We start from the raw sequence: 72089 nt of genomic DNA, 5'->3' as shown, positions 1-72089 counted from the left end.
CAAGTTATTTATCCCGGTATATCTGTATAACATGGAGAACATATTACCTACTGCATGAGGACAGCTTGACAAGCTAATGGAATAGTATTTGTAAAGTACTTAAAACAGAGGCAAGCATGTAATACACAGTGCTGCAACTGTTACAGATACGTGTTTCTATAGAATTTTCATAGTTATTTATATTTTGACTACATTCTAACATCTTAAGGGTCTGTAATTTACTGAATTAACTTCTAATATTTATTCAAATTATTTCTAAATGTCATGATACAAGGAAATCTTCATAAACGTATCTCTGATTCTGTTGAATTATGTTTCAGAGTGGGCTTATTATGGAAAATGTTTTGTAAGTGATGCTTTTCCAAAAGGGCTGTACCAATATATAATTGGTTTCTTGGATTAATTATTTTAAAAAATGAATTGATATTTCTTTCATAATCAACCTAAAGCAGAAGTAGATTGAAAATCACTTCAAAATTTTAAATCCTTAAATACTTATAGCTTGATAAGCTTTCTCTCCACCCATATATAGTAATATACCTCGATGAAAATCATATCCCAGTGCAATACTTATTTATGCAGAAATAACATGAATGGGAATTGAAGTAAAATAAAAAATATAGATATGCATTCTCAGACATCAAAAATTAATATATAATGAAACTAGTATATAATAAGAACTTCATTACATAGTCATTAAAAGTCTCCCCTCAAGCAGAAGAGTGCTTCATAAACTATTTAAATAGAAGTCCAATTTAGGTAAAATGTGTGAAAGAGGGGGAGATGCATCTAAAACTGTTCTAGAAGGTTCTGGAAGAGCAGAAGTACTGCTGTGGCCACATTTGTGTATCTACCTCACTAACACTTTAGCAGCACTACTACTGCCACAAAATACTGATAATTCCATGTATTAAAACTAAAGTGTTAGTACTAAGTTAATTAATACAAATGAAATTAAAAGATGCTTGCTCCTTGGAAGGAAAGCTGTGACAAACCTAGACACTGTATTAAAAAGCAGAGACATCATTTTGCCAACAAAGGTCCATATGGTCCAAGCTATGGTTTTTCTAGTAGTCATGTACACATGTTAGAGTGGGTCCATAAAGAAGGCTGAGCACCAAAGCCTTGATGCTTTCAACTGTGATGCTGGAGAAGACTCTAGGGAGGTCCTTGGACTGCAGGGACATCAAACCAGTCAATCCAAAGGGAAATCAACCCTGAATATTCATTGGAAGGACTGACGCTGAAGCTGAAGCTCCAATACTTTGGCCACGTGATGCGAAGAGCCTACTGGGAAAGACCCTGATTCTGGGAAAGACTGAAGGCAAAAGGCGAAGGTGGCGACAGAGGATGAGGTGGTTAGATAGCATCAGTGACTCAATGGACATGAATTTGAACAAACTCTGGGAGGTAGTGGAGGACAGAGGAGTGTGGTGTGCTGTAATCTATGGGGTCACAAACAGTCAAATATGACAGCCACTGAAGAAAAACAAGTTAATACTAATACTGCAGCTGGCAATGCCATATATTAAAACATATTATTAATACTAGTACTGCAATCCTTACCACATACCTCTGTGGTAACTTCCCCACCTTAGTGAACTTTTTGGTTTTTATGGCCATCTCTTTCACCAGACACAGGTTCCCTGAGAACAGGGTTTATACCCTGGTTATATTGTATTTCAAAACCTCGCAGAAGGCTTAGTGCAGAATAGGCACTTAATACATGTTTGTTGTATGGGTCAAAAGTATGAATCATCACAAGTAATAAAACCGATGCGAAGAGCTGACTCATTTGAACAGATCCCAATGCTGGGAAAGATTGAGGGCAGGAGGAGAAAGGGATGACAGAGGATGAGATGGTTGGATGGCATCACCGACTCAATGGACATGAGTTTGGGTAAACTCTGGGAGTTGGTGATGGACAGGCAGGCCTGGCGTGCTGTGGTTCATGGGGTCGCAAAGAGTTGGACATGACTGAGTGACTGAACTGAACTGAAGTCATCCCCCGATGTCCATGGGGTATTGGTTCCAGGGTCCCCTGATACCAAAATCTGCAAATACCCAAATCCTTCTACAGTTGGTGTCAGTGAGTTCCACATGCACGGAGGTTCAACCAACCTTGGATCAAAAAAATTTAATGGCAAAGAGGAAAAAGAAGATGTCAAAAGAAGAAACACAGAAGGAGTTAAAAAGGTAAACTATTGAGTTAGGATGTGAAGTCTTTCCCACAGGAAACGTTAGGGGAAAATTATACATTTGGAAGATACTATGATGTTTAGCTTCTGCTCCTGCAATCCGTTTTGGCAGACAGCATTCAAAACTGAAGGAAGTTTCCAATTTACTCCAGATAGTGTTTTATGTGATATTATCATTTAAGCAGTCAATGTTTTCTTGGGAAATTACTTCATAGTCCTTACTTACATCAATACATCACCCAAATACTTTTTCTTAATGGAATATTTTTGAATGTGCAAAGTGCTTTGAACAAGATATACTTGGCCTCATTCTACTTGCCATTAATGCAGTTTATATGCTTTATGCTTTACAGACTGATTCCAATTTTTAAAATACTCCTGTGATTTTAATCTAAACCAATGTAATATTTTGTGTTCACATCAGAATCTTTTCTATAGGGATACCTTAGATATTTAACCTAATGGGATTCTTTCTAAGATGTATAGTGTGATTTTACTTATATTCTAAATAAGATATAAAAGAGCACAAAGATTACTTCTTTTTTTTGTCTCCCCAAAGATTACTTCTTGGTTAAAAATCTCAACCAAACTCAGAAATAAAACTCCCACTAGTTTGCAGGTAGTGGATTTTCTCAAAACGGTTTTCCCCTCAAAGTACAACTCTTAACTTTGTTTTTTATAATCCAGACCATTGGAAATGCTGATGAAAGATAAGGACCTCACCCTCAGGAGTAAAAACAAACACACACATGCACAGAGTCAAACATTTTTATTGTTATTGTTTTGCATACGATTGCCAAAGCCATCCAAGCTCCCCAAAGAACATTTATTATCCAAAAGTTAAGGGTGAACTCCTTGTTCTGGAGGGTGTATTTTAACCCTAACCTTCATCACCATCATTATCATCCTCATCATTATCACCACAATCATTAGGTGTCATTTCTATCGTAGTTTAGAATTTTCATTGTTCCTGAATCTATACTGCTTAATTTCAAAGACAAATTGTGTGTGTGTGTGTGTGTGTGTGTGTGTGTGTATACATGTGTATGGGGCTTCCCAGGTGGCTCAGTGGTGAAGAACTTGCCTGCCAATACAGGAGATCCAGGAGGCATGGGTTTGATACCTGGGTCAGGAAGATCCCCTTGAGGAGGAAATGGCAACCCACTCCAGTATGCTTACCTGGAGAATCCCATGGCCAGAGGAGTCTGGTGGGCTACAGTCCATGGGGTCACAAACAGTCAGACATGGCTGAGCACGAACATGCATAAGTGTGTACATACTTATTGTACTGTTACTTTAGTAAACATTCGGTGAGTATTTTCTTTGTGACAGACACTCTTTTAGAAGCTAAGAATAAAAATGTCTGTCCTGAAGGAGTTCATATCTGTTAGTGTTGATAGACTGACAACAAATAATTACAGAGTAATTGGAGTACAAAGACAAGCGAGCTGTAGCAGAGATAGATAAGTAAATGCTGCGCAGCATAGCCCAGAAGACAACTAATTCCTTCCTGGAGGAACTCCATCACCAAAGCTTACATTCCAACAGATGTGGAATATCAATATTTTATCAATAAAATAAACTCAAATGACTTCTACCACCATTATCATTTATTTCATTGTCTGCTACTCTGGAAAATGTATTTATGCCCTTTTTTTTTTTCAATTTTTTTCTAGTATATGCACATACCCAGCCTCCCTGACACACCCCCTCAGATACTTGTCAAAAAAATTAAAATTTTTTTGTAATAGCATAATCAGGGACTAAATGTTGCTTTGTCTCTATTCCAAATGGTTTTCTTGGACATGCAGTATATCTTTTCCTCTGGAATTTTCTCATACCCTGAATCACTGGTGTATTATCTTTGTATGTTATACAACATCTCTATCTTGGCTTTTTTTTTTTTCCTTCTCTAACTTGGGCAGCTTTTTGCGACCCTTTGGACTATAGCCCGCCAAGCTCCTCTGTCCATGGGATTCTCCAGGCAAGAATACTGGAGTGGGTTGCCATTTCCTTCTCCAGGGGATCTTCTTGAACCAGGGACAAACCCAGGTCTCATGCATTGCAAACAGTCGGTCAGTCGTGTCTGACTGTTTTGCAACCCCATGGACTATACAGTCCATGGATTTCTCCAGGCCAGAATACTGGAATGGGTAGCTATTCCCTTCTCCAGGGGATCTTCCCAACCCAGGGATCAAACCCAGTCTCCTGCATTGCAGGCAGATTCTTTACCATCTGAGCCACCACCAGGGAAGCCCAAGAATAATGGAGGGGGTAGCCTATCCCTTCTCCAGGGGATCTTCCTGACCCAGCAATCGAACCAGGGTCTCCTGCATTGAAGGTGGATTCTTTACCAGCTGAGGTACCAGGGAAGCCCATCATAGTAATATATTCATATACAAATTAATCCATTTTAATTTTGTGCTGTTAACATTTATCTCCTTAATAATCTTCTATTCTGTTTTCTGGTAGACTGATACCTGACCAACTATTTTTTCCTAGGATGTAAAGAAGGATCTTCTTAGGTGGAAAGGTCACTTAAGCATCGAAATATGAAAAAGTGTCTAACCTTCCTTGTTTTGAGTTCAGACTATCCTCGGTTATTCAAGCGATAATTACTGAGTGAAGGATGGCTATACACATTGCAGGACTTAGTGTCAAAGATCTGGGACTCTAGTCCAAAAATTAAGAATTTCAAGATGCAGCAGCAGAACACCAAACCAAGTGTGGGGCTCTTCTCTGCATGGAGCTTGTCGAAATTGTACACATCACATTCCCATGAAGAGGGCCCTCTCTTAATGTATACTATGTGCCTAGCACAGTAAGTGTCCAGACAACCAAGAAAACTAGGAAAAGACCACTGTTTTCCAGGGAAAACAGACAGGTAAACAGACAATTGCTATACTAATTTAGAACCAATGAATCAACACAGCATCATAATCTATAGAACCACAATTTCATCACCTAGAAACCAGTTTAGAAATATATTGAAGACTTTCACTAAAGTTCCAAAAGGAAATTGATCAATACATAGATAAAGTTAGGAGATGTATTTCTTTTCTTTTCCTTTCTATGTTCTAAACTGGATGATCCCTGCCTGTTGTAAACTGAATATTTTTGTCCCCCCCAAATTCACAAGCCCAAACCCTATAATCCAATATGATGATGTTAGGAGGCAGGGCCTTTGGGAGATAATCAATTCTAGAGGAGGTTGTGAGAGTGGGGTCTTCAGTAATGGGATTAGTGTCCTTGTAAGAGTCACAAGAGAGCTAGATTAAAGAAAAACACCAGTTGCTCGGTTACTCAGTGGTATCCAAATCTATGTGACCCCATGGACTATAGCTAGCCAGGTTCCTCTGTCCATGGAATTTTCCAGGAAGAATACTGGAGTGGGTTGCCATTTCCTCCTCCAGGGAATCTTCTTGAGCCAGGGATCGAATCCACATCTCCTACAGCTCCAGCACTGGCCAGTGGATTTTTTTTTTTTTTTTTTAACCACTGAGCCACCTGGGAAGCCCCAAAGCACTAGTTAGGAGAATATTATAGAAATCTCGACAAAAGACAGAGGAATAAGAAAATATGACAGGTTCCAGCTCCTTCTCTCATGTTGATCCTTTCTATTTCTCGCTTTAAAGATAAAATTTATAATTGTAAATCAATTATCAGTTCAGTTCAGTTGCTCAGTTGTTTCTGACTCTTTGCGACCCCATGGATTGCAGCATGCCAGGCCTTCCTGTCCATCACCAACTCCCGGAGTCTACTCAAACTCATGTCCATTGAGTTGACAATGCCATCCAACCATCTCATTCTCTGTCATCCCCTTCTCCTCCTGCCTTCGATCTTTCCCAGTATCAGGGTCTTTTCAAATGAGTCAGCTCTTCGCATCAGGTGGCCAATGTACTGGAGTTTCAGCTTCAACATCAGCCCTTCCAATGGACACCCAGGACTGATCTCCCTTAGGATAGACTGGTTGGATCTCCTTGCAGTCCAAGGGACTCTCAAGAGTCTTCTCCAACACCACAGTTCAAAAGCATCAATTCTTCGGTGCTCAGCTTTCTTTATAGTCCAACTCTCACATCCACACGTGACTACTGGAAATCAACTATACTTCAATTAAAAATCTAAAAATCATAAAAAGACAAAATTTACAAGATGAGACAGGTAGCAGTAAAAAAATAAAGTAAGCTGGAAGACTATGTGTTTGTGGCAAAACTATACAGTAACCCCTGTGATTCCCAGCTCTTGATATTCATACCCTGTGTGAGTCCCCTCTCGTTTAGGCCGAGTCCCGGACCTGTGGCTTGCTTTAAATCAGTAGAATTAGGCAAAGGTAACGGATGTTTGGGCCATCATTATGCTTCATAGCATTGTGCCCTCTGCCATGCACAGAGACTAGCTACCTTGCCAGTCAAGGCCCCAATTCTACAACCACAAGGAACTGAATCTGGCCAACAACCACATGAGCTTGAAGGTGGATCCTTTCCTGGTTCAACCTTGAGATGAGACCTCAGCTTCACCCAGCATTTTCTTGTGGCTTTGGGAGACTCTGAAGCAGAGGACCCAGTCATTCCATATCCAGACTTATTCCCCACAGAAACCATGATACATCATGCCTTGTTTTAAGCCTCTACATTTGTTGTTATGTATCTATGCAGCAATAGATAATTAGTATGACATAGGAAAAAAGTAAGAAGGAAAAGACCATAGAGACTAAACATGAAAACTACAGCTTCTCAGAGCTGGGCAGGACCCTGTGAATTATAACAGTAAATTGCCAGCAAAGGTCTGATGTCTGTACCCTTGGGTTTGGAGTTTGCTTTTTTTTTATAGTACTTATAAGTAGTCATAATTATAATAATGTAAATTTCCTTTTTTTAAAAAAATGTTATATATATATTTGTTTGGCCGCTCTGGGTCTTAGTTGCGGCACGTGAGATCTTTAGCTGCAGCATGAGAACTCTCAGGGCAGGCAGATTTGTAACCCCTGGACCACCAGGGAAGTCCTTGGATTATTTTTTTTTAATATTTATTTTTATTTCTTTGGCTGCACTGAGTCTTAATTGTAGCCTGTGAACTCTTAGCTGTGGAATGTGGGATCTAGTTCCCTGACCAGTGATCCAACCTGTGTCCCCTGCATTAGGAACATGGAGTCTTAGCCACTGGACCACCAGGAAGTTCTGTAAAGTAAGTTTTCAAGTATTTGCTTGACTCCTATCTCTCCTAAATAGACTTTAAACTCATTAATACCAGGGAATAGTAGGGAGGTGTCTTTCTTTTTTTTTTCCTCCATTGTATCTCTAGGTTTAGCACAGGAGGAGTAGTCACTCAAAAATGCATCTATTTAAAATATTTGATGGATGATTAAAAGAATAAGCTTCAGCAAGTTCCTGGGATCTAGTATCTGAGGTCCAAAGTTGTACTGTAGGGACAGCTGGCAGAGAACCCTGAGAATCTGGCTCTATGTACACACATGAGCAGTTACAGTATTTCCTAGAGAAGAGCCATTTTTATCTGGTCCAGGAAGATGTTGTTGAACTCTGCTAACTGCTAAGTCACTTCAGTCGTGTCCGACTCTGTGCAACCCCATATACGGCAGCCCACCAGGCTCCCCCGTCCCTGGGATTCTCCAGGCAAGAACACTGGAGTGGGTTGCCATTTCCTTCTCCAATGCATGAAAGTGAAAAGTGAAAGGGAAGTCGTTCAGTCGTGTCCGACTCTTCGTGACCCCATGGATTGCAGCCTACCAGGCTCCTGCATCCATGGGATTTTCCAGGCAAGAGTATTGGAGTGGGGTGCCATTGCCTTCTCCGTGTTGAACTCTAGTCCATTGCAATTGAAAGACAACATCCCTATGATTTTCTTTGTTCACCCCATCTCACCTAACTTTCAACCTGAGATGTGTTTCTCCACTGAGTATTGTCTTCTGTCTTCTCAATGTTGAAAAGCAAAATATTAAACTATAGAACACTACTTTATGAATCATTCTTCACACTCTTGGCTCTGGTGGCATATGTGTGACCTGCCCTGTCACTCTTTAGATCCCCAGACAGATTGTTCCATCAGGGTTTTAGGAAAATTGGCATCAAATCTGCAAAGACAGGCTTTTGCTCATTTCCAAATCCACAAATGCCAACTTTTCACATTATTTTCTCTCCCAAAGTGTATTCTGAAAATTCTCACTGTTCAAGACATGTGGATAAGAAACATCGGTAAGAAAAAGGAAAAAGTCCAATCATCAAGGAATAACCGATGGAAACATCATTGTAATTTCCTTCCAATATTGCCTTATGGTAAATAAGAAAGAAAACTGGACTAATCCATTCTTCTTTTCAGAAATACGGCAGTATGAAAAAGTGAAAGTGTTAGTCGCCCCGTCATGTCGGACTTTTTGTGACCCCATGGACTGTAGCCCATCAGGCTCCTCTGTCCATGGAATTCTCCAGTCAAGAATACTGGAATGTGTAGCCATTCCCTTCTCTGGGGATCTTCCCGACACAAGGTTGGAATGATTCTTTACCCACTGAGCTACCAGGGAAACCCCAAAGAGTAACCTGTACCCTGACCAGGAATTGCACCCAGGCCACAGTGATGAGATATCCAAGAAAGTTTCAACCAGGACCAACACCTAAAAATGCTACATAGAACATTTTGTGAAAATCTTTTTTTATAGCAAAGCTAATCTGGCAGTGAAGGAAGAGAAAGATCAGAGGTTACAGATGACAAGGGAGCATAAATCTGGACTTGGAATTGTGCCTTGAAGTCAGCATTCGCCCTAAGGGAACTGCTGACCCCACAGCCTAAGGCTTGGTTTCCATGATGCCTGAGCAAAATGGGAGAAAAAGCCTGTCCCCTAAGGAGAGAAGGGGCAGGATTGGGCTCTCACACCTGACCAGGAGCTTCAGAGCATGGTACCTTTATTGCTTGAACTTGGAAAAATTGATTCTGCAGAGGAAACAGTGGGCAATGCATGTCTCTTTAGCCCCTGGTGCTGGGTGAAATGAAAACAGACAAAAAATTGAGAATTCTTGTCTATAAATTCTACATTCAGAAGCAAACATAGATGCTTTTTTGAAAAATATACTTTAAGTCCCATCTTCAAATAATTTCAGAAAATCAAGTATCAGAAGAGCACATGCTCACATACAACAATGGGCAAGGGTCAACAGAAAAAACGAACTGCAGAATCAGAGCTTAGAGGTTGCAGGTCTTTGAATTGTCCAGTATAATAAACAAACTAGGAGTGTTACATATGTTTAAAATTTTTAAAGAGGGCATTAAAAGATTGATAAGGGGATTTCAAGATTTTCAAAACTGACAAAAGCATATTTCTAAAAGAACAAAATCGAATTCTAGAAATTAAACAATAAATATAATCATTAAAAACTCAGTGGATGAGATAAAGAAAAGGTAAACTGGAAAATAAGAGCTGAAGAAATGATAAAATACTGGGCCTAGAGACCTAAATTATGAAAGAAAGGCTAAGGAACATGCAGGATAGAATGAGAAGGTTTAATGAACATTAGGTCATAGTCCCAGAAAGAAAGAACAGACAGAATAGCATAAAATTTGTATCTGAAGAAATAATGAGTTAGAATATTTCAGAATTTATGAAAAGACTCCATTTCTCAGATCAGAAAGTTCAAAAGAACTTAAGCAGTCTAAATAAAAACATATCCATACCCAACCAACTACATTATACTGAAATTGCAGAATACTAAGGACAAAAGGAAGATTTTAAAAGCAAAAAAGTTAACTGGAATGAAAAGGAAGACATCATGGAACAAAAATTAAACTGACATTTTGACAACTATGAAAAGTAGAACATCATTATCTTTAATGTACTGAGAAAAAATGACTATCAACATGGAATTCTATGTCTAGCAAAAAATATCTCCTATGAGTAAGGGTAAAATAATGACATTTTCAGACAAAAAAGAAACAGTTAAAAATGAATTAACACTAAAGGAACAGCTAATGAATGTTATTCAAGAAGAAAAAAATGACCTCAGAAAGAAGATGTGAGCTCCAAGAAGAAATGTGAAAAAGAAAATGTAAACTTTTGGTAAATATTATATACACCAATAATAATATCTGATAACAAACATATTATATAACCAGTAACATTTTTAAAGAAAACTATTATTTTTTTCTTTTGGGGGAGGACAGAGGCAGGATGGATAAAGGTATCAAGATGGAAACAAATGTCCGGGAGGGAGGAGACACAGGTATACCTATTGCTGATTCTTGTTGATGTATGACAGAAAACCACAAAATTGTGTAAAGCAATTATCCTTCAATTAAATTTTTTTAAAAAAAGAAAGAAATGACTGGGCAAAAAATTAGTATATGTGTGAAGAGTGCTATTATAAAATGTTCTTGCTGCCTTGGTGAAAAAGTAAAGATACCAATAAACCTCAGATTTTCTTGAGTTAAATAGACAACTGAACATTTCTAGAGTACCCATTAAAAATAAAGAAATAGAATAGAAGTTGTGCACATGATTTCAAAATTAAGAGGGAAAAGCAAATTATTTGGGGAAAGCTCAATACAAAGCAAGGGAAGAAAGAGTAACGAAAAGGAAGCATAAAAATCAGTACAAATAAGAGGATAGAAATAATCCAAATGTGTTAGGAGTCATGGTCAAGGCAAATTAACTAAACTGTCCTGTTTAAATTTTTCAGATTACATTTAAAAATATATATACCCTAATGTAGAGTAAAGATGAACGTAAATAATAGGAAAATACATATTGGCCAATGGAAACCAAACAGAAACAGTTAAACTATATTAATATCCTGGTGGCTTAGCTGGTAAAGAATCCGCCTGCAATATGGGAGACCTGGGTTCAATCCCTGGTTTGGGAAGATCCCCTGGAGAAGGGAGTGTCTACCTGCTCCAGTATTCTGGCCTGGAGAATTCCATGGACTATAGTCCATGGGGTCACAAAGAGTCGAACACGACTGAGCGACTTTCCTTTGTATTAATATCAAGTGAAAAAGGCATAAAGGCCAAAAAGGCTTCACTAGAGATGGAGATCACTGTATATTGACAGAAAGGCTCTAGCTATCAGAAAGATGAGAATTCTAACTTTATATATTCCTAAAAGCATAGCTTCAAAATATATAAAGCAAAACTTAGCAGAAATACAGAAATAAATTGAAAATATAATAGTATAGTGAAAATTTTTAACATTCTTCTCTCAATAATTAATAAATCTAGCAGAAAGCATTGGTAATAATAGAAAATATTTGAACAATACAAAGAACAAATTTATTTTAATAGCCATAATGCACCAAGAATGGGAGTATGCACATATTTTTAAGTATAAATGAAGCAATAATAGAAATTGACCAGGATCTTAATGGTATGCTGCTACTGCTGCTAAGTCGCTTCAGTCGTGTCCAACTCTGTGCGACCCCATGGACTGCAGCCTACCAGACTTCTCCATCCATGGGATTCTCCAGGCAAGAACACTGGAGTGGGTTGCCATTTCCTTCTCCAATGCATGAAAATGGAAAGTGAAAGTGAAGTCGCTCAGTTGTGTCTGACTCTTAGCAACCCCATGGACTGCAGCTTACCAGGCTCCTCCATCCATGGGATTTTCCAGGCAATAGTACTGGAGTGGGTGCCATTGCCTTCTCCTAATGGTATAGCAAGATTCAACAAATTGCAAAAAATCAGTATATTTACTACATCCTGACATCAATGCTATTGATTAGAAATCAGTAAGGAAAAAAATATCCAAAATCTAATTTGTTTGTAAATTAAAGGCATACTGCAAAATAAGTGCATATTACAGAAAATTAATAACTAAAATTTTAAAGTACATATACTTGAATAATGGATTACAACTCAAGAGAATGTGTACAATGAATCTAATGTGGTAATATTTAGAATAGCAGCTAAAATATGTTAGGAATATCCTAACAAAAGATGTTTAAGGCTTTTATTGAAGAAAACTCTAAAGATTTATATTTAAAGATAGTAAAGGGGACCAAATTAAATGAAGAAACTTGTGATTTTCATGGGTAGGACAGCACAATGTCATAGAGGCATCTGTTTTTCCAAATTGATCCCTATACAAGCAGTAAAATAAATGAAGGTAAATGAACTTCAGTTCCATGACTCAATGTGGGTTAATTTCAAATGTATGCTATGTGAAAAAGAGGAAGAAGAAAAGAAAGAAAAGCTAATCTTAGAAAAAGATATACAGGATGATTAGATTTATTTTATAAGTGGGCAAAATAAACAAAATATTGTTTCAGCATACATACATATGAGGTAATGTTTTAAAGAACAAAGTGATTAATATAAAAGTTAAGAGAAAAGCTACCTCAGGGAGGAGAGAGAAGAGGGAAAATTTGAGAGTCTTTGTAGTACTGAGATTTTTCAGGTGGCATAGTGGTAAAGAACATGCTTGCCAAGGCCGGAGACTCAGGAGATGCAGGTTCAATACCTGAGTCAGGAAGATTCCCTGGAGAAGGAAATGGCAACCCCTGCCCAGTATTTTTGCCTGGAGAATGCCATGGACAGAGGAGCCTGGCAGGCTACAGTACATAGGGTCACACAGAGTTAGACATGGCTGAGCACGCGTGCATGCACGCATGCATTTTGTAATATTGTATCTCTTAGGCTGGGTGGGATGTATACAGATTAGGTTTTGTTTTCTTAAAATGCCAGAAACATGTTTAAAGAAAATTATATGTCTCATTTTGGGAAGTATAAACCTTCATCCTAAAAATAGAATTCTTAAGATATCAATTTTACATAAAATGTTTAAAACAGGTTACCATAATCCAGCTAATGAGTCCTGTACCTCGTGATTGTAATAAAATATTGCTGCTCGGTTTCCATGGAAGACAGTCTTCTTTTCCTATTGCCTTTTTTGTATCATCGCCTTGCAGAAGAGAATGGATCCTGTCACCTTTAGATTGGTCATTTTGTTTTTCTCACCTGCTTAGCGTCTACCTGTCTCTCTCTGATGATTTCTGCTGAACACATGACTCATTTATCCACGTTTTCAAATGGCTTTTGGGTCAATTTCCTTTTTCAGATTTTAAGCAACTGGAAATAAGAAAAGATGGAAAGAGGAGCTATACAAAGAAGGGAAGAGTAGGAACAAAGGAAAGCCCATGGGTTCCCACTTCTTCTCTTCCTTCGTGTCTGAGGTGACAGTCAGGGAAGACTCTGACCCCATAGCTTAGACCAAGTCAGATTTTCCTGGCATGTCCTTGTAGGATTCCACATTCCCCTACCCACACTGGCACATCATATTTTATTATCATCGCCCAGTGCCTCTCTTCACCCACTAAACCACCTGCACACTGAAGTGAGGAGGAAGTTTGCCTCATTCTGCATTGTATTCCCAGTGCCTCTTTCAGTGTTTGGCAAAGAGCGGGTCTTCAATACATGTTTGTTGAATGAATGAATGAATGGACAAGAGAGATGCTCCCAAGCTTCATCAGCAAGTATATCAGTCATTACAGCAGCCTCAGAAGAACACAACGGCCCCTGTCCTTTGCTTCCCCTCCTTCTTCTCTGCTCTTAGCACTATCAGATCAGATCAGATCAGTCGCTCAGTCATGTCCGACTCTTTGCGACCCCATGAACCGCAGCACGCCAAGCCTCCCTGTCCATCACCAACTCCCGGAGTCCACTCAGACTCATGTCCATCGAGTCAATGATGCCCTCCAGCCATCTCATCCTCTGTCGTCCCCTTCTCCTCTTGCCCCCAATCCCTCCCAGCTGCAAGTCTTCCAAAAGGGTTTGTTTTTCATTGAAGTGCAGTTGATTTATAATATCCTGTTAGTTTCGGGTGTACAGCATTATAATTGGATGTTTTTTCAGATTTTATTCCATTCTGGGTTACTGTAAGATAATGGCTATAATTCTCTGTGCAGTGTAGTCTATACTTGTTGCTTATCAATTTTATACATAGTCGTTTGGATCTGTTAACCCCATAACCCTAATATGTCCCTTCCCCCTTCCCTCTCCCCACTGGCAACCACAAATTTGTTTTATATATCTCTGAGTCTGTTTGTATTGTGTATATACACTCATTTATGTTATATTTTCGATTCCACAGTAAGTGATAGCATATACTGGCTTTCTCTATCCAACTTATTTCACCAAGCATAGTATTCTCTAGACCCATCCACAATGTTGCAAATGGAAATATTTCATTCTTTGTGTGGCTAATATTCTTCTGCATGCACATGTGTGTGTGTGTGTGTGTGTGTGTGTGTGTGTGTGTATTGCTGTTGTTCATTGTTCAGTTGCCCAGTCGTGTCTATCTCTTTGTGACCCCATGGACTACAGCACACCAGGCCTCCCTGGACCTCACCATCTCCTGGAATTGTCCCAAGTTCATGTCCATTGCATCAGTGATGCCATCCAGCCATCTCATCCTCTTGCCCTCTTCTCTTTCTGCCCTCAGTCTTTCCCAGCATCAGGGACTTCTCCAATGAATTGGCTGTTGGCATCAGGTGACCAAATTACTGGAGCTTCATCTTCAGCCTCAGGCCTTCCAATGAGTACTCAGCATTGAATTCCCTTAAGATTGACTGGTTTATGTGTATTACAACTTCTAAAGTCAATCGTGTGTTAATGGGCACTTAGGTTGTTTTCATATCTTGGAATATTGTAAACAGTGCTGCTGTGAACATTGGGGTACATGTATCTTTCATATTAGCATCTTTATTTTTTCCACATATATACCCAGAAATAGAATGGCTGAATCATATGGTAGCTCCATTTTTAGTTTTTCAAGGAACCTCCAAACTGTTTTCAGTGGCTGCCCTAACTTACATTCCAACCAACAGTGTGATAGATTCACTTTTCTCCCAATAGTATACTGGGTTCCCTTCTTTCCACACCCTCTCCCACATTTGTTATTTGTAGACTTTTTTGCAGTAGACATTCTAATAGGTGTGAGATGATACTTCCTTGTGGTTTTGATTTTCCTTTCTCTAATAATTAGTGATGGTGAGCATCTTTTCATGTGCCTATTGCTCATTTGTATGTTTCTTTGGAAAAATGTCTATTCAAGTCTTCTGCCCATTTTTTAATTGAATTGTTTAGGTTTTTAGATTGTTTTGGGTTGTAAGTGCTGCTGTATATTTTGGATATTAACCCCTCGTCAGTTGCATCATTTGCAAATATTTTATTTCCTTTGCTGTGCAAAAGTCTTTAAATTTAATTAGGTCCCATTTACTTATTTTTGCTTTTCTTTGACATTGGATCAGGAGACTGTTCTAAAAAAATATTACTGCAGTTTATGTCCCAAAGCATTCTGCCTATGTTCTCTTCTCAGAATTGTATGGCTTCAAGTCTTACACGTAGGTCTAAATCATTTTGAGTTTACTTTTGTATCAGTTCAGTCACTCAGTTGTGTCAGACTCTTTGCAACCCCATGAACTGCAGCACGCCAGGCCTCCCTGTCCATCACCAACTTCCAGAGTCCACCCAAACCCATGTCCATTGAGTAGGTGATGCCATCCAACAATCGCATCCTCTGGCATCCCCTTCTCCTCCTGCCCCCAATCCTTCCCAGCATCAGGGTCTTTTCAAATGAGTCAGCTCTTCGCATCAGGTGGCCACAGTACTGGAGTTTCAGCTTCAACATCAGTTCTGCCAATGAACACCCAGGACTGATCTACTTTAGGATGGAGTGGTTGGATCTCCTTGCAGTCCAAGGGACTCTCAAGAGTCTTCTCCAACACTACAGTTCAAAAGCATCAATTCTTCAGCAATCAGTTTTCTTTATAGTCCAACTCTCACATCCATACATGACCACTGGAAAAACCATAGCCTTGACTAGGCAGACCTTCATTGACAAAGTAATCTCTCTGCTTTTTAATATGCTGTCTGGGTTGGTCATAACTTTCCTTCCAAGGAGTAAGCATCTTTTAATCTCATGGCTGCAATCACCATCTGCAGTGATTTGGGAGCCCAGAAAAATAAAGTCAGCCACTGTTTCCACTGTTTCCCCATCTATATGCCATGAAGTGATGGGACTGGATGCCATGATCTTAGTTTTCTGAATGTTGAGCTTTAAGCCAACTTTTTCACTCTCCTCTTTCACTTTCATCAAGAGGCTTTTTAGTTCTTCACTTTTTGCCATAAGGGTGGTGTCATCTGTATATCTGAGGTTATTGATATTTCTCCCGGCAATCTTGATTCCAGCTTGTGCTTTTTCCAGCCCAGCATTTCTCATGATGTACTCTGCATATAAGTTACATAAGTAGGGTGACAATATACAGCCTTGATGTACTCCTTTCCCTAATTGGAACCAGTCTGTTGTTCTATGTCCAGTTCTAACTGTTGCTTCCTGACCTGCATAAAGATTTCTCAAGAGGCAGGTCAGGTGGTCTGGTATTCCCATCTCTTTCAGAATTTTCCAGTTTATTGTGATCCACACAGCCAAAGCGTTTGGCATAGTCAACAAAGCAGATATAGTTGTTTTTCTGGAACTCTCTTGCTTTTTCGATGATCCAGCGGATGTTGGCAATTTGATCTCTGGTTCCTCCGCCCGCTCTAAAACCAGCTTGAACAACTGGAAGTTCACAGTTCATGTATTGCTGAAGCCTGGCTTGGAGAATTTTAAGCATTACTTTAATAGCGTGTGAGATGACTGCAATTGTGTGGTAGTTTGAGCATTCTTTGACATTGCCTTTCTTTGGGATTGGAATGAAAACTTCAGTATGTGGTGTGACAAATATTCTAACGTCATTGTTTTATTTGTAGCTGCCCAGTTTTCCAGCAATACTTGTTGAAGAGGCTGCCCTTTCTCCATTGTATATTCTTATCTCCTTTTTCATAGATAAATTGACCATAGATGCACCTGGGCTTATTTTCAGGCTCTGTATTCTGTGCCATTGATCAATTTGTCCGTTTTTGTGCCAATACCACCCTGTTTTGATTACTGTAGCTTTGTAGTATTTTCTGATGTCTGAGAGGGTTGTTCTTCCAGCTTTGTTCTTTTGTTTCAGTATTGCTTTGGCAATTTGGGTCTTTTGTAGTTGCATATAAATTTTAGGATTATTTCTTCTAGTTTTGTGAAAAATGTCCTGGGTATTTTAATAGAGATTACATTAAGTCTGTAGATTGCTTTGGGTAGTATGGCCATTTAAACAATATTAAGTCTTCCAATCCAAGAACATGGGGTATCTTTCCATTTCTTTGCATCTTCAATCTCTTTCAACAATATTTTACAGTACTCAGAGTATAATTAATATGTGTCCAGCCCATTCTCAGATTAAAAGCTCACATTAAAGTTTTTATCATGTGTCTTTATGGTTCATCAAGACTAGGTAATTTAGGAGAAATAATTATTGCCATCAAGTCTTCTGTTAATTTCTTTTTTTGTCTTTTATTATTCAAGGGCATTTTTTTCATGTCATATTCACCTGCTAGAATTAATATGTGCCAGAGATGGGTTGTGAATTCTGTATGTTTTTTCATAGCTGTTTTTTGAAAGTTCTTTAAATAATGTGTTATTGATTAGGATTTAATCCTTATTTTTGCAAAATAAAATTTGAGAAACTTGGATTTTTAATGGTACAATTATAGTCAGGTTTGTCTCAGTCCTTAATTGATTTTCGTAAAACTGTGGTGTGTGCTTGCTCCAGCTGCAGGCCTACCTTTTCATTTTAGCCTTTGCAGTTATTATTGTAGAAATATAGTGGTACGAGATATTGGTAAAGAATCCACCTGCCAATGCAAGAGATGTGGGGATACAGTTTCAATCCCTGGGTTGGGAAGATCACCTGTCCAACTCTTTGCAACCCCATAGGTCGCAGCATGCCAGGATTCCCTGTCCATCACCAACTCCCAGAGCTTGCTCAAACTCATGTCCATCGAGTCCGTGATGCCATCCAACCCTCTCATCCTCTGTAATTCCCCTTCTCCTCCTGCCTTCAGTCTCTTTCCAGCATATGGGCCTTTTTAAATGAGTCAGCTCTTCGCATGGCCAAAGTATTGGAGTTTCAGCTTCAGCATTAGTCCTTCCAGTGACTATTCAGGACTGATTTCCTTTAGGATGGACTGGTTGTATCTCTTTGCAGTCCAAGACTCTCAAGAGTCTTTTCCAACATGACAGTTCAAAAGCATCAATTCTTCGGTGCTCAGCTTTCTTTCTAGTCCAACTCTCACATCCATACCTGACTACTGGAAGAACAGTACCTTTGACTATATGAACCTTTGTTGGCAAAGTAATGTCTCTGCTTTTTAATATGCTGTCTAGGTTGGTGATAGCTTTTCTTCCAAGGAAAAAGCATCTTTTAATTTCATGGCTGCAATCACCATCTGCAGTGATTTGGGAGCCCAAGAAAACATAGTCTGTCACTGTTTCCATTGTTTCCCCATCTATTTACCTTGAATTGGTGGGACTGGATGCCATGATTTTAGTTTTTTGAGTGTTGAGTTTTTAGCCAACTTTTTTACTCTCCTCTTTCACCTTCATCACGAGGCTCTTTAGTTCCTCTTTGCTTTCTGCCATAAGGGTGGTGTCATCTGATATCTGAGGTTATTGATATTTCTCCCTGCAAGTTTCCATTCCAGCTTGTGCTTCATCCGGCCTGGCATTTTGCATAATGTATTCTGCATGTAAGTTAAATAAGCAAGGTGACAATATACACTGACTGTATACTGACTGACATACTCCTTTCCCAATTTGGAACCAGTCTGTTGCTCTATGTCTGATTCTAACTGTTGCTTCTTGACTTGCATACAGATTTCTCAGGAAGCATGTGAGGTGGTCTGGTATTCCCATCTCTTTTAAGAATTTTCCAGTTTATTGTGATCCACACACTCAAAGGCTTTAGCAAAGTGTAGTCATTGAAGCAGAAGTAGATGTTTTTCTGGAATTCTGTTGCTTTTTCTATGATCCAATATATGTTGGCAATTTGATCTCTGGTTCCTCTGCCTTTTCTAGTCATTTATTAAATGTTAGTCAAATGAATGAATGAATGTATGCTTTGGAAAACTCCAGAAAAATCATGAAAATAAGTAAATTTTGTGCACAATCATCAAAGAATAAAAATATCTACAGGCCTTTATTTACAATCTTTACATTAAGCGTGCACAAGAGTGTACATGTTTAAATATGTGTAAATCTCTGATTTGCATTTGTAAATATTTTAAATTTACAAAACAAAATGAGACTTTTGCAATCCTCAATCAGATAGTATTATCAAATGGATAGTATTAGCAAATTAGGCATATCCTAAAGACTCTTCTTAATAAATTACTGATATCTGCATTCAGCTGGGTTGAAACAGCACTAATAACCAAATCATTTCTCTTGCAAAACTCTGCATAAAAAAATTAATCCACAACCAACTTGCCAACTTTGTCACAAGCTTCAAGACGTCTAGAGAATGTTTCATTTTATGTTAATATAAACACATGAAAAATATTTTTCAGATTATCTGACATATGCTGAATTTCTCAACTGATGACTGAGACAGGAAGAAACCAGAGGTAATTTTTTTTTTACACCTGAGAGAAAAAACAAGACAGAGTTTGCTTTTTTTTTCCCTCTTTCTCCCCTGGGTGACATCTGCCAAGTAACAAAAAGTATGTCTCACTTTGCAAAACTGAGCAGTGTCTACAAGGAAAAGCACAGAAGGGTAAACGTTGGTTTGCTAGGAAACAAGGAAGCCTGCATTCTTCCAAACTAGAACTTGCAGATATGTCTGTACCTAGAGGTTAGGGCCACCTTGCCAACTTCACCAGCTATGACAGAAGTGACAGAGAAAGATCACCATGACCCTGAAGCTTATATTTTCTGTCCTGGAATCTATTTTGTGTTATTGCTTTGAGGTGTTGTTTTCTTTTTTTTTAATGGTGTTGTGTGTTGCTATTTTCTACTCTCACTGTAACCCTTGAAAATTTATGAAGGACAACCACTGCATACTCATAAATTATTATAAGGTAGAAAAATTATTTTTCTTTAAATATATCAACCAAAGAGTTCTGTCTTTTTCAAGTTATTCTGAGCGGCTATGAGCTTATGCTGGTGATGGTGCCATTGTCCAGGGTGCATTTGCAGCTGCCCAGTGGGAATCTTTTCGGATTCTCTGCAACACTGTTTTGAACCTTTTTGAGGGTAGCCATGCTTTATCCTTTGAGAGTGTGTTTGATTTGGTATAAACAGTCCCAAGTCATTCAGAACTAAAGGACATGAATCAGGTGAGTGGCCAAGTTGCATAACAGGTTTTCATCCAAAGCTGAGACGGACTGCTGGGGAGAGATATGTCCTGGGGCTTGGGAGCTTTCTACACCAGAAAGGGAAGCAGAATAGAAGTGGGTCTGAAATTGCAGTTTTCTTTCTTTTATTTTCCAAGATGCATGGCTTGTGGAATCTTTAGTTCCCCAGTGTTAATCACTCAATCGTGCCTGATTCTTTGCAATACCATGGACTGTATAGCCCACCAGGATTCTCTGTCAATGAAATTCTCCAGGCAAGAATACTGGAGTGGGTTGCCAGTTCCTTCTCCAGGGGATCTTCTTGAACTAGAGACTGAACCCGGGTCTCCTGCATTGCAATCAGATTCTTTACCACTGAGCCACCAGGGAATCCCTCTTAGTTCCCCAACCAGGGATCAAACCTGGAACCTCAGCAGTGAAAGCATCCTAACCACTGGGGTGCCAGGAAAGTCCCAGAAATTGCAGTTTTCTAATGTGACTGCTAGACGGGGTGTCAACACAATTTCAAAATTGTCCACAATCCAGGAATGTTTGCAGCATTGAAATCAGTGTCTAACTTACCATGAAGAATGCTTTTAAGGGAATGTTCATGTGTGCCTTTTTAATTAATCTTTTTTAAGCAAAAATCATATAGTACTAACCATTCCTTATCCTACAAATTTCACCAATATTAGTTCATTAAGCTACATAACTCTAGGAGGTCTATACTGTCATTAACTCCATTTTACAAATGAGAAAACTGAGGTCAAATAACTTATTCAAGGTCAAACAACAAGCATTGTGTTTCAGTGATCTCCCACTCAAGTTCAGCTCCAGAGCATTTAATATGCTTCTGTGTGGCATTGATTTTACTGTTTTATGGCTATGCCTCCTATGCAGCATGAATTCCTAGGGTGAACCCCTGCCTCCCAATTCATGCTCTTTCCCAAATCTGGGTATATCAGACAAGTTCCATCAAGAAAACAGGTACTTCAAGCCAGAAGAGATTTAATATAGAGAATCAGGAGCTTCCAAACCATTAGAAGAGCCCATAATGCAGACCAGGAAGGGCTCTGGAAGTCTTCAGGAAACTGGGAACCTGCAGACACGCCAGCAGTCTGTGGCTGCCTCCACACAGCACATCGCACATCTGCCAAAGCACACGTGACTTTTGCATCGACTGGAAGAACACAAAGATATACACAAGTATATTCTCCAAGGTCTGATTAGAGGACTTCTAACCAGCAGTCCTGCGAGTAAACATTCTGGAAAAGGTAGCTCCCATGTATATAGCTCCTGCCTGACAAGGGAGAACATAGAAGGCAGCAGTGGTGCTCGTTGCTGACAGACAGGCCTGCTGGAAGTCAGGGAAAGTTTGTTCTAAAACGATCGATACTATGGCTCACTAAGCAGGCCAGATAATGAAAGGTCTATACGTTAGCCTCAGCGTCAGGGAATCAATATTTATTAGTTATTTGTCCTGGACCAGCAATGGAACAGGTGCCATGGGAGATGTTAGATTTACAACCACCTTCCATATTTTAATATTGATTTGACTATAAGTCTGGGATGGCCAATTCCTCCCTCTTTAAATTCAATACAAAAGTGTGTGAGTCCTAATCTTAAGCAGGAGTGAATAAATAGAACGGAAAGAAAAATGGAAACATGTAAATTGGTTTTTCTCTTCCCTTATTCTCTGTGTGACTGCTTTCAAGCCACATTTTTCAAAGTGCTATTTCTCATATTTAAAAGCACAAGAAAGTGGCAAAGGGAAATGCCTATTTTTACCAGCTTTTAAAGAGTACAGAAGTTAAAGCTTTAAGTATTTATGGTTTTAATTTTAGGCTCAGATGCAATACAGTGACCTAGAAAGGCTAATGCTTCATGGTATAAAGTTTGAAAATATTCAGCTGAATGAATATTCAGCTGGGGAACTCCCTTTGGAGATGGAAAAATTCATTTGTTAAATTGTACTCTGTCTCTGATTTTATTTGGAAAGTCATTCATGGGTAAATATATATATCGGCAACCTAGACTCCAAGTTTGCTAAGCACCCACCTAATACTTCTTCCAAATTACATTGCATGAGTTGTAATGCAGGAAACATGACATGGTAATAATTTAAATCCAACATACAGACTAGTTTCAATTTGTTACAATGTCCAGAAAGATTATATAATCACGTTAGAGAGGCAATTGAAATGTTTCTATGTATTTCTCTATATTTTCATTAATGACTTTCTTTGTGGTCACTCATGAGATTCAAGACAGAAAGATCTTGAAAGAGCTGTGGTCAAATCCATCTCGATGCTGGATGAGAGACCTTTGCAGAAATAAAACAATTATGGTTATTATCATAGCTTACATCTGTGTAATGACAGTGCTTTCATGTTATGTCACTGTTCCTTACATTTCTAGTTCAAAGGAATGGTATCTAAATCACATAAAGTTCCATTGGTTGTAGAATTCCAAATGAGGTTAAGAAAAGTATAGAGTTTATCATCAAATCAGAGACAAAAGATAAGTTTCAGAGGGAGATAGATTTCAGGAGAGCTCATTTAAACAGAACAGGAAGAAATAAATAAATAACAGGTACAACTGTGTTGAGTCTATTGAACACCGTGTACTTCCCTGAGAACTTGAGCCTTTGTGAACTCATTTATCCTCCCATCAACCTCTGCAGGTACATTTATTTATAGCTCTGCTTTAGAGATGGGAAAGCAGAGAAACAAAAGAGGTAAACAACTGGTCCAAGATCACATAGCTGATAAAGGGCCAGCCTTACTCCATATGCCTCACTTTGAGTCTCTTGCTAAAAGCAGAATCAGAAGAATGAAACAGAAGTTTGCCCTGCAATAGAATCAGACTATACTCCCCACTACAGCTCACAGAAGCTGTTCACCCAACTGGGTCAATCCTTTTCCTTTTGTTTTGGCAACTGTTTTAGCTCCAGATTCAGTGTCACTCTCTCCCTTGCTATTCTTACTTAACTCTTGATTTTGATGTACCTGTAGGACAAGGTTCCCAAACGTAGTTCTCCAACCAGTGACATCAATGCCACCTAATTCTCAGGCCCCACTCCAGACTGAAAGAGAAAGTGAAAGTCACTCCATCGTGTCCGACTCTTTGCAACCCCATGAACTATGCAGTCCATGGAATTCCCCAGGCCAGTATACTGGAGTGTGTAGCTGTTCCTCTCTCCAGGGGATCTTCCCAACCCAGGGATCAAACCCAGATCTCCCACACTGAAGGCATATTCTTTACCAGCTGAGCCACCAGGGATGCCCAAGGATACTGGAGTGGGTAACCTATCCCTTCTCCAGCAGATCTTCCTGACCCAGGATTCAAACTGGGGTCTTCTGCATTGCAGGTAGATTCTTTCTCAGCTGAGCTACCAGGGAATTAACTGAATTAAAATTTCTGGGAGTGGGGCCCAGTCATACAAGCTGTAATAACCTCTCGATGGCATCTTAATACAGGTGAAATTTTGCAACACTGTGGGTGATCCACCTTCATGGCCTCTGAGTTCCCTGAATTCCTCTTACCGGGTGAGGTTTCTCCACTTAGCCTCAGGCACTCCCTCCTATGGCCATCACCAAGTCCTTCCCCAGCACACTTCTAAATCTCTATGTCATGCATTTGCTCTCTAAACACCACCTGTATCTTTCCATCTCACCCTTTCTTGTACCCTGAACTCTTCTTCTACCCCACTGTAACCTCCAGCAAACTGCTTCTACCAGCTTACACTGTCCCTCATCCCCTCATAGACCCTCTTTCTTCCTTGAAGAGTGAAAGGTTAGTTGCTCAGTCATGTCCGACTCTTTGCAACCCATGAACTGTAGCGCAGCAGGCTCTTCTGTCCATAGAATCTCCAGGCAAAAATACTGAAGTGAGTCGCCATTCCTTTCTCCAGGGGATCATCCTGACCCAGGATTCTAACCCAGGTCTCCTGCATTGCAGGCAGATTTTTCCCATCTGAGTCACCAGGGAAGCCCCCTTCCTTGCTGCTGCTGCTGCTAAGTCATGTCAGTCGTGTCCAACTCTGTGCGACCCCATAGACAGCAGCCCAGCAGGCTCCTCTGTCCCTGGGATTCTCCAGGCAAGAACACTGGAGTGGGTTGCCATTTCCTTCTCCAATGCATGAAAGTGAAAAGTGAAAGTGAAGTCACTCAGTCGTGTCCAGCGCTCAGCGACCCCATGGACTGCAGCTTACCAGGCTCCTCTGTCCATGGGATTTTCCAGGCAAGAGTACTGGAGTGGGGTGCCATTGCCTTCTCCAAACCCTTCCTTACCTAGCTTAAATTCCATGATTAATTATTATAATCACTCTCTCTGGAAGACCCTCAACTCCCTGGTCCTTTCTCATGTGGTTGACCTCACCTGGTGAAATTATAATCATGGTTAAATCTAATTCTGCCTACTCTGCACCTGTGTTCCAGAACATGCTTGAACAAAAATACAAAAGCAAACTGACTCTTCTCTCTTTAAATTCGTGGCCAGACCTGAAGTTGGTCCTGATGCTGCCTGGCCATCATCCCCAGTCCACTTTCTGCCCCACTCACCTAGATGACAATCACACCTTCTCGTCTCTCCTCAACCCGCTTTCACTTTCAACTCATGACCTCACTTTATGTTTCACCAAGAAATTAGGAACATACAGCAGGAACGTCCTTGGATTTATCATCTGCCTTTTAGCATCTGTAGCCAGTGCTTTCCCTCCCCGCTACTTGTTTCTAGAGTCAGTCCCTCTGCTTCTTCACTAGATTATTGCTACTCAAAGAGTGGTCCCTGATCCAGCACCAGTGATATCATCCCTGAAAGCTTCTGAGTCATACAGAATCCCAAGCACCATCATTCCACCAGATAACTCTTATACAGTCTCCGATGACTGCCATGCTGCCAGACTCAGTGGTTAATTCTCAGTCCTCATCTTTCTCCACCAACCAGCAGTATTTTGCAGTTGAGTTCCTCCTTTTTGAAGTATTTTGTCCACTGGCCTATCAATTTTCTTTCTTGTTTTTATTCCAGTGCCATTGCTGGCTTTTCAATCTCCTTTACAGGTTTCTTTTCTTTTTCCTATCTTCTTGCACCGAGTGCCTTGGACTCAGTTCTTTCTCATCTTGTCCATAGACATTCTTTTTCTCTCCGTGATTTAATACAGTCCTTGGATTTAAATAGAAGCCATGTGCTGACAACTCCCAGATGCATATCTCCAGCCCAGACATCTATCCTGAACTCAAGCATGTGGTGATGCTCATGTCCCTAATAGCCATTTGGTGCCTGACAGACATCATAAACCCCACAGGTACAGAACAAAAGCCTGACCATCCCCCAGAGACCTGCTCTACCTCCTGCCTTCCCTATCTAACAACAAATTCTCCATCTATGGAAAGCCCCTTGACAACTCTCTTTCCCTCACACAATCCATTAGGAAATAATGTTAATGTTATCTCCAAAATATGTCTAGACTCTCACTGCTTCTCACTCTACCCACTATTACCATGCCGGTCCAGGCCATCTTCATTTCTCATTGTGCTACTTTAGTAGGTTCTGAATGAGTCTGCCTGCTTCTATCTCACCCCTTTACAGCCTATTATCAAAAAGCAGCCAGTACTTTCTACCCTCCTTATCTCTTCACTAGTTTTATTTTCTCCATGGTGTCTATCACTACCTAACATTATATGCTGTGTATATACTTACTTGTTGTCTATCTTCCACATTGCAATGTAACATCAAAGAGTGGGAATTCTTCTCTTTTGTTGTTGCTATAGCCCAGCACCTATAGCATTCTTTTACTTTTTTCTTTTTCTTTTTTTTTATTTTTTATTTTTAAACTTCACAAAATTGTATTAGTTTTGCCAAATATCAAAATGAATCTGCCATAGGTATACATGTGTTCCCCATCCTGAACCCTCCTCCCTCCTCCCTCCCCAAACCATCCCTCTGGGTCGTCCCAGTGCACTAGCCCCAAGCATCCAGTATCGTGCATCGAACCTGGACTGGCAACTCGTTTCATACATATTTTACATGTTTCAATGCCATTCTCCCAAATCTTCTCACCCTCTCCCTCTCCCACAGAGTCCATAAGACTGTTCTATACATCAGTGTCTCTTTTGCTGTCTCGTACACAGGGTTATTGTTACCATCTTTCTAAATTCCATATATATGCGTTAGTATACTGTATTGGTGTTTTTCTTTCTGGCTTACTTCACTCTGTATAATAGGCTCCAGTTTCATCCACCTCACTAGAACTGCTTCAAATGTATTATTTTTAATGACTGAGTAATACTCCATTGTGTATATGTACCAAGAGACACGTGTACCCCAATGTTCATTGCAGCACTGTTTATAATAGCCAGGACATGGAAGCAACCTAGATGTCCATCAGCAGATGAATGGATATAGCATTCTTTTAAAACAACAGCCTTCTCCCACCTCATTAGAACTGATTCAAATGTATTCTTTTTAATGGCTGAGTAATACTCCATTGTGTATATGTACCACAGCTTTCTTATCTGGAGCCTATTATACAGAGTGAAGTAAGCCAGAAGGAAAAACATAAATACAGTATACTAATGCATATATATGGAATTTAGAAAGATGGTAACAATAACCCGGTGTACGAGACAGCAAAAGAGACACTGATGTATAGAACAGTCTTATGGACTCTGTGGGAGAGGGAGAGGGTGGGAAGATTTGGGAGAATGGCACTGAAACATGTAAAATATCATGTAAGAAACGAGTTGCCAGTCCAGGTTCGATGCACGATACTGGATGCTTGGGGCTAGTGCACTGGGACGACCCAGAGGGATGGTATGGGGAGGGAGGAGGGAAGAGGGTTCAGGATGGGGAACACATGTATACCTGTGGCAGATTCATTTTGATATTTGGCAAAACTAATACAATTATGTAAAGTTTAAAAATAAAACAAAATTAGAAGAAAAAAAAAAAAAAAAAACAGCCTTAGCATGCTTTTCCTTGGCTCAAAACCCTACAGTAGATTCTGATTCTACTAAGAGGAAAATCTCAAATTCTCCCAGTGGCTGCAAAGTGTTGCATGACCTGGCTCCATGATTACTCTGAGACTTCCAACGATTCCTATTGCTCACACCGCCCTAGTCATATGGGCTTTCTTGCTATATTGTTTTTTAATCACACTAGACTTGTCTTTGTCTAGAGACTTCCCTAGTTCCAGCTGTTCCCTCTGCCTGGAACACTTTTCTACTTGATTCATTCACCTCCTTAGACTTACCTTGACTACTTCCAGGTTGAGACTGGATTTCCTTTGAACAAATCCTCTCTATCTTCTACTTGTTTCCGTCATATGCGTATATTCTAACATACTAATTACTTTACTTATTTCTTATATTTGTGTTTAGTATCCCTTCTGTCTGGCTAGAACACAATCTGCAGAAGGACCTTTGGTTAACTATTGTGTCCTAACTGCTTCAAACAGTGTTTGGTACGTGCTAGCCATGATATTAAAAGACACTTACTCCTTGGAAGGAAAGTTATGACCAACCTAGATAGCATATTCAAAAGCAGAGACATTACTTTGCCAACAAAGATTCGTCTAGTCGAGGCTATGGTTTTTCCTGTGGTCATGTATCGATGTGAGAGTTGGACTGTGAAGAAGGCTGAGCCCCAAAGAATTGATGCTTTTGAACTGTGGTGTTGGAGAAGACTCTTGAGAGTCCTTTGGGCTGCAAGGAGATCCAACCAGTCCATTCTGAAGGAGATCAGCCCTGGGATTTCTTTGGAAGGAATGATGCTAAAGCTGAAACTCCAGTACTTTGGCCACCTCATGTGAAGAGTTGACTCATTGGAAAAGACTCTGATGCTGGGAGGGATTGAGGACAGGAGGAGAAGGGGACGACAGAGGATGAGATGGCTGGATGGCATCACCAACTCGATGGAAGTGAGTCTGAGTGAACTCCGGGAGTTTGTGATGGACAGGGAGGCCTGGCGTGCTGCGATTAATGGGGCCGCAAAGAGTTGGACACGACTGAGCGACTGAACTGCACTGAACTGAATAGATATTTAAAGAATAAATGGGTGGCTGACTGAGAGGATGAATAGTGTGTTTGTGCCTTGTAGATGCAACTTTAAAAAAACACCAAAGAGGAGGAAAAAGAGTGTTACCTGGAAGCCAGGCCACTTTTGGATTTACCATTACTACCTGTGAACATGGAAAAGTCACCAAAACTTTATCAGCCTCAGATTCCATGTCTATCAAGGAAGAATTGTATCTATTTTATCAGGGTTTTTTTTTTTTTTTTTTGAGATAATGTTTGAGAAAATGCTTGAAAAACAAAGTGTTCTATAAATAGGGGGGCATATAAACTAATCTAAACTGGAACACTTTTGAGAGTAGAAGAGGATACTCTTAATAATTATAACCAGAGTGACCAGTAAAAATCAGGACATGGTCATCTCATATATATCAAATTCATTTGAGTTCACCTTCAAAATATACACCTAGAATCTCATAATCTCCATCATCACTACCACTACAAGGTAAGGCCAAGCCATCATCTTTTTTTCACCTGGTCACTGCAATAGCCTTCTGTCTCAGTCTCTCTAGTTCCCTATAAAGTGTCCTCACCTGCTCACTCTGAGTCATGCCATTCAATATAAATCAGATCAAGTCACTCCTCTGCTTCAAATGGTCCAGGGGCTTTGCCTCTCCTCAAGACCTCAACTATTTAGCATAACCAAATGATCCATTTTATCAGTGACCTTCCCTCCAGTGACTACTTCTCCTTCTTGCCCACCAGAGCTCCTGGCTATTTCTCCGACATGGCATGGCATGCTCCTACCTCAGGGCCTTCGCACTTACTGTTTTCTCTGCCTGAAAGTCCTTTCCCTGCCTATTCACATGTCTCCATCCCCTTCACCTCCCTGCTTAAATACCACTTTATCATCTACATAATAAAATGGCAAGTCCCCTCTCTGAACCACAGTGCCACCGGCACTTTCTACTCTCCTTATCTCTTCACTAGTTTTCTTGTCCTCCATAGCATCTATCATTCCCTAACATTATATGCTTTTTATATACTTACATATTATCTGTCTTCCACATTGGAATGTAATAGCCAAGAGTGAGAACTCGGCTTTTTCTGTTGCTACAGCCCAGAACCTAAAACCATGTCTAGCACCTAATCAGGAATCTGTACATTTGCTGAATAAATGAATAGATGAAAGAAATTGAAAGCATAATTAAATGCAAGTCAGATATGGGTCAACTTGTATAAAGAAATCACAGCCAAGCTAGGGTATGCTGGTGCATTGGTCTTAATGAATTCCCCTCTAAATGTTTTCACAGTGTAAGGCCTCCCTTGATGTGATTTGGTATGTGGGGAAGAGACTATTAAGACAGCCATGGTGGTGATGTAGACGAGAGGTGGCAGAAAGCACAGGGTATGCCAACTGGTGTTACTCCGCTTGAGTTCATGCAGACATTTGAACAATGCAAAGTGCCCCATGGCATATTCTCGTTTTAAAAGAATCCAACATATGAATTCCTTCTCTAATTTGGACTACCATAAGAACAAATCTCTTAATACAACACAAAGTCACAAATGAAGAAGTAGCATAGGGATGATATACTTCTTGGTTGATTTCATAGTTTAATTTAGGTATTTAACCTAAGAACAGCCTTACACAGAAAGATTATGTGCAATACATGAGGACAACATAAAGGGGAATGGCTTTAATTCTACGACAAGAGGCTCCTTAAAAAGATCTGGTTTCTAAATTTGTGACTCTATTACACAAAACAGCTTACTGGAAATGAAATAGTCACTTTAAGTAATACTGAAAAAGCAGTTAAATGATATCTTTTTCACTGGAGTCACTTTGCACATGGACCTTGTTTAATTTTAGATTTAGGAAGAATGAAATACTTAAAGACTTAGTTAAATAATACTGTGCATATCCAGTCATTTCAATTGTTTTATAAGATTTAGAAGTATGAGAATTTATTTAAAATCTCCCTTTTCAAAACTGACATAGATTTTACAGTCAAATACAAACAATACCCTTCACCAAAAGATGAAGATAACAGAATCAAAGTGAATGAAAGAGAAAGTGAGTGAATATATAAATTTGGGGGTTGGATAGTGGTGGATGGAGTAAAGAGATGTCACTTCAATATAATTCCAAATTTCTGAAGAAGAAGATATAGTTTCAGAAGTTTTAGGAGGCTATTCTAAAAGAAAGAATATTGAGAAGTAAACTAAAAACCACAGGGGTCAAGTTAAACTGTTTATATGTGCTTTAGCAAGTTAAGTCCAGAGAAGGCGATGGCACCCCACTCCAGTACTCTTGCCTGGAAAATCCCATGGGCGGAGGAGCCTGGTAGGCTGCAGTCCATTGGGTCGCAAAGAGTCAGACACAACTGAGCGACTTTACTTTCACTTTTCACTTTTATGCATTAGAGAAGGAAATGGCAACCCACTCCAGTGTTCTTGCCTGGAGAATCCCAGGGACAGGGGAGCCTGGTGGGCTGCCATCTATGGGGTCACACAGAGTTGGACACGACTGAAGCGATTTAGCAGCAGCAGCAGCAAGTCAAGTGACACACATGTATTTTTATGTGACTAGATTATGTTACTAGATTTAGACCTATAAAATGTGCTAGAAACCAAGCATGTTAATTTTCCTTTTCCTTGGGTTTATATTCAGAAAGCTTTCATCTGTATTACCTTTCAATGTAATAGTTTTGTGAGGAATTTGGTGACATGGATGTACATGTACATAGGTATACATGAGTATTTTAAGCTGTTAGCAAATGACCAAGCTATTCTACAAAGCATTTATAGGGACAACACCTCAAGTTGTCCTAAATTTAGTGTAATAATCAAATCAAACATAGCAACTTGCTCAATTTCCAAATTTTACCAATAAGTCATCGTTTTTTATAATGCATGGTAATCAACTGTTCAGGAAATTAATATAATCATCAGGTAAATTTCTGTTGTTCAAAATGGAGAAGAAATAAGTCATCATTATCACTGTATTTGTGTCAAGGCATTTTCTCCTCCATAATGAAGACTAGCTTCAATGTATAACTGATACTGAGGACTTTTAAAAGAATGGACTTTAGTTAACTCAGTTCAGTTCAGTTCAGTCTCTCAGTCATGTCCAACTCTTTGCGACCCCATGAACTACAGCACACCAGGCCTCCCTGTCTATCACCAACTCCCGGAGTCCACCCAAACCCATGTCCATCGAGTCGGTGATGCCATCCAACCATCTCATCCTCTGTCATCCCCTTCTCCTCCTGCAATTAATAAAACCATGATTTTCCAACACTTGATCGACCTATGTATTATAGCAAAGCTAAAACTCAGTTATCCAGAGCTATATCTGAATCCAGTTCATCTTGCAGGATCCATTAGGAATTTGCTTAACTTAAAATGTTTTCTAGTTTCTTAAGAAGTGATATGGTCAGGATGGATAAATGTTGATACTTGCTTTGAAAATTCTCCAAACTAAAATTATATTAGCCAAGCTCTCTCTGTCAGACAGAATTATGGCCCTTGAAGATCCCTGTGTATCTAATGGATCCAGAACTCCTTCTTGAGAAACATTTGGACTCCTCCTCAGATAGTGCTGCAGTGCTCGTAGTGGCGGGGTCGTCTTCCATTCACCATGTGTTCACTTGGCTTCTGATCCTCTTTACAGCCTTCCACTTGGTTGATGATGAGCATATAGTTTCTTCTTTTGTCAGCCATACAGAATTTCTGCAGGCTAGGGTCTTGTCAGAAGCGTAATCTCAAACTTGCCTCTCCTAACTCTGATCAAGAGTGCAGCAATGAAATGGTATTTATTGTGTGTGGCGTAAATAGTGGGAAGCTTTCTTCTAGATGCTTTATACTTTTTCCCTCTGACGAATAACAGCTTAAGCTTTGTGCCAGGGCGCTATTCTAAACCCTTCACACGTATCAACTAATTTAATCCTAAGAACAAATCTGTGAGGTGGATAATATCATTACTCCTAATGTATAGACGACTACACTGAGCCAGAGGGATAAAGCACTTTGTTCAATCATACATATTCAGAAAGTGGCAGTGTTGGGGTCCAGACTCAGCCAATTTGTCTCCAAAGCCCATGCTCTTAATCTTTGCACTATACCATACACAACTAGCCATGTACTTACAACAAAATATGCAAGTCCCTCAGAACCATGTCTTTGTTTAGCTTTGCTTTGACATCAAAACACCTATTGTATTGATGGTCATCTTAAGAAGTAGTTTTATAAAACTTAGCATTGGACATGTTGAAAGATACTGCTCTGGGTATAGAGCACTACATCATACCAACTACCCTTTAGGAAAAGGAATTTCTTAGGTGTCAAAAACAAACATATCAAAAAAGCTGTGCTTTAATCATGTGAACATTAATCCAGTCTCATAATTTTCTGTATTTGTCCCTTTATTCCAGCCCCTGGAAATCTCCAAACCTAATTCTTACTCCACCTCTATCTCCCATCTTTGCCCTCTTTGTATTTTGTGCACTGACCCTGCCTACTATTCAGCCTTATTTCCCTGCATTTATCTTCCTTGTGCTGTTATTTGTGCCTCTTTGAATCACTTCAAATGCAGTTTTAAGAGCAAGCCTGAAAATGAACTATCATTATTACTAAATGGATCCAGTAAAGATGGAATATGCATGTTGACAGAGAGGTATGCTATTCCAGTGCGTGTGAAATGTCACCAGTACCTACATTTGCCTAGCAAGCATTTTAGGGTCAAGAGCTAGAGATAACTGCTCACTATACTTCCACCTCATAGCTCAGTTGGTAAATCATCTGCCTGCAATGCAGGAGACCCAGGTTTGATTCCTGGGTCAGGAAGATGCCCTGGAGAAGGAAATGGCAACCCACTCCAGTATTTTTGCCTGGAGAATCCCATGGACAGAGGAGCCTGGCAGGCTATAGTCCACGGGATCCCAAGAGTCAGACGTGACTTAACAACTAAACCACCACCACCACATACTTCCACCTCTGAGTTCACAGCCACTCAGGTTTCTGCTTATTCAGTAGAGGTGTTCAGACTTCAGGCTTACATCCACAGACTGAAGGGAGATGAAGAAATTTGAGAGTCAACCCTAGATCTGGCTTAGAAACAAATGGAAAAAGTACAGAGCCCATTTCAAGACCATAGAGGTAAGGAGGAGTCTGGAAACATAGAGACAAAAGAAAAAGGTGATATTCTGGTTTCCAATTTATAATTAATGATAAACCAATGACTCCTGGAATAAGCCATCCAGTCTGGGCTTTCTGAGAGTCAACTGAATTATATACATTAAGAGAAATACCTTCAAAGGGCCTCTCCCAGCACCTAGAATCCAATATTGCAGATTCTTTTAAACTAATATGAAAACACTCTTAGTGGGAAGGGCCTCTATTATGTGACCCTATAACTAATATAGTTAGTTAGCTTTCCTAAGACTTTGCTGACATTAGCTGAATGGATTAGAGTTTTGATGAAAGTGAGAAAACAAGAGAAACAAGAGGTAATCTTAAGCATGGGGCCCTTCAGAGAAATACTAGGGTGAGTGACATCTTTGCAGGGAGGAGTTGATAAAGGAGAGAAATACTGAGTGCAGTTGTGGTCCACTGAGTTTTTGGTGCCTTTGGAACATGTGAGTAAAGAGACTGGAAACTGTTTGGTTATATGCAGCAGACACACCAAAGAGTATTCTGGAAATAAGTTTAGAAATGGTCAGTTTAAGGATTTGCTCTCAAGGGAGTGAAAGAGAACATCTAGGGGTGGACATTTAGGTAGAGGAGAAAGAGATCCAGAACAGAGCCCTGATGGGTGGATGAACTGGCCAGAAAAAGAGACAGAAACCCGTGGGGATATACGGGAAGTCAAGGACCAGCGTGTGTCATCTGTGACCTGGCTCCATCCTCCCTGGGAGGACCCTGCAGCATATGTGAGGCTCTCAGAGGACCACTCGGAGGACACAGCGGACTCCTCAGCTCTGGAAGCTGTGGAAGGAAGAGGTCTTGTCTGACACAGAAAGGCCTTCAGAAAGGAAAAACATCAGGAGCAAAGGCATACAGGTAAACTCTCTGCGAGGCAAGTTTATAAAAGCACACACAGTTTGCCTTTGTTGGAGAATAAAATGTGAGAGGAAAGCAGAAGTGAGGAGAGACTTTTATTCACATAGCAAACGAGACTCAGCCTGGGCTCCACACTGTCCTAAGGCTCCTCCATAGAGGAACACTGAGTCCTCCTCACAATCCCAGAAGCAGCAACGATGAGAATCCTCTTTACAGAGGAGGGAGTGGAGTTTAAGGAGGGGAGGTAGGTTGTGTGAAGTCTCCACCAGCAGTGGACAGAATGGGCCTCCTCACCCAGACAGTCTGGGTCCAGAGTTGATGTTCTTAACCACCATACCCTGCAGCTTCCGCAACACGGAGCTAGGAGGAAAGAGGGAAATAGTAGGCACCCAAGAGCATGTTTCTCGAAGGAGGGAGATTCTGTGTGGATAGTGCCAAAGGGTTAGGTGGCTGTGGTTCCCATGCTGCATGGAACTTGAGGCCCCTCTCGGGTTTTGTGGCGCTGTGTGGACTTCTGCAGTATTCAGTGTCCCTGCATCACATCACCTTCAGATCTCAATTTCCCCCTCAACAAAAGTCACCATGGAAACTTCCCTGATAACCAGCATCCAGTGGTTAACACTCCACACTTCCATTGCAGGTAGCCTGGGTTCGATCCCTGGCCAGAGAACTAGATCTACATGCTACTAAGACCCAGTGAAGTCTAAATTAATAAATTAGCAGATAAAGGTTAAGCATACATCCTTAAAAATATCACCGTGATACTGGGAGGATTTATGACCCACTACCTAGGAAAATTCCTTGGCCCCTTCCAGAAGAGCGTTATTCCTATTCCTGCCATTGTTATGTCATGATTATGCTAATGATGCCTTTTATCAGCTTCAGGCCAAAAAAGGAACCTATGCATTTATTCAAAGAGTACACAACCTAAATGAAAATGAGAACTTATTGTTTCTTCACATCCTACTTGGAGAATGTGCTTGAAAAGCAAATAGCATTTTAACAGGAAGTAAAAGAAGCATTTCATTGCTCTTCAAACAGTCATGCTTATACAATTACCTGCTTACTTCCATCTGAAATTACCACTAGACGTGTGCTCCTTTACTCATGAATTTAATTTGTGGCTTTTCAGCTGCCGTTCGACAAAACACTTGGCTTTGAATGTGCACCTTCAATCCCGTGTTTGGCCATCTGAAAAAAGACTTCTTTTTCCAAAGATGGAAAACTCTATTAAAGAGAAAAGTCCCAAGTGTGTATCTATAACTTTCCCTGGACCCTGGTGATATTTGCATGCATCATGGTAAGACCAACAAGCTGCCGAGTGACTGGGAACAAGGAGGCCGACTCCAGGGAGACCTGGGTGCAGCTTCTGCTCAGTGGGGACCCTGTGTGCTCAGCAGGACATGGCCAGACCTCACACTCCGGGACCTCAGGAGTTGAGCAGTGTAGAAAGTCAGTGTCAAATATAAACCGAAGTGCTCTTCATAAATTATGTGAGGTAAGGATGCTGCCATTTCCAGTAGCCTGACAAAAATCCCCTTAATGCACGTCAGCTGTCTGTCCTGCTTGATGGAAGGAAAACAAGGGCTCTCTAGGGCAAAATCATCAGATATTCAAAGCTCTCTCTCTTCCTCACTGCCCCTCTCCAGCCTCTCTGTTTCTGGGTCTTTTAGCATTCCTCCTTGACAGAAATCACTAGGCCTACCCAGCTTCCCTGACTCCACACTGTGAAGAACTGGTGACCTGGCATTTACAGACTGTCAGACCCAATTAAGTTTGGGCTAAAATCAATTCACACCACAGTGTTATTTAGGCTTCAGGTTAAACCCCGTATGAACTGTCTCTCTGGAACACACCTACACCTTCTTAAAGGTATTTTTTTCTAGGTATCAGCAAAGAAATAAGAGGTCTTAGGAAGTTGTAGTGCAGAAGAAGTTCCTGAGATCAGAGGAGAATGCTTGAAGGCCTCCCACCAAGGGAAACCTGACGGACAGTTTATGGACGACAGAGGGGGGTGGCTTCAAGGCGACACTGTGGAATCTCCCCACCGGTAGAGAAGGACAAGGTGATCTTCAGGAATTGCCTTCCAACCTGCTCCAGCTGATGAATAACTGTTTGAAGAAGTAATTGCTAAGGACAAAAAAGCCTGTCCTGTTCATTTACCATCCCCTCTTAGAACCACATCCTGCTTTATCCATGGTCCTATGGGCACACAGCTTCCCAGGGGCCCTGCTTTTATGTGGAAGAAAAACTTAACCCCTCCCTCATTGCACCACTGAACCTAATCTGTGTTCCCCTCTGTCCGCTTTTCCATCACAGATATGAATGCCTTTAACCTTGCATATCTAACATACTGATCTTTGTATTTTGGGAACTGAGCTTTCCTTCTCTGATAATAAGAAATACGATGCTTCTGCTGCTGCTGTTGAGATGCTAAGTCGTGTCCGACTCTTTGCGACCCCATGGACTGTAGCACACCAGGCTCCTCTGTCCATAGGATTTCCCAGGCAAGAATACTGGAGTGGTTTGCCATTCCCTTCTCCAGGGGATCTTCCCGGACCAAGGATCGAACCTGAGTCCCCTGCATTGGCAGGCAGATTCTTTACCACTGAGCCACCAGGGAAGCCCTGATATCCATATTTCATACTTATTTTAAGGAAGTTTATGATAAGAAAGTGTTCCTAAAAGAGTATTGCCTTCCTGAATAGGAGTATTATAAGAATACTTATTTTTATATTGAGCAAGCAGTTGTGTCTAGCACTTTGGGAGTCCCCAGATAGATAAAAGGCAAGTTTCCTTTCCTTAAGGAAGTTTTATGAGCTTACCTTACCACACATGCATGGGTACATGCTAAGTTGCTTCAGTCATGTCCAACTCTTTTTGACCCTATGGACTGTGGCCCACCAGGCTCCTCTGTCCATGGAATTTTCCAAGCAAGAATACGGGAATGGGTTGCCATGCCCTTCTCCAGGGGATCTTCCCTACCCAGGAATAGAACCCATGTCTCTTACATCTTCTGCTTTGGCAGGTGGGTTCTTTACCACTAGCGCCACTCGGGAAGCCCTACCAAACATGGCACAAGGTTAATAAGTATTAGCTAGTTATTGTCGCCAATGTGTCCCATTAAGCAGAAAGAGGAAGCCTGATGTTATTACACTTAAGAGGAATAAAAGGGTTAAATTACTCCTACTTTTGCCTGAATTTTCTGAAAAATGCAAAACAGACAGTGTGTCCTGAGGAATCCAAGTAAGTGCTTCCCTACATCTCTGAATGTTTAACCGTTTTTAAACAACCACAGGGAAAAACAATATAGAAATTCATATTCAGATGTAGTTCCATGGGATGTTTTTTTGGCAAACAAGGTATTAGAGCAGGCATACTCCACACTACTTCATAGGTAACTAAAAGGAAATTTGGAGTATAACATTACTCTTCATGAGTACACTAACTTCTTGATAAGACTAATAGTTATAATATGAAAGCACAAATATTTCCAAGACCTTGCCTATGCATGTGAGGTTGCTAGCTTACTCTGAGCTGACGCAGAACTGTCACTTAAAGTGTAAGTTTCGACAGCACCCCACATACTTTCTAAGCATGCATAGCTCTCATGAATGTTTCATTTTGGGTTTTCTGCAAAGAAAGCCTCCTAAAATATTTTCTTTAGTGTATGCTGTAGACCCCTGGGAATACATAGAAATATGATGATCAGGTGACACTGATAGCTAAAATTTTGTAAGATTTGATGTTGTGGAGACTAAGAAGAAACCTCTTGGATAAATTCTACTTTAGGAATCAATATCCCTATCACTGACTTTCTGTCAGATCCCAAATATCTATGTGCAAAGCGAAATTACTCAGATATGCTGGAAATGTATCCTTGGAATTATTTAGTACAGCTGAATGTTGAGGTGTAAAATATTGTCGTGTCTGCAGAACATCTGGCTTTGTTGCCCTTTCAAAGAGTGTGCCTCTGTGCTGACCCCCGTGTGCTACTTCTCCTCCCACTCACTTCTTTCTCCTTTTTCCTTCTTTTCCATACACTTTAGAAAAATCATGCTATTTTCTGACAGTTGATGTAAGGACGCTGACCCAGCTTCAACCACAGGACGTGGAGGTGGATAGAATGCGTCAAAGCAAGTTTCTTACCTAAGATTACATTTTTGTCACAGAAAAAGTGAATCTAAGTGGCTGTAGAAAAGCTATAGAAAAAAAAAAAAAAAGAGCAGGAGGCATTGCCCCATTGGCCTGACCTCTGACTCATCCATCTGTAAAGAGGACGGGCTGCTCCCACTAGTGTGAAACACAAAATACATGAGTGATGGAACCGCAAACAGATACTTAGGTGTGAACTAGGATCAAGGTGGCCAGTGCTGGCATCCAGTTGTACACACACTGAATGTCCATAAATCATCTACAAAATAGCACCAAAGCCAGCAGGACCCAATCCCCAGGCAATGATTCAAATCCCTTCTAGCAGCCTGGAGTTCCTGTCTGGAAATTCACAATTCCACATCTATGAGCGTTTATGGCATCAGGGTGTCATAAACTAAAATGCAACGGTGATTTGTCATTGTTTACAACATTTTTCTGACTGCAAGAAGGGAAGGGATAAAGTTATTTATGTTTTCTTCAAGACAGGTAGATACTCAAAGTACTTGCAAGACTCAGGGTTATAGTGAACTGCTACAGAAGCATCCCTTTGGGCTTATCAGGCTCTCTTCCTTATTATGGATTTATTAATTATAAATGTAAAGAGTAAAGAAGGGTAACTGCAGGTAGGTTCTTGATATTCAGTGACCTATTTGAATTTTGTTTACTTTTGTATCTTCCTTCCCGGAGTTAAAATCCTTAGCTCAAATAAGCTTTTAATTTTAATATGTAAATAGTCTTTTTTTTACATGGGTTACTTTACTTGCTTCACCGTTTTTTTCATTTTGTACTGATCATAAAGATGTTGCATATCAAGCTGCTTACATAGCATTTGATAAGAATTCATACTTAAAATTGTCTACTTATTAGAATTGTGTTAGGTACCAATTTATAACTTTAAAAACAGCTTCATTCTAAATGTAGCTAAATTTAGAGCACTACTATCCAAGAACATTCTCTATATCCCAGATATGGCAAGATTCAACTCAAATCTTGTTTTCATTTATGAATTTCCATTCTAAAGTGGGAAGGCCATGATTAGTTATAATACTTTTTCTCTCAACTACCATTATGATAAGTTCCTTATATTAGGACATTGCACATTGATTCATTCATTCAACAGTAAAAACACATTTATTGGGTATCAACTGTACCAAGAACTGTCTTAGCTCCTGGGAGAAAAAAGATTATTAAAATTTGGTCCCTGTCCTCAAGGAACACAGCATCAAGTAGAGTGGGCAGAAACGTATCAAGTCTAGGAATTTCTATGCACTAAGATAGATGCTCTAATGTGACACAGTGTAACATTATGTAATACAATAGCTTAGGGTTATACACAAGACATCGGAGAAGACAATGGCACTCCACTCCAGTACTCTTGCCTAGAAAATCCCATGGACGGAGGAGCCTGGTGGGCTGCAGTCCATGGGGTCTCGAAGAGTCGGACACGACTGAGCGACTTCCCTTTCACTTTTCACTTTCATGCATTGGAGAAGGAAATGGCAACCCACTCCAGTGTTCTTGCCTGGAGAATCTCAGGGATGGGGGAGCCTGGTGGGCTGCCGTCTATGGGGTCGCACAGAGTCAGACACGACTGAAGCAACTTAGCAGCAGTATACACGAGACATAGTGGTATAACAAAAGTAGAAGACATTGCTTTTTCAGGACTGGGAATGCTCAGGGAGATAACATTGTTTGGGGTAAATGCTAAAAAGGGGAGGTTAAATGGTAGACCTGTTATCCATTGGTATAATATAATCCAGATCAATGAAGACTATAGAAAAGGCCAAAAGTAACTTTAGATTTTTCTTCCCTATTAGTTTAAAAAGGCCTTTTGTGAATTTCATCCCCAGCAGTAAGTCCCTTCCTTAAATAAAATCCACTTTAATTCAGAATTTCCTTAGATTTATTTTTTTCTCTTTCCTATTTATGGAAATAATTGTCAGTGCCAATTTTAGAAGCTATTCCTTGCTAAACTTGAGATGAAAATTTTTCACTCATCTTAGATAAGTAATGCTCTTTTCAAAATTATTTGGATAAGCTTTTTTTTTTTTACTGCCAGAGGAGCAGTTTTTTAAAACTCAGTCACTAGGAAATCTTCCAGTGCACATGTGCTTCAGTTCAGTTCAGTCACTCAGGTGTGTCTCACTATTTGCAACCCCACGGACGCCAGGCTTCACTGTCCATGTGAGCCTAGGTAAGCCAATATCCTGGAAAAACAGAGCTACTGAATGAGGAAATCCCCCCTCTCCTCACATGGACCACAGATTGTTTATATGAATAATGACAGACAAGACAAAACAAAAGATTAAAAGCCTTTTATTTTGAAAAACTAATACAGTGTATTCAGTTCAGTTCAGTCGCTTAGTCATGTCCGACTCTTTGTGACTGCATGGACTGCAGCACACCTGTCCATCACCAACTCCCAGAGCTTGCTCAAACTCATGTCAATCGAGTCAGTGATGCCATTCAACCATTTCATCCCTAGTCATCCCCTTCTCCTCCTGCCTTCAATCTTTCCCAGCATCAGGGTCTTTTCCAATGAGTCAGTTCTTCGCATCAGGTGGCCAAAGTATTGGAGCTTCAGCTTCAGCATCAGTCCTTCCAATGAATATTCGGGATTAATTTCCTTTAGGATTGACTGGTTTGATCTCCTCGCAGTATATTACCAAGCAAGAATAAGAATTAAGAATTAAAATAAGAAGGAGGAGAGGAGGAACAGGGAGAGAAGAGGCAATTGTTTTTTGTTTTTTTAGTGCACAAACCTAGTAGCAAGATGGAAGTTACCAAATTATAAATTCCAGTTCAAGTTATTTCCTCTTTAACCATAATATTACAGGAAAATTTACATAGAAATAGAAACCATATTTTAAAGTCCATGCTCACATTTTTCACTTTAGCAAACAGCATTATTTACATACTTTCATTTGCATATGGGAATAAAATATTTCTCCTCAAAACCAAACCTGAGACAAGTTAAACCTTTGAATTGTGTTCCTGGTGAGACCTCATCTATGTGCAGAAAGGTCCCAGAACTACCTGATTAGACCTGGGTACTGGGTTAGGTGGGCTTCCCAGGTGGCCCAGTTGGTAAAGAATTCACCTGCAATGTAGGCGACACAGGAGATGCAGGTTCTATCCCAGGCTGGGAAGATCCCCTGGAGGAGGGCATGGCAACCCACTCCAGTAGTCTAGCCTGGAAAATCCCATAGACAGAGCAGCCTGGCAGGCTACAGTCCTTGGAGTCTCAAAGAGTCAGACATGACTGAAACAAATGAACACACACGCATGCGCATGTGCATGTGCACACGCGCACACGCGCGCGCGCGCACACACACACACACACACACACACGCACTGGGTTAGGTGATTCAGAGGAAGACCATTCTGGGAAAGTAAACTTCAGATTGAAAGGGAATCTGGCCTCAAAATAGCCACACTTAGGAAAAGAGATAAATAAGTAGGTTTGCAATCTCATGGTCAGGTCAATAGTTTTTCTACACATGAACATTATTCATATATTTGATAAAATCCCAGTCCCAGGGAACCCCCCAACTCTTTGGGATTTGAGTTCATAATGACATTACAGACAAAGGCATGGGGGTGGAGTGGAGCATGGCTGAGGGAAAGCATAACCCTTCTGGAAACAGTCTAGAAACTCAAGATTGCCAGGTCGTAATCTGTAAGTCATTCTGTTCCCTGTCCAGAAAAGATGGTCCTGAGGAGGAGGTGATCGGCCATACGTCTGTCCATCCATACCCCTGCCCCCATCACTCATCTCTGCTCTCATCATAGAGTTCTGAACTTCTGTGTCCACAGGGAAAAAGGGAAGATCTAAGATGGTAATACCTGGCCTTGGTGGAATGTAAGGGCAAATGGATGCTTACCTATATTGTTGGTGTCTACTGGGCACATCCATTTTTTGAGACTTGTTACTTTTTAATCATTTGAATGGCCCTTGATACAGAAGCCCTATCTCGGCCGGCAAGGGAGTTTCCAGGGAGGGTCCAGAAAGGGATTCCTAAGTTGATTCTGATGTGCATTCAGGTTAAGGGGCCTTAGCCGAGGGGGGCAGTTCAAAAGGAGCTGTGTGAATTCCCTGCTTCGGGACTAAAGACAGCTCTTGCTGACGGGCCCAGCTCCACGTTCTTGACTTAATGGCTTGGTTTAGTCCTCGCGACAACCTCGCGCTCCTCTCTGCGTGGATTCGCATCAGTACAAAGCACATGTTCTTGAGCGCAGAGAAGGATGGCAGAAAGGTCACTCCCTACACCCACTGCCAGCGCCACGGATGCTACCTGGCAGCCTGAGCGCCCTTAGCTACTGGTGGTAGAGCTCCCACAAAGGAATCCAGACATACTGCCGAGGCAGCTAATCTCAGCTCCCCTTGTGTTACTGTCCCTGTCGGGGGAGCCAGAGCTTCCCAGGTGGCTCAGTGGTAAAGAATCTGCCTACCAATGCAGGAGACATAGGAGAAGGGGGTTCCATCCTTGGGAGGGAAAGAGCCCTTGGAGAAGGAAATGGCAACCCACCACATTATTCTTGCCTGGATGATCCCATGGACAGGAGTCTGGTGGGCTACAGTCCATGGGGTCACAGAGAGTGGGACAGGATTGAGCATGCAACATTCACTCACTTAGGGGGGAGCCAGGCTTGTGCCTCCTCCTGCTGCAGGAGTGGTCCACGTCAGAGACTGAAGCAGAAGTTATCTGAAGACGGTGCTTCCATGCTTTATGAAAACTTAACATTTCGGGAAGAACTGAACCACTTGTACTTGGCAGGGGGAGAGGGGTGGCTCAGAGCACACAGAGAGGGAGAGAAAAAAATCATGAAAATGTTTTAGTCTAAGTTATTTAGGGTGATATTAAATAATATGAAAGATGATAAAATTTATAAATTTTCCCAAAAAATCCATGGATTTTTCATCTAAATGCATATGAGATAAAAAAGGAAAAAAAGAAAGGGAGGAAGGAAGAAATCACCCATTTTTTAAGTGTAAAGATATTTAATCCAGTATTCTCTCCTTTGAAAAATGAAAACTCCAAGGCTTAGATTTATGAAATGTACTAGAAAAGATGAGTCAGATATTTGTCTACATGGAATTAGACCCCAAGTCTCAGCCCTGGTAAAATGTTCTTCTCCTGCTTCTTTTTTTTTTTTTTTTTATGAGGTCCAGTTCTGGCTTCTATATCATAGCATCTTATACCACTTAGATTAAAAGGTGGCTGTTTTATCTGGCACTCTTTATTCTTGACACAGATAATATTGGGCAAAGAGCTCAGGTAGATGTGAGTAGCATCACTGGTTGCGAGCCGGAACTCATGCACAAAAAGACCAGCAGTGAATGAGAACCCTGCTAGTTCAGCATCCTGCAGAGAGACTAACACAGGGAGACTGCTCATCCCCACGGAGAGCTCCTGCCCTCTCATAGTTCTTCCTTTTTATCTTTTATTTTTTATTGAAGTGTTGTTGCTTTTAATATTTTCAGATGTACATTGTGATTCACAATTTTTGAAGGTTGTGCTGCCATTTCTAGTTATTATATAATGTTGGTTATATTCCTTATGCTGTATAATATATCCTTGTGACTTACTCATTTTCTGCATAGTACTCTGTACCTCTTAATCCCATATCCCTATCTTCTCCTGCCCTCTTTCTGTCTCCCCACTGGTAACTAGTAGCTTGTCCCCTATACCGGTGAGTCTATTCCTTTTTTGTTATATTCACTAGTTTGCTTTATTTTTTCGATTCCATGTATAAGTGATATCATGTGGTATTTGTCTTTCTCCCTCTGACTTATTTCACTTCGCATAATACCCTTCAAGTCCGTCCACGTTGTTTCAGATGGCATGATTCCATTCTTTTTTGTGGCTGAGTACGCACACACCGTACCTTCTTTCTCCATTCATCTGTTGATGGAGACTCAGGTTGTTTCCACATCTTGGCTACAATGCTGCTGTGAATATCGAGGACATGTATTTTTTCAAACTTGTGTTTTCATTTTCTTTGGATATATACCCAAGACTAGAATTGCTGGATCGTGTGGTAGTTCTATTTTTAGTTTTTTAAGGAACCTCCATAATTTTTTTTCCAGAGTGACTGCACCAGTTTACAGTCCCACCAACAATGTACAAGGGTTCCCTTTATTCCACATCCTTGCCAATGTTCCAGTTGCCATTGGACAATGATACTGGCTTTCTGGGCTTCCCTGGTGGCTCAGACGATAAAGAATCCTTCTGTAATACAGGAGACACCGGTTCGATCCCTGGGTCCAGAAGATCCCCTGAGAAGGGAATGGCTACCCACCCTAGTGTTCCTGGAGAATCCCATGGACAGAGGAGCCTGGCGGGCTACAGTCCATGGGGTTGCAAAGAGTCGGACGTGACTGAGCGACTAAGCACACACACACTGGCTTTCTACCAAATGAACTTGAGTTTCAAGAGTCCTATAACTGTATAGATTTTAATGAACTAATTATACTAGTTATCAGATTTGGGTGCCAGATATTGCATGTGCTAGTGCTCTCCATGTATCACTTTTAACCCCACATCTACCCTGAAGCCAATATTATTTTCTCCACATTATAAATTAGAAAACCGAAGGTAGATTACTTTCCCCAAAATTATTAGTGATGGAGCTGAAATTCGAATTGAGATCTATGTTCTTTCCACTGCATGCTATTTTGCATTTAGATAACAACATTATTTAACCTAGGAAATATAATCTTAGAATCTCAAAATATTAGAGCTGATGATCAGTGCTTCACAATGTGTAATGTGCATGTGAATCATTTGGGAGCGGGTTAAAATGCAAGCTCTGACCCAACAGATCTTGCGTGGGGCCTGAGTCTCTGCCTTTCTAAAGAGATCCCAAGTCAAGCTGATGCTATCTGTTCAAAGTTCATACCCTGAACATAAATGCATAAGTTATCTTATAGATAACCTAGTCTTTATATGGGATTTAAGTTACAGAAAATCAGAGATTTGTCACATAGAAATAAAGGATAATTATATCTCACTTTTTACCAAAGAAGTAGCTATTTTCAAAAATAGTCATATCTCTTTAGCATAATATATTGTATACCATATATATACATACACATATTTAACTGATAGACTTCATTTTAAAAACTGAAGTTTCCCACCCTCAGGTGAGATATCTGCCCATTGGCCACTGTCAACCCAGAACTCACCTTTCTTCCTCACCTCTGGTGGTGACTTTCTGACCAATGCCCTGTCAAGGATTCTACACTATCACAGTTACAATATTGAAGGGAGGACGTCCTTCAGATGTCCTTTCCTAACAAGAATGAGTTAAGCCCCAGGCCCCTTGCATGCAGCATGGTGTTTTGTGCCCGCTGGCCTTGACAGAAGGAGGAAGATGAGCCAGAGACCAAGGCAGGGATCCTGGAAGCCCCTCCTGCCAGCACCCAGATAGAAAATCCGCCACTGAGCAACAAACTGCTCATTAGTGCAGGGTGCTGAGATAATCAATCCCCAGAACCTGTTCTTTGCTCAACAGAAGAACTGACATTAAAGAGGCCTGTTCAACCGGGAGTGAGTTGGGAAACAAGCCATGATGAATTGTCCCTGAGACTGGAAGCAGAGTAAGCAGCAGTCCCGCATCTGAGAAGAAGGAAAAAGAAAAAAACAAAAAACACTGGACAGATTTCTTGAGAAGGAAAGAGTGACTAAAAGCGACGGAGAAAGTCACAAAAGCTTTTGAATTCCAAATCATGTGGAGGTTGACACAGGTCCTGGGCTCTGAGAGATAGGATCATGAACAATTTTAAGGAGCCACGATGCTTCTGGCTTTCTTTTAGGGTTACAGTAAATCCAAAAGGGATTTGTCAGGTCCTTGGGGAACAGAATCTGTTTCCATCACATGAGTTGTTGCCATAAATTAAAGGACTTTCCCTGGTGGCTCAGATGGTAAAGGATCTGCCTGCAATGCAGGAGAACTGGGTCTGATCCTTGGGTCAGGAAGATCCCCTGGAAAAGGAAATGGCAAGCCACTCAAGGATTGTTGCCTGGAAAATCCCATGACAGAGGAGCCTGGCGGGTTCAGTCCATGGGGCTGCAAAGAGTCGGACACAACTGAGCAACTAACACTTTCATGACCGAGAAAACAGAGAATACTAAGAAAATACCCTGCCACTCATACCTAAACTTCTGTCTATATGTAGCTGCAGATATTCACCATAAAAGCAATATATTAATAAATAGGAAGTAGGAAAAATGACGGAGAAGGCAATGGCACCCCACTCCAGTACTCTTGCCTGGAAAATCCCATGGATGGAGGAGCCTGGTGGGCTGCAGTCCATGGGGTCTCTAAGAGTCGGACACGACTGAGCAACTTCACTTTCACTTTCACTTTCATGCATTGGAGAAGGAAATGGCAACCCACTCCAAGTTCTTGCCTGGAGAATCCCAGGGATGGTAGAGCCTCATGGGCTGCCGTCTATGGGGTCGCACAGAGTCGGACACGACTGAAGCGACTTAGCAGCAGTAGTAGCAGCAGGAAAAATGATTCATCATAACTCACCCAACAAATCTTCATTGAATGCCTTCTTTGTTCCAGATATTCTTCTTGGCAGTAGGGATACAGCAATAAACCAAAGTCTCTTGCCTTACGAAGCTTAGATGCTATGGAAGGAAACCACACTTTCAGTAACAAAAACCATACATAATATGATGTCTGGTTACAAGCACTGCGCAGAAAAACAAATCAAGATAAGGAAAAGAAACTGAACTGATGGGTAGTGCTATTTTACATAGAATGGTTGGAGGAATTTTCTCTTCGGAGGCAACAGTTGAGTAGAGATTTGAATTGAGTAAGAGGAAAGAAAGAAAAACTTAGAGGTAAAGGCTTGTATTTGTGTTCTTTGCTTGAAAACATTACAATCTGCTCTCAGCTGTTTTTTGTTGTTGTTTGGGTTTTTTTGGTTTGTTTGTTTGGTTGAGCAATGCACAGCATGCAGGATCTTAGTTCCCTAACCAGAGATGGAACACATGCCCCTGCAATGGAAACACAAAGTCTTAACCACTGGAGCCGTAAGGAAGTCCTGAGCTCTCAGCTGTTTTTCAACAAGCCTCAGTAAAAAATTCTTACAGGATTCTGGGACCTGCTCTTTCAAAATACCAGTTACACAATGCACTTTATGGGCCAGGTATTGTGCTAAGCAGGTCATGTACTTTATCTCCTATAATCTTCGTATGACTTTAAGGGAGATGCCATAATCTTTTCTTTACAAATGGGGTAACTGAGACTCGTGGCATTAAGAAACCTGTCCATCATACTCAAAAGCAAGTGGCATGCTGAGATTCACTCCTGGGTCCATCCACTTGATGATGTCACCTCCGAACATCTTCCCTCATTTAGAGTGCCTCTGTACCACTGAGTTTCAAAGCCATCTTAATCTTCACGTTGATAAAAATTTGAAGCAGCCTGTTAGACATCCTTCTCTTTCTCCTTCTCTTCCTCTCATGCTTATTCTGAAGTGGGTCTCCCCTCTCTGGGCTTTTCCACATAGTCAGGGTTCCACCAAGCTGGGCATCAGAGGGACAGTATTGACCAGGAGTGACCTGGACCAACCATCTGGCTGAGCAAATGAGACAGTGGCTTAAGAGAGGGCAAGGCTCAGAAGAGGAGACCGTTGATATTGACCATGAGATTGAATTTCTTGTAGAAATCAGTGAGAGAATAAAGGATTCAGCGGGCAAGCTACAGAGCCTACACAGGTAGAAATATTGAGGGCAGTGTTAATAAGACCCAGAAATGTCAAAGGGAGCTCTATCTGAGATAGTCTTTTGCCCTCCGTTCACACTTTGTTAGTGATAGCTATCAGCCCAGCACTGCCAATTACCACTCAGAAATCAGGGGATTTCAAGGGATTCATACACTTGGCTGGGACAGGAAGCTTGTCCCAAGAGGACTGAGGTGACACTGATCCCCTGAGCTGATTCCATGGAAGCTCTTTACCTCTGCAATCAAACTTTCTTACATGTTCAAACTCATTTTTCCATCTAACAAATAAAATTTAAGACCAGGAAAACCTAACAAGGAGCCTATACCATTTACAGCAGATTTACAGGCACCATCATCTTGAACATGACACATAAATCTCAAATTTGAACTCATCTTTGCTCTTGGCACTGGAGCAAGGAAAAGAATCAAATGAAGGGCACAGGAACCACACTGTATGGTTATGGCAAGTGGGGAAAATAACAGGAGTAGGAGTTCCATTCTTAACCCCAAGGGCATCTGGTTGAAAATGACAGCGAGATGGAGCAAGTCCTGGTTGTTTTACACTATGCCTCATGCAAGTTGAATTTATGTGTGAGGACTCTGGAAAAACAGGACAAAAAATGTTTTTAATTATATAACTTGTGTAAGGACAGAGATCTTTGGTTACATTGATGGAAAGAGCAGTAAGACAACTAGAATTTCTAAAAAAAGAAAAAAATACAGTATGTATTACTGAGTCCCAGAAATTAAGAGGAAAGAGTATAAAGAAAATCAGACTATTTCTGAAAGCACATAGAGGAATCTCTCTATGGAATATTTTTATTTTCCCTCTTACACTTTAATTTGGAAAGTATTTTAAAATACCATTTCTATGATGAAAATATTTAATTCATGACTCAGGGACTACGCAGTAAGTTTGATTCATTTCTGTTAATTAATTTCTGTATCCATTCCTGTCCCCCAGCCTGCATCAGTCTTAAAGACATCAGCACAAGAGGAAGCTGAGAATAGGGACAATAAGAATCAAATATGTACTAAGAGCTAAGAAAAGCAAAATAAACAACCAGATAGGCAAACACAAGTAGAAGCTACCAGAAATGGTATCAACCATGTAGATATATGAAGACAATAAATGAATCGCGGTAGGATTCTTGACTATAATCAGGAATAAGATAAGCAAAGAGAGTCATTAAGCCAGAAAACCAATAAAAAGAGTAACACTTGATGCTAAATCCAGATGACTGTTTTTTGAAACTCAGTTCAGTTCAGTTCAGTTCAATCACTCAGTCGTGTCCAACTCTTTGCAACCCCATGAATTGCAGCACGTCAGGCCTCCCTGTCCATCACCATCTCCCGGAGTTCACTCAGACTCACGTCCATCAAGTTGATGATGCCATCCAGCCATCTCATCCTCTGTCATCCCCTTCTCCTCCTGCCCCCAATCCCTCCCAGCATCAGAGTCTTTTCCAATGAGTCAACTCTTCGCATGAGGTGGCCAAAATTAGGAAGTCCATATATACGTATTTTTATCAGAGTTACATTGCAGATGAGCTGAACCTGCAGATAAAGGACTGGCTGGTTGTGAACATGGACATATAGTTTATTGCACAAGGGCACTTGGCCAAGGGAATAAGTAGAGATTGAAAACCAGCCCAGGTCTCATGATTAATCCTTTTGCCAAGTCATGAACCAATGGCATTGCAACCATCTTGAACACGGCCTCTCTCTCTCTCTAATGCCTGAAAAGGGCCAACTGAGACAGAGGAAGCCCTAGTGAAGGAAAGCAGACACACACATCTAAAGTAGGAATGTGATGGCGAAGAAAGAGAGGACTAGGGAGAGGGAGAAGGGAAAAGAAAAGGAAAAGAAACAGTTAGAGGGAAGGGATCAAATCAAGGTATAAAATCTGAGAACTTTATAGAATAAGTGTATTTCATGATTTCTTCCAACAACTATCTGGCATTCAGGAAGTCTCTCAAAGCTAACATTTATTTGAAAATGAGGAGTTGAATTCAATATCTATATTGATTAAGATTAGGCTTAGCCATGAGCAACAGAAATCTATAAAATAGGAACTTCAACAAAATAGAAATCTGTTGTTCTCTCACGTAGAAGTTTGGACAGTCCAGGGCCGGTGTAGTGACTGTCCCATGACCTGGAACCCAGTGTACTTCCAGGAGGCCATCTATAGAGGCTGCCTTTGTTCTCAGCATCCAAGATAGAAATTCAGCCATCATACCCATGTCTTCAGCATTAAGATGGAAAAAGTATGTGCATAAGGGATTCATGCCATTGCCTCTTAAAGAAATTTCCTGTAAGCTGATATACTGCGTTTTCACTAAAATTTCATAGGCTAGAATTTAGTCACATAGCTTCATGTTGCTATGAAGGAGGCTGGGAAATGTTTTATATCAAGTTTCTTTGCATGCCAAGTCACTTCAGTTTTGTCCAACTCTTTGCGAGTCTCCTCTGTCCATGGGATTCTCCAGGTAAGAATACCAGATTGGGTTGCCATGCCCTCCTCCAGGGGAATCTTCCCAAATGGCCTTAAGCACACTTAAAAGCTAAGGCTTCAAAGATGGGAAGATGGATATTTGGGTAGGAAAAGTCTAAGGATATTAACAGTTAATTGACAAAGGATAAATGTTACCAGGTGGCAAATAGAGAGGTAAATATGTTAATGTGCTAATATTTAAAGGAATGTAAATTGAAGGGTGGCACTTTTTCTTATCCAATTAACCCCCCATAAAGAAAAAATAAATAAATTTGGGGAGTAGTTTATGGAACAATGTAATAGTTGACAGTGGTTATCTTAGAGCAGTGGGACTACAAATAATTTTTTTCAGAAGGCAATGGCACCCCACTCCAGTACTCTTGCCTGGAAAATCCCATGGATGGAGGAGCCTGGTAGGCTGCAGTCCATGGGGTTGCTAAGAGTTGGACACGACTGAGCGACTTCAATTTCACTTTTCACTTTCAGGCATTGGAGAAGGAAATGGCAACCCACTCCAGTGTTCTTGCCTGGAGAATCCCAGGGATGGGGGAGCCTGGTGGGCTGCCGTTTATGGGGTCGCAAAGAGTCGGACACGACTGAAGCGACTTAGCAGCAGCAGCAGTCTTAAATTTAGAGTAGTGACAGTAATAATCATTTCTTTAAATGTGAACACTCTTTAAAAACTATGCCTCTTTAACTTTTGCTGTAGACAGTTTGAGACTTCATGTCAGTGACCAGAGCCAACAGTGTGGTAAATGGTATTACACTTCAGGGGTCACCTTTTCTTCATTCTGTAATCTCAGTGATAATCAGCAGAATCTATTTAGCTGTACTTAAGAGATTCCCTGGAGAAGACAATAGCACCCCACTCCAGTACTCTTGCCTGGAAAATCCCATGGATGGAGGAGCCCGATAGGCTGCAGTCCATGGGGTCGCTAAGAGTCGGACACGACTGAGCGACTTCACTTTCACTTTTCACTTTCAGGCATTGGAGAAGGAACTGGCAACCCACTCCAGTGTTCTTGCCTGGAGAATCCCAGGGACAGGGGAGCCTGGTGGGCTGCCATCTATGGGGTCACACAGAGTCAAACACGACTGAAGCAACTTAGCAGCAGCAGCAAGAGATTCCCAATCTTCCTGTCTGTTCTTTTCTTTGACACTTGGGTGGTAGCTTTCATTCTTCTGGGAAGAAAAGTTTAACTAAAAACCAATGTGTCTATTCATGGTCTAATTCTTCACTCTGTGTTTTACTTGCCTGTCCCGGCTCACATCTCCGTATGTTCCTCTCTAATAACATGCGCGCGTGTGTACCTTTATAACGGTTGTGAACCCAAACAAAAACAGCAGTAAGAAGCGGGCACGTTCAGGAGAAACAGCCTAGTTAGCGGACAAGTGTTGTGAATACAGGCATTGATTTAGTCCACGTTGGATGGCTCCAAAATTGATCTTCAGCCCTTCCCTGTCCTCTGGGATACAGATGCACACAGCCAGCATTTCCCTTTCATTGTAGAAGTAAGTGTCTAAAATGTATCCTAACCAGAGCAGAATGCTTGACCCCCTCACTCTACATACAGGTGCCTCTTCCCATGTCTCCCCACCCAAAACCCACAGTTAATGAAATTACAACTTACACAATGAATTGCTCTGGTAAAAATCCTAGCGTTTTTGTTCTTTCATCTTTCTTATCTCCATCTCATTCATCAGTTAAGTTCTGTTTGCTCCACTTTGCAATTATATCCCAAATCCAGTCCCCGCACGCTCTCTCCAGTGTTACCTTTGGCCCAAGCCAGTATCATTTCTGGCTTAGACTACCACACTAGCTGTCTGTGCAATCAGGTTCAGCTACTGCTTCAGCAAGGAATATCCAAACTTCAGTGGCTTAGCACAATAAAGGATGATTTCTAGCAAGGAGACTCTGCTCCATGCAGTCATTCAAGGACCAGGTTCCTTCAAGTAGACTTTGTCATCACTTACGTCCTCAAAGTGCAGCATCCAGTCAGAATATGGGAGAAGAAAGAACTCGCAGGCATTCCCAGAAGAAGTTTCAGGACTGAGGCCTTAAACTGATCTATACCATTTCCACCCAAATCCCACTGGCCAGAAGCCAGTCAGTCATAGGGCCCCACCTACCTGCAAGGGAGACTGGGTAATGTAGTCTTCCTGTTGGGCCAGGAGGAAAATAAAATATGTTTTGGTGAGTCCACAACATTGTTTTTGTTACACCCATTTCCTGCTTCTGTAACAGTGAAAGCATCTTTTTAAATATATTAAAAATGAGAGTATGCCACTGCCCTTTTAAAAGCCATGCAAAAGCTGCCCACTGCAGTTCTATCAGAATACAAGCTTCTCACCCTTGTTGTGAAATCCTACATGATTAGATACCTGTGAGTCTCTCTGACCTTGGATGCTTCTACACTTGCTTTTTGTTTACTGTTTTCTGACATCACTCAGCAATTCTAAGCTCACGGTCTACTTGAGGCTATGGCACTTGCTTGTCCCCTCTGCTGGAACACTCTTCCTAGTCTTATTTTATTGCACTTTGCAGATATTATGGGGTTTTTTGTTTGTTTGTTTGTTTTACAAATTGAAAGTTTGTGGCAACCCTGCATTGTCAGATGATAGCACTTTTTGGTAGTAAAGTGTTTTTTAATTAAGGTACATAATTGTTTCTCTTTTTTTAGACATAATGCAGTTTCATACTTAATATTGAATACACCTTAGTTTAATATAAACATAGCTTTTATATTACACTGAGAAACCAAAAAGTTTGTGTTACTTGCTTTATTGTGATATTCTCTCTATCCTGGTAGTTCTGAACTGGACCTGTAATATCTTTGACATATTGCCTGTAGCTCCTTCTTATCATTCTGATCTCATCTTAATTGTCACCTCCTCTCAGAGGTTGTCCATGATTAACTCATTAAAAGTAGCCACCATACACACCTACTATCTCACTCTGTTAGATTACTATGTGCTATTCTGTTTACAACATTTATAATTATATATTATTTTATTTATTTATTGTCTGAAACCCCTTTACTCTATTAAGAGCAAGAAAGTGAAAGTGAAAGTCACTCAGTCATGTCGGATTCTTTGCGACCCCATGGACTATACAGTCCATGGAATTCTCCAGGCCAGAATACTGGAGTGGGTAGCTTATCCCTTCTCCAGGGGATCTTCCTGACCCAGGAATCAAACCAGGGTCTCTTGCATTGCTGGTGGATTCCTTACCAACTGAGCTATGAGAGAAGCCCAAGAGCAAGAAGCTGGTGTCATTACAATAATGACTAGCAGAAAATATGCATAAAATATCAATTTGATGAATGAATGAGCAAATAACCCTTTCAGTTAGATGTGAGTTTGGGTTCAGCTTAAACATGATTAAAACTTATTTCGCTTACCAGTTAATAATTTCAGTATGAGTGTGTGCATGCTAAGTCACTTCAGTCATGTCCAACTCTCTGCGACCCTATGGACTGTAGCTTGCCAGGCTCCTCTGTTCATGGAACTCTCTAGGCAAGAACACTGGGGTGGGTTGCTTTGCCCTCCTCCAGGAGATCTTCCCAACCCAGGGATAGAGCCCAGGTCTTCCGCATTGCAAGTGGATTTTTTACCAGCTGAAACACAAGGAAAGTCCAAGTGTTAAAGGGTGGCTATGAAAATTTTGAAAGGGTGGCTTTCTAATACAAACGTGATCAATCTCAGCTCCAAAAGCCTGTGAATGTCCTCTGCAACTGCTCTTGGAGGTGGGTTTAAGAGGACTTTCTGGGTTTGCATAGAGAAGATTAATTCTAGTTTGAGTTTAGGCTAGAAAAAAAAAAATACTGTGAAGCTCTTCTCTCCAGTGAAATCATCCCGTCTCCTTTTGAGAGATCATATCCATAGCTCCACTCACACACCCATCCCCAGTCACTACTAGACCTTACCATTTCAACTAGTTAAATTAAAAGTTCTGCTTGGGTTTTACTTTTTCTATTTCATATGCATTTTCAATGGTTGCAGCTGTTTTTACCATCTTACTACTTGGATTTACTTTTTTCTTTCCCTTATGAGTGCCTTTAGCACTATAAGGATAGAAATAAATTTTCAGGCATATTTATCTCCAAGAAAGTAAGAGGAGATCCCTGAAGAGAAATCTTTCAAGCTTCCAGTAACTCTACATTCAAAACATATATATAGTGTATTCATTTGGCACCCGCAAGTCTTCAAATCTCTTTCCTCCAGCATCTCAATTTATTTAAGTTTGGAAAAATTTATTAAAGAATATATGTAGAAAAGTCAAATGTTTTCCTCAGTATTGGCAGATGATCTAAATGGGTTATGGCATCCTTAAAAAAGGAAGGCTAAAAAGAAAACCTTTCAAGCCCAGGACACCACAGTTTATGGAGTTCCTGTATTCTGACGCATCCGCCTACGTGATAATATGCATCATCTGTATGTCAGAGTCCCTGTCCATCTCACTGATGTCTTTTCCTTAGCCTGACTTGTTATGTGAATGGAGTAGGCTGAGTGGTGATGCATACCATTCTAGACTAAGCTTAAGACATGACCTTGAGCAATTTACCTTCTTTGTGGCTTTGGAATTTTAGAAGGAAGGACCAATTCTTTTCTTCTGATTCTTTGAAAACGTAGTACTTGTTTTATCCAAAATAGTAGTGTTGAAACTATTAGTGTAAATTGAACTGTGAAAGATATAATGGTGTTTTAAGTGCAGAGCTGCTCACTGTACATTATATTGTAATTTAGCTCAGAGAAGGAGTCTTTAGAAGACCAAAAACGGCATTTTATTTAAATTCAGATATTTTAAAATCAAAGGATTTCTTTAAATGATAGATTGAGGAGTGCCAACCAGAAGGATTTAAGTACAAAGTGGTTTTATTTTTCTCCAATTATTGCCTTCGACATAAGCCTTCAGATTTTGGACAGATTCTGTAATTTCAGATCAGTTTTAGGTATTTCAACTCAGTCTGTTTCACTCTAAATCTTTAACTTTCTGTCCCATTAGCCAGCATTCACGAGTTGTAGGATGGAGCATGGTATACTTCTCCCCATCTAACCCCTTGGAGGGAACGTGTATGTATGTGGTTATGGTGGATGGTGAATGGGAAGCTTTGGTTTAGAGACACCTGCTTCTGCCCTCTCTTCTAGATCTAGCTCTTCCATAATTTGGAAGAAGAGGAAACTAGGGAGAGCAGATCTTAAGCAACTGGTTACATGTAGGTGATGGGGAGAAGACTTCCTGCTATGGCTCACAATGGTCCCACGTGCTGCTGACAACATCCACAGGTGTGGTAGTCTCCGCGTGGATGATGGAGGTGGAACAGGGTCTCCCTTCATTCCTACAGCATATAGGTTCCTACGTGGAGTATAACCTCACTTGGCCAGCTTATGCTTTGGTTACCTATACCTAGGCTCCCATATTAACCTTCCTGGAACTAAAGGAACTGCTAAGGTCTTCTTCCACCCTCTCGGAGAACCACGAGAACCCAGAGGAGAGTACCACTACCCTCTTCTCCCAAGTCACACTACACTTCAGTCCCCTGTCATTCTGCTGATGTCAGCAACTCCAACCGCTTTCCTGCGCTTTGTGGAGTTGGCAGCCCAGAAGCGACCAACAGTCTCTGTTCAACTCACAACTTCCAGGCATGCACACACATCACACTCTCCCAAGAAACTTCTCATCATACACTAGGTGACAATGCTAAAATGGACCTCAGAGTTTGCGGCTCAGAAACTTGACAGCTGGTATGTGAAAAAGATAAGCTTAGAGCACGGCCAGCTACCACCAACCATCCTCTCTCTGCCCCAGATTCCTCACTTTCTTTCTCATGCTTAACTCAGTGGTTTCTTTCAGACTGTTACTGATTTTGTGGGAGTTACGCATTTTCTCAGGATACTTTCTGCTCCTCTGTCCCAGGACAGGGCAGTTCTGAGGCAATGGGAAGAGTCCCAGTCTTTGTTACTAATAAACATAGTGGATATAAATACCAAGCACTATAATGTATTATGAAATTTATCACAAATAGAATGGCATTATCAGTATCCCAACTTTTAGCTAGATTTCACTCTTCTTTTGACTTCAGTTTTCTTCTATGTGAAAAAAAATCTCTCCTATACTACCCATGAGTCTATTCTACCAGCTCAGAAATTTCTGGAAACTTTCCACAACTTTAGTTCAGGTAAGATGCAGAGTCCAATTACTCATCTCCATCTCCATTGTTAACCTCTTGGCCCAATCAGTCAACTGTTAGTGCTTGTTTATTCATCTGTAAAAAGGGGGAATAATATTACTGACTCGCTTCAAAGAGTCCTAGAGATGAAATAATAAAGAGAGAAAATGGCATAGGGATTGAACTTGAACTATAAGCTCATAAATCATCATTAGACAGTTGAGGATAACAAAAACATTTGTCACTTGGCTTACAGTAACTATTAGTTTTAAAATCCAGCCCTCCAAATCAAATACTTCATTTTTAACACTGGAAAATATTAAAATCTTTAAAGTCTTATTTAATATTATGTTGAATATATGACTGTGGTTCTTAATGTAAATATGTCAAGGAATGGTGCACTGAATTCATAATGGTTTACAATAGTATAATATGAGCAATTTCCCCTTTAGGTAAGCATTAAATGCTTATTACCAATGGATGGCTCTTCTCCATAGCCAGACGTTGTCATTATCTGTAAAGAAAATTTTTTCTATTTTAACTTGTACTTAAATTCTGACTGTGCCTCAGGAATGGGAAATACTACAATATGAACCTAATACAGAAATCCCCACACCTAGTAATGTAAAGACGTACTGGCAGACTAAATACATTGTTTTTTGAATACATAAGAACTTAAAGATTTAAATTCAGGTTTTACAATTCATATTGACAAGTATTTGGGGGAGCCTGAGGCAACCCCCCTCCTGGCTCTGCTTTTTTAAGCAGAGAGGTAGTAAAATGTCCATGACATTTAATTAGGTTTCTTTTTCATGAAATTACCTTGTACACCTTTCAATATGGACGGTTAATCACTACCTCAGGCAGACATATTTTATTGCCCCAAATTTGAAATGAATTCTAATAAAGGTTCAAGTAGCTTTGGGGAATTTTGACAAAGCTGATGAAAGTGGAGAGAAAAGAACCTCATAATAAATAATGTGTTGTTTTCATGCTCTCTTTAGACTGACTTATGCAGGATTCATTCCTTTCTTTTTCCTTTCCTTTATTGATTGGCATAACTGTATTAGTCAGGGTTCACAGAGAAATAGAACCAATATATTTATAAGGAAATAATAAGGAACTGTTTCATGTGATTATGGAGGCTGAGAAGTTCCATTATATATCTGCAAACTGAAAACCCGGGAGAGGTTGTAGCACATAGTTCTGTTACAGGAAGGGGAACCCCTTCCGGGGCCAAGAGTGGGCTTTTAATACTCAGAAATGAATTGGCCCAGGAGACACATGTGCTGACAAAGGAAAATACTTTATAGGAAAAAGGCCCCTGGGTGAAGAGCAGTGGGGTAAACAACATAAAAGAAAAAAAAAAAAATCAGTGTCCTGTTAACACATGTGAATAAGGCATATTCTGAATTAATCACAGATCAGCCATCTAGATCTGGAGTATATTATTATTTTCTAATCGGCTTTTTTTTTTTTCAAACTTTAAACTTTTTATTTTGTCGTGGGTTATAGCTTATTACGGAGAAGGCAATGGCACCCCACTCCAGTACTCTTGCCTGGAAAATCCCATGGACGGAGAGTCTGGTAGTCTGCAGTTCATGGAGTCGCTAAGAGTCGGACATGACTGAGTAACTTCACTTTCACTTTTCACTTTCATGCATTGGAGAAGGAAATGGCAACCCACTCCAGTGTTCTTGCCTGGAGAATCCCAGGGACGGGGGAGCCTGGTGGGCTGCCGTCTATGGGGTCGCACAGAGTCGGACACGACTGAAGCGACTTAGCAGCAGCAGCATAGCTGATTAACAATGTTGTGGTAGATTCAGGTGAACAGCGAAGGGACTCAGCCATACATACACGTGTATCCATCCTCCCCCCAATCCCCCTCCCATCAAGGCTGGCACGTAACGTTAAGCAGAGTTCTCTGCTCTGTACAGTAGGTCCTTGTTGGTTATCCATTTTAAATACAGCAGTATATACATATCCATCCCAAACATCCCCTCCTCCTGGCAACCATAAGTTTGTTTTCTAAGTGACCGAGAGAATTTTAAAATCTAATCCACAGATGGCCTGCATCAGAATTCTTTGTTTAAGAAGCAAGTTTCTGAAGTCCAACTCAATCTATAGAAAAATGTCTGGGGAAGGGGTTTTAGAATCTACATTTTAACATCTCTGCAGCATAAATCTCAAACATGCTCAAGTTTGAATCTCTGCTTACAGACTCTTTCTTTGCAATACAATGAAGTAAGTGAAAGTGATTGATGCTCAGTTGTGTCTGACTCTGTGACCCCATGGATATGGGATTTCCCAGGCAAGAAAACTGGAGTGGGTTGCCATTCCCTTCTCCAGGGGATCTTCCTTACCCAGGGATTGAACCCGAGTCTCCTGCATTGCAGGCAGAATCTTTACCATCTGAGGCAAATATGAAGTAACTGATGCTTAAAAACAGGAACTAATGTGGAGAGAAAGAGTCAGGACTTTGTTTTTGAACTCTAGCCCCACCACTGATGGAAAAATGGCTTTCCAAAGGAATTTCTTCTTCTGAGTTTACATTTTCCCCTTGAGGAATCATGATTTCATCTGTTCAAGCACCAGATTTATATTTATTTATTTATATTTATTTTACATTTATGAAAATATAAAACCCTTTATTCCAATTCTTCTCTTTCCCTGATTTTTCACTAGACTGAAAAAAAAAAAAAGTTGTAACAAAGAAAGAGCAGAACGTTGCCTTAGGTTTTGGAAATGGAAATGGAATTACAGGTCACCCAGATTGAAGAAAAGCTAAACAGTGTGAAATGCTTGTCCGCGTTAGGGGAATGAGTTAAGATTTTTCTTGGTGGGGACAGTCATAAGAAACAGTGGAGACCACCATAAAGTGAAGTTCACAGAACACATACCATCAGGATCCCCCACCGCTCATAAAATCGACTTGTGCCAAGCTGAACAAAGGAAACTCCTTGAAACAGACAGGAGCTGAGTTAACTATTGCTTATTGGAGAAGCCACTGTTTTGCAAAGCTGTGCTTTCTGAGTCTGAGCTTTAGCTCACTGCTGGACAAGACTCTATGCCTTTCTTTTGAAAATCTGCAGGATAGAAGCATCCCAAATTATAGCAACTGATGAAAAAAGTGAGAGTTTAATTGTAACCAAAGGCCACGACCAGAAATTTCAGGTAAGTCACATTGTATGTGTAACAATTTCTAAATAGAAATGAAATTGCACTTGAGCTATTTCTGATTTGTATCACCTCTAATATAATCTCTGTAAATATGTAAATGGAGATTTTGCTGCAGGCGACTAGTTACAAAGATGCTGGAAGAACTAGAAAATCAAAAGCAGAATGGAGGACTTTTGTTGCTGTTGTTCAGTCGTTAAGCCATGTCTGATTCTTTGGGACTGCATGGACTGTAGCCCGCCAGTCTCTTCTGTCCATGGGATTCTTCAGGCAAGAATACTGGAGCGGGTTGCCATTTCCTCATCCAGGGGATCTTCCCAAGCCAGGGATTGCACTGGCATTTCCTGCGTCATCTTGCATTGGCAGGCGTATTCTTTTACCACCGAGCCACCTGGGAAGCCCCATTGTCACTTGTCACTGCTGGCAGAAAGTGCACCAGAAACCACAAGGAAGAAGAAAACCACTTCTCCCCTTCCTGCTGTCTGCTCTTGTACCAGTGCCCATCTATGGAAGCCAGCTGGCAAGAGACCTTAGAAAATACATTTTCAGACAACCACCACCCCACCACACACACACACAACACACAGCAGAATGCAAAGGAGTGGGGGTTGAGAGCAAGGAGCAGATGACTGTCACTCTGTTTGTACAATGTGGGGAATAAATCAAGTTATGAGAGTATAAAAACAAGTGGTGGACAGAGACAAAGCAAAAAGACAAGAAATTTTTTCTTCATCCTTAATGTAATGGAAGATTAAATGAGGGAGATTTATGCAAGAACTTCTGCTTCTAGAATAACTGATCAATTTGGAATTAAGACTTATTGAAAAATTCCCTGCAGTTGTTAATTTAGTAACTCACTGTTGAGTATATATTATGCTCCACAACCATGCCAGGCAAGGGTAGCTGCTTTTGCAACTGCAAAGAGTGTGGTTTTCCAGTGCTGGGGATAAGGTACAGTCTTATCTGTGCCTTTAGGATTTTACAAACTGTATACCCTGGGCAAAGGATTCACAGATGTCTAGTAAACAAGTGCCTGCATCTAAACCGATCATTTTTCCATATGTTTCAAAATGCAATTCCTTGGAGGGGGCGCGAGGGGCGGATTCACAAAGCAGCCTGTATGGAGGGGACCTCGCTTTTCAACAATGCCCTGCCTGAGACAGGAGAAAGGAGAAGAATGCCCTGGGTTTTCCCTCCCCCTTGCCCTCCAGTCTCCTGTTAGTGTCTCCCTTTGGCCAAACCTAGCTGGAAGTCAGACAGCAAGGAACCCTCAGAAATGTAATTTCCAGGAGAAGGACTAGGAATGGATCCAAGAGCAGTGAGCAAGGGATCGTCACAAGTTCTGACCACCCCTTGCCTTGACTGGTGTACTCAATTACTTGTCCTTGCTGCTACTGCTTTGCCCGCTGTCTTCCCAATTAGAACATAAGCTTCAAAAAAGGTGTATTTAATCAACTTTGTTCTCTCCTACATCTCTGGTGCCTAAAACAGTGCCTGACATGCTGCACTGTTAATAGATTCTTGTACACGATGAGGGGGTCGTGGTTTTTCAATTAGTTTTTATTGGAGTACGGTTGCCATACAGCAAAGTGAATCAGCTATATATCCCCCCTTTTTAAGATTCTTTCCCGTTTGGATCACCACAGAGCATTGAGTAGAGTTTCCTGTGTTATACAGTAGGCTCCCACTTGTTATCTATTTTATATATAGCAGTGTATATATGTCAATCCCAACCTCCCAATTCATCCCACCTCCCTTTCCCCCTTGGTATCCATAAGTTTTCCTCTATATCTATGTCTCTATTTCTGCTTTGCAATAAGTTCATCTGTAGCATTTTTCTAGATTCCACATATAAGCTTTAATATATGATATTAGATTTTCTCCTTCTGACTTACTTCACTCTGCATGACAGCCTCTTATAGATTCTTATACCTAAAATCTGAATACATACATACAATCTGAGTAGATTCTTATACCAGATGAGGCAATTGTGATTTTAACTCAAAATATTTAGACCGTGCCCTTCTACCCAAAGTCTTAATGAATGTCTTATTTTTCTTCAAAACCTCTTAACATCTTGAAGTCCATGATTCTCTCTGACCAAGAGAGAAGACTACAAATCTCTTAGAATAAGGAATATTTAGGGAAGGGCTTGGAGAAGGAAATGGCAACCCACTCCAGTGTTCTTGCCTGGAGAATCCCAGGGACGGGGGAACCCGGTGGGGCCGTCTCTGGGGTCGCACAGAGTTGGACACGACTGAAGCAACCTAGCAGCAGCAGCAGCAGCAGCAGGGAAGAGCTGCTAAGGGTTGGGAGAGAGTGCTGTGAATAAAGCCATACCAGGAGGTAGAAAAGGCTTAGATTCAGGATGAGTTTGCTGCTCACAAGGGCTATCTTGATTTGGAGGATCAGAGTTTCTGGCACAGCTAAAAGAATATATTTTTCAAACACATTCTCTTTATTATTTACATGGAAATCATATAGGAAGAGAAAATAAGACTGGAAAGCTTTTTCTGAAGGGTTTTATTAAGGAAAAATGTGATTTTTGCTTATTTAAGCAAAAAATTAGAAGATAGTAAACATTCCCAAAAAATGAGCTTAAGGCTGTGCTTTTAGGAGCATTAATATTCACAAGCAGTATGTCCTGCCTCTGTGCGGTCAATGTCCACACTACAGAGGGCTGGCAAACGTGGGTTTGAACCGATTAATTCATTATTCTGGAACGAGCGTTTTGAGTAGCTCTAACAGCAGCAAGCATCTTAGGTAGGTGAAACAGGAAGTAAACATCTCATCTGCTGGCCCCTTTAATGTCATAAAGTGAATAGACGGCCAAAGCAAAACACCAAAATATTAGCTAACTAAGCAATATCCATAGACTAATGTCTGCAACCAGGAAAGTCCTAGAGAGAATCGAAGTGCTTTATACATTCAATAAAGAGGCATGTTGTTTTAGTCGCTAAGTCGTGTCCAACTCTTTGCAATCCCATGACTGTAGCCTGCCAGGTTCCTCTGCCCATGGGATTTCGCAGGCAAGAATACTGAAGTGGGTTGCCATTTCCTTCTCCAGGGGATCTTCTCAACCCAGCTATTGAACACATGTTTCCTGCATTAGCCTGCAGATCCTTTACTGCTGAGCCACCAGGGAAACCCAATACAATCATACCAAGATCTTAATTATCCCCCACTCAGGGCTCACCACTACTGGACAGATGTCATGAATATTGATTAGTTATTAGTGAGCTCCTAAAAGCAGCTGAATACAAAAGTGTTACTTAAATATCAATAGCAGTTTATTTCAGACTGCCCCTTAAAATATTAGAGACATAAACTTGAGATACCGATCCTGACATTTCTTGGGCCGGACCAGAGCCAGGGCCTGTGGTATGTGGTTTAGTCAGGATTCTCCAGCAATGCAGAATTAGTAGGAAACACTAGTGTGTGTGTGTGTGTGTGTGTGTGTGTATACATATGTATATATATATATATATATATATAAGATTTGCTATATAGGAATTGCTTCATGTGATTATGGAGACTGTGGCCTACATTTTGCTCTCTGCAAGCCAGAAAATCAGGAAAGCCCCCTCCCCAACTGTGGCCTAATTTAGTCCAAGTCTCAAGGCCCCAACTAAGGGGCCTATGGTGTAAATCTCAGTCTGAGTCTGAAGGCCTGAGAACCAGGAGCACCCATGTCCAAGGGCTGGAGAAAGTGGATATCTTGGCTCAAACAGAGAGAGCTCTTGGAGGTGGTCATTGAGAAGCTGTGACAACCGGTTGACCCTTGAGCTAAATCTGAACAATTGGAGACTCCTGAGCCCCTCCCTGTGCTTGGCATGTGCATTCCACACTAGCAGCCTTTTCAAGGATGCAGCCTTGAGAAGGTGAGGTGTTGGTGAGACTTTCTGGACTGAATATGTGACTGAGCCCAGTGAAGCCTTCGCTGTACACTTTTAAGGTTCTGATGGGTGAATGGGGAGATTACTCGTCTTGCAGCCACCCAAGACAAACCTCATATGTAAGTTTCCTTGCTTATTAAATCTGCCAACTCTTAGTCTGGAGTAGCTGCTCTTCTTTTGGTCTCTCCCTGCCTTCCGTGTACAGGGGCCAGTTTGCAAACCAACAGAGTAAATGTGTCTCCCCCCCACCGCCCCTGCCTTTTAGTTCTAGTCTGGTCAGCAGTGGACTGGATGCCCGCATTGGTGAGGGGCATCGTCTTCATTCAGTCCACCGTCTCAAATACTAATCTCCTCTGGAGAGGTCGTCGTGGACACACCCAGAAATGATGTTTATCCAGCTATCTGGGCACACCTTAGCCCAGCCAAGTTAGTGAGTAATTATTAATATGTAATGTCCTAATGTCATGAAATAGAAGACAAGGAAGGAAGGGACGCATGAGGGGAGGAAGAAAGGGAGGACAAACTTTACCAAGGAAATCTAAAAAAAGAAGTTAAAATAAGAAAAAATAAAATTGGGAAGAGAGGGAAGTATGCAATGGATTGCAAAAGGAAATTCGATGAATAGAGAAAGACAGCAATGGGGTTGAGATGCCTGAGCCCCATCAGCAGTAGGTTGATGGTGTGGGCGGTAGAGCGGCTGTGGCCACTCCTCTTCTGCCTATTTTTTGGAAGTTTTTTTGGCTCCACCTCGAGACCCCAACCAGGGATCCCCATGCCCCAGCAGTGGAAGCACAGAGGCTTAACCACTGGACCACCATGGAAGTCCTAAAGGGTGTTTTTTTTTAATTTTTATTTTATCTTGGAGCAACATATGTTGGAGTTGATTTACAATATTGTGTTAGTTTCATGTGTACAGCAAAGTGATTCAGTGACACATACACATATATCTATTCTTGTTCATGCTGATGTCTTTAAACACAGCCATTGTAGTGGAGGGAGACTAAGCCTGTTACTGACAACTCGGGTTGTTTCTGATTCAAGGATCCCAGGAGTCAGCCCACATGCCTGTTTTTATTTGTTTGTTCTTGCTGCTTTCTGAGGCAATCATGGATCAGCCCATCTTAAAGAGAAAGATGTCACAAATATTTGAGATCAGAAAACCAGGTGCTGTTTAGATTCCTTTATTCTAGCTTCCAAAACCTAGTTTCGAACTAAAGACATAGATTGATGGAAAGATGAAGAAGTAGTTGATGAATAAATAACAACCTGATGATCGTAAAAGGCAAAATAGTCCCTTTACACGAAACAGAGATTATACCTTTAGCCTCTAAACTAAATTCCAAGTGCCTAAAAAAATTATGGAATGTGTGTGTGTGTGTGTGTGTATCTTTGCCTATGCGGTATACCAGATGTCACCCTGACCTTTCAACTCCTCTTTTAGCTTCACAGTCAAGTCTCAACAGGTCCCTCCATTAAAAAGAAGAGACCCTAAATACAAAGGAAGCTGTTGTCTTCTGATGTTATTTCAGAGAATTGAAAACTAGATGAGATCTCATGAACCTCTTAGTGCAAATTCTAGATGTGAAAATTGAAGGTCAGAAAAATTAAATGACCAGTTCAGATCCACTTAGCCACAAAGAAGTAGAGTGATTTTCCCTAGTCAAAGGGGAATGCTGAAGGAGAACCCCCCCCACTGCCATGTCCCCCATGAGGACAGATGGCTCACTCCTTATATTCTGAGGAACAGTTTCTGCTTTTTCGTTCGAATGTGATGCCTATTCAAGGCCTCCAATGCTGCAAGGCAAGAGACACCAGATCCCAGGAGGGGTAAGATTTAGAGTCCCATTACTCATCTCCATCTCCATTGTTAACCTCTTGGCCCAATCAGTTAGTTGTTAGTGCTTGTTTATTCATCTGTAAAAAGGGGGGATAATATTATTGACTCACTTCAAAGAGTCACAGAGATGAAATAATAAAGAGAGAAAATGCATAGAGACTGAGTTTGAACTAAGTTAATAAATCATCATTAGACAGTTGAGGATAACGAAAATATTTGTCACTTGACTTACAGTAACTACTTTCTTAGTTTTAAAATCCGGACCTCCAAATCAAATGCTTCATTTTAACATTAGAAAATACTAAAATATTTAAAGTTTTATTTAATATTAATCATATGTTGAGTATATGATTGTTGTCTTCATTGTAAATATGTTAAGGAATCTTGCACTGCATTTATAATGGTTTACAATAGTATCATATGAGCAACTTTCCCTTTAGATAAGCATTCAGTACTTGTTACCAATCTGCTTCAAATGGCGTGAAAAAAAATATTTAAGTAAATGTTACCCTGAGATGAGAGAACTGGGCTGGTTTTGCAAACCTGTGGTCTCAAGTGTCTGATATGTATTCTCTCTGGTATTGAATCTGCTTCCTCGCGAGGTCACTGTCTCAAACTACAATGATAATTTCTTTCTCAAGATGAGAGTTCACTTCTAGACTCCTTTTGACCATCACGATTAAAGTAGCATTTGGAATATCCATTAGTGTGAACAGACCATTCAAAACATAACTTATGGTTTTAATTTCAGTAAATATATGTTAGCTCCCACTGTATAGCAGGCTTCCTGCTAGGTAGTCTGACATTCAATTCATGTGGTATTCCTAAGCAAGAGAGGTTTTTTAGAATAAGGGAACCATTGTGTCTTTTCTGTTTACATCACTATTATTATTTCATTATTCACATATTGTAATCTCCTCAAGCAGCTCATTAGCCACCCACGATTTCACTCTTAGAAAAGAAGTTATTAAAACGGATATCTTATGAGAAGTTAGTAGGAAAGATATGGCTCCTTAGTGATGGAATTTATATAATTGCGGCATAATTAGATATGAAAAAAAAGATTTGGTGGGCTAAATTTTCTTTTCTGGTAGAAACCAGGACATTTTGTTAGAAGAGTATTGACAGAAACCATGGTTGGATCTCAACAGCCTGGGTTATTGGAGAGGAGAAGTAATTCTAGCTCAGACTGGGTTGGCAAAGAGCGCTGTCAGGGAAACTGACTCAGTCCTAGGGCAACCTTGGGCATTATGTACGCAGAGTAGAATATGGGCAGAATCATATTTCTATTCACTTGACCCATTCACAAGAGTCTATGCACAGCTGGGACCACATAGAACAGTTACCTCTGTTGGAAACATTAGTCAGTGTCAGGAGTTGCGGGGGGGTGGGGGTGTATTTAGAATCGGGGGGATCAGTGTCAGTAGCAGTGTTGGGGAGGTAGTTAGAATCAGGGCTCCAAGCTTTAAGCAGGAAAAGAAAGACAAACCGCAAACTTATAGGTCATGTCAAATGAGTAAGATCTGAAGTGTGGGGATAGTGCTGAACATGCTAGCCATCACAGAGTCTGGCGTTCATGGCAATAACAGTATCTGGACATTTAGGGTATCAGGGTTTAAGACTCCAGATCCTAATCTTCTTTTAGTCAGTCTTTCTTTAGGTCTGTCAATACAGGTCTTGTCCTAGTTTTATGAGACGTGGTTCTAAATGACAACTTCGTTTTAACAGTCTATGCAGTGATATCTCGTCTGCTTTGTGTGCAGTCTACTTAGAGGCCAACATGAACTCTTGGGCAGTGCTCTACAGTATTTCTGTCTTAAATTCTGACCAGTTTCACATGTGAATTACAAGGGATCTGCCCACATAAAGCATTAAAGAAATTTTTTTCTCCAGCTCATTCTTCTCCAAAGTCCTGCCCTCCTCTCTAAATTGATAAAGCAGCATAGTTTGGTGGGGGGTGGGGGGTAGGGGAGTCATGGAATCCAGGTTTCTGCAGATCTTTGCCGACATCTGCAGGGGACTCAGAGCTACCTGCCCCCTTGACACACTATATCCAGATAGAATGGGAAGTCCAAGCTCCCACTCTGTCTCTGCAGATGTCATAGGAGAGTAAAGGGGGAGGGCAAGGTTTCTCCATGATGTTTGTCTGGAGTAAGTTGGATATTGTCATAAATATTGCCATCCTGTTGGATCATTTGCTTTCTGGTCCTTTGGATGGAGAAGACAGATTATGGGGGATTTTGTTTTTGTCTGTGTCTTTTGGCACTTCTAAACTAAGGGCTTCTCCAAAAATACTGCACCAAGCCCAACTCCAAACCCAGGATGTATGGAAGGCAAAAAGAAAGAACAGGAAACTCACCTCAAGTTGTTAGTGTCCCAAGGTCCCTTGTCTGTGTACCCTCTTCATTCCACATTTCAAAGTCTTCTTATGCTTGTTTGTTGTTTTAAGTCCAGAGCTTTTATGATTATACTTAGCAAGAGATAGAGCAAGAAATGAGTCTTCTCCATGTTGTCTGAAACCAGAAGTCTCACTTCAAGAACAGCATTAATTGTTATAATCATTAACAAAGCACATTCTTCCCTGTGTTCTTCTGGGAATCTGAACTAATGTAAAGTTAAGACCAAGATCATTTGGCTGGCGTGTTCTTGGGAAACATTATTATTGACTTCATGGGGAGATAAACGATCTTCTACTGAGAAAAGTTTTCTCAATTCCAAGCAGTCATTTCCAAAATCCCTTCCCATCAGTTCCACTTGGCCAATAGAGACCTGTAACTGCATCCAAGATTTGAAGGCATGTTTGTTTCAAAGGGTGTTTTGGAGGATAGAATAAAATACAAACGTTATACTGATGTATGATATTCGGCGAGGTCCTCCTTTGGAAAACAAAGATGGGGAGAAACATGTCAGACTTGAAATTTTTTGTCTTTTTCTGTGTGAGTGGCAATATTTTAACTCAATAAATGATAATAACCCATCACAGTAAAAATCCACCGAAATCTGTAAGTGGGTCCCCAAACATCCAGGTCACACTATTATAAAGTCAGTGAACTGATGAGGGTGAGCCATCCAAAGGGAACTGCTAATCTCCTTCTAACCAAACATTTGTACATGAGCCACATCATCACGGGGTTTCACCACAGCTACCACCCATCTCATGCTGATCTGATGTCAAGATTTACATTAAAGGCATAATCCGGTGCAGATTTCATTATTCTCCTTCTACAAATGAAGAACTTAGGATTCAGGGAAGTTAAAAAATTTGCCCCGTGTCACACAGACTGAACATGGCAGCATAAAAAAGAAAATGAAAGAATTTAGGCTCCCAGGGCTCAGCTTTAACCCCTGCTCCATCCATTCCCTCAAAGACATAGTCTATGCCCCAGGCTAATTCAGGCTCCACTTCTCAGTGTTATTAAGGTTTGTATTATACTCTCTTCCTGAGCCGGCTCATGCTAGCTGAAACTCATCCCACAAATGGAAATGATGTCAGCTTGGAGGACAAGACAGAGAGTGGGGCTTGGCACACGCATCAGGAAAGCAGCCTAGAATATCCTTTTTGCAATGTCTGCTTTGAACTGGTTGAACTGAAATGTCTCACGTTTCACTGCTTTGGGTTTATTATTATTCAATTAATGTTTATTAAACACCCAGTGTGTGAAAGTGCTCATGGAGGGGTGGGATCCTCCTACAGATGCAAAATGAACTGAGTAACTCTTGGCCACAAGACAGGATACACTTGTCAGCTCCCAGGCTTCTGTCAACTCCTTGTGTTTGGCATACTCCCTTCTCATTCTCGGCTCCCTTCCATGCTGTGAGGATGGACCCAACGATCACCTGGGGAAGCTGTCCAACTGAGTGTAAACTGCTGTCATCATTTCTCTCCTGAGCCGCTGCACACCAACTCCTAACTAGTTGCTGGACTTTGATCCTTAACCCCCTGCAATCCTTTATCCTCATGGAACCAGAATTCGGTATAAAAAAACAAACCTAATCATGACTTTTTTGCCTTGCATCCTTCAGTGGCTCCCCATTGGACTGAAAATAAAGGCAGAACTCTTTCACATCATCTACAAAAGCCCAGTATTTTTCAGTCCATACTGTATCTCCAGCCACGTTCTACAGTTGTTTCCTAATGACTCAGCCATTCACATACGTATGTGTCCATGAGGGGTTTGGGTGTGTGTGTGTGTTCTTCTGAGTTCTTCTAATTCTCTCTCCAGTTCACCACCTTTGTACACCCTGTTCCTTGTGCATGAAATGATTCTTCTGTCTTGCCCCAGCACTCATCCTTCAGCTCTTCTCACCTCGAATGGCATTTCCTTTGCCCCCCCCCCACCCAGATACAAAGTATGTCCTTTGTTGTTCTCTCCACCAAACCCAATCCTTTCCATCATGACACTTAAGTGCTTTGGTAATTTTATATTCACTTGTATGTTTATTTATTTGATATCTCTCTAGCTCATTAGATGGTAAATGGCATTTTCAAAGAATATTTCTTGAGCGAATGAATGATTTTTCAATGATCTCTTATTGAAAGTCTACACTTATTTTCATTTTGTCCTATTTACTAAAACCCAGATATAATTCTCTCTACCTTCAAAGTGCATAGAAGGCACAGAATTGAACCAAAACGATAATTTTTTCACAGGCTCTTTTGCACGTCCAGAAGGCAAGCTTCACTGCTGGAATCCTCCTCCCAGGAGATTCTAAGACAGAGGTGTGCACATTTTTTCTGTAAAAGGCCAAATGCTAAATATTTTCAATTGTATTGGCCATGAGATCTCTGTTGTGACCCTTCAACTCTGCTATTGTAGGGGGTGAGAAGCTGTAGGCAAAAGGTAAATGAATGAGCATAACCAAGTTCCAATAAAATTTATTTTCAAGAGTCAGGAAGCAAAGTTGGGGCAGCAGGCTAGTTTGCCAACCCCTGTACATATATAATCAGCTCTAGATGACACATCTGTATTACCTAGATTTGTGCAAAATCCTCCTGTCTGATCCTTTTTCACCTGCGTCCTTGCCTTCTATCCTTATCTCAGCAACCAAGGTGATCTCGTCCAGTTGTCTCCCATCTCACTCCACATAAAAGCCCAAGTCTTCACTTTGATCCGCACAGCTGAGTCTGCCCTCATCTTTATCTCTCTGATAAGTGGTAACTGTGGGCTTCCCTGGTAGCTCAGCTGGTAAAGAATCCACCTGCAATGCAGGAGACCCCAGTTCGATTCCTGAGTCGGGAAGATTCCCTGGAGGAGGGCATGGCAACGCACTTGGGTATTCTTGCCTGGAGAATCCCATGGACAGAGGATCCTGGCGGGCTACAGTCCATGGGGTCGCAAAGAGTCTGACACGACTGAGCGGCTAAGCACAGCACAGCAGTGCGCTCAGCCAACTCTTCATGACTCTATGGACTATAGAGCCCACTAGGCTTCTCTGTCCATGAAATTTTCCAGACAAAAATAATGGGATGGTTTGCCATTACCTTCTCAAAGGGATCTTCCCAAATCAGGAATCAAACCCACATCTTTCGCATCTCCTGTATTGGCAAGTAAATTCTTTACCACTGAGCTACCTGAGGAGCCACTCCAGCCCATACTGGCCTTGGACTGCTCCTTGACTATGTCAGGCAGGTGCCTGCCTCGGTGCCTTTGAACTTAATGTTTCTTCTGCCTGAAATACTCTTCTCCTGAAGACATCAGAGCTATTTCTTCACTTCTTTCTGGACATCGTCTAATATTGTTCTTATGGTAACATCTTTCTTATCCATTCTAAAATTGCCTGTCTCTACTCCAGACATATATGACTTCCCTTTTTTGTTTGTTTTCCTAATTCACCAATACATAATGCATTCTATTTTGTGCTTATTTATCTTATTATTTGTCTTCTTCATTAGAATTTACCCCCATGAAAACAGGGGCCACCTCTGTCCTCACCACTTCTGTATCCCTAATGCTATAGTAGTGCTTAGTGCATAGTATATTATATACTCAATAAATATATATTGGATGAAAGAATGGATGAAGCAAGTCATTTTCCCTTATAGAATTCATGTACCTGAACCAAGACACCATCACAAGTAATTTTTTTCCTTTTAATATTCAAGAAAACAAGTCAAGTTTCTAGTTGAAAAAATATATATACACATTGTGTTCAT

Source organism: Bos indicus, chromosome 23 (assembly GCF_029378745.1).
Source record: "Bos indicus isolate NIAB-ARS_2022 breed Sahiwal x Tharparkar chromosome 23, NIAB-ARS_B.indTharparkar_mat_pri_1.0, whole genome shotgun sequence".
Classification (NCBI taxonomy): Eukaryota; Metazoa; Chordata; class Mammalia; order Artiodactyla; family Bovidae; genus Bos; species Bos indicus.
This window is presented reverse-complemented; position numbering follows the sequence as displayed.